This window comes from Antennarius striatus, chromosome 4 (assembly GCF_040054535.1).
Source record: "Antennarius striatus isolate MH-2024 chromosome 4, ASM4005453v1, whole genome shotgun sequence".
Taxonomy (NCBI): Eukaryota; Metazoa; Chordata; class Actinopteri; order Lophiiformes; family Antennariidae; genus Antennarius; species Antennarius striatus.
In genome coordinates, this window is record NC_090779.1 from 9,340,324 (window position 1) to 9,409,483 (window position 69,160).

The 69,160-nt window shown below is 39.7% G+C and overlaps 8 protein-coding genes across 12 annotated transcripts in view; 4 read left to right on the forward strand and 4 right to left on the reverse strand.

Annotated features, from left to right (window-relative positions):
• Positions 1–1,557: 1,557 nt before the first annotated feature.
• dapk2b (death-associated protein kinase 2b) lies at positions 1,558–18,982 on the reverse strand. 3 transcript variants are annotated; one of them, XM_068313832.1, is made up of 12 exons: positions 18,755–18,982; positions 18,094–18,220; positions 11,476–11,697; positions 10,358–10,496; positions 9,504–9,633; positions 9,346–9,394; positions 9,228–9,254; positions 8,986–9,138; positions 8,525–8,570; positions 5,885–5,974; positions 5,721–5,801; positions 1,558–5,643 (listed from the first exon to the last, which is right to left on the reverse strand). In XM_068313832.1, the coding sequence occupies exons 2-12, from the start codon at positions 18,168–18,170 to the stop codon at positions 5,566–5,568; spliced, it is 1,092 nt and encodes a 363-aa protein (XP_068169933.1). In that variant the 5' UTR covers positions 18,171–18,220; positions 18,755–18,982; the 3' UTR covers positions 1,558–5,565. The 3 variants fall into 3 exon arrangements, with proteins under 3 accessions (XP_068169933.1, XP_068169931.1, XP_068169932.1); XM_068313830.1 differs by lacking the exons at positions 1,558–5,643; positions 5,721–5,801; positions 5,885–5,974 and adding an exon at positions 5,990–7,919; XM_068313831.1 differs by lacking the exons at positions 1,558–5,643; positions 5,721–5,801; positions 5,885–5,974 and adding an exon at positions 5,990–7,919 and having other exon boundaries at positions 18,094–18,223.
• A 128-nt stretch (positions 18,983–19,110) lies between these two features.
• Positions 19,111–33,280, reverse strand: tbc1d2b (TBC1 domain family, member 2B). The gene is made up of 13 exons (XM_068313829.1): positions 32,243–33,280; positions 30,359–30,509; positions 28,184–28,358; positions 27,665–27,816; positions 27,252–27,490; positions 26,076–26,495; positions 25,428–25,538; positions 25,111–25,307; positions 24,153–24,647; positions 23,960–24,077; positions 22,917–23,102; positions 22,030–22,151; positions 19,111–21,454 (listed from the first exon to the last, which is right to left on the reverse strand). The coding sequence occupies exons 1-13, from the start codon at positions 32,795–32,797 to the stop codon at positions 21,259–21,261; spliced, it is 3,117 nt and encodes a 1,038-aa protein (XP_068169930.1). The 5' UTR covers positions 32,798–33,280; the 3' UTR covers positions 19,111–21,258.
• A 1,876-nt stretch (positions 33,281–35,156) lies between these two features.
• Positions 35,157–40,250, forward strand: LOC137594142 (SH2 domain-containing protein 7-like). Of its 2 annotated transcripts, none has more exons than XM_068313420.1 (8): positions 35,157–35,358; positions 35,527–35,597; positions 36,033–36,184; positions 37,334–37,423; positions 37,723–37,888; positions 37,964–38,116; positions 38,638–39,327; positions 39,439–40,250. In XM_068313420.1, the coding sequence occupies exons 1-8, from the start codon at positions 35,304–35,306 to the stop codon at positions 39,481–39,483; spliced, it is 1,422 nt and encodes a 473-aa protein (XP_068169521.1). In that variant the 5' UTR covers positions 35,157–35,303; the 3' UTR covers positions 39,484–40,250. The 2 variants fall into 2 exon arrangements, with proteins under 2 accessions (XP_068169521.1, XP_068169522.1); XM_068313421.1 differs by having other exon boundaries at positions 35,159–35,358; positions 35,455–35,597.
• A 1,398-nt stretch (positions 40,251–41,648) lies between these two features.
• On the reverse strand, positions 41,649–48,684 carry cib2 (calcium and integrin binding family member 2). The gene is made up of 6 exons (XM_068313150.1): positions 48,347–48,684; positions 45,807–45,841; positions 43,737–43,848; positions 43,048–43,195; positions 42,742–42,937; positions 41,649–42,415 (listed from the first exon to the last, which is right to left on the reverse strand). The coding sequence occupies exons 1-6, from the start codon at positions 48,395–48,397 to the stop codon at positions 42,394–42,396; spliced, it is 564 nt and encodes a 187-aa protein (XP_068169251.1). The 5' UTR covers positions 48,398–48,684; the 3' UTR covers positions 41,649–42,393.
• A 3,619-nt stretch (positions 48,685–52,303) lies between these two features.
• Positions 52,304–56,808, forward strand: lrrc61 (leucine rich repeat containing 61). The gene is made up of 9 exons (XM_068313206.1): positions 52,304–52,492; positions 54,371–54,466; positions 54,662–54,808; positions 54,902–54,962; positions 55,145–55,230; positions 55,313–55,378; positions 55,483–55,551; positions 55,649–55,774; positions 56,147–56,808. The coding sequence occupies exons 1-9, from the start codon at positions 52,465–52,467 to the stop codon at positions 56,251–56,253; spliced, it is 786 nt and encodes a 261-aa protein (XP_068169307.1). The 5' UTR covers positions 52,304–52,464; the 3' UTR covers positions 56,254–56,808.
• A 427-nt stretch (positions 56,809–57,235) lies between these two features.
• idh3a (isocitrate dehydrogenase (NAD(+)) 3 catalytic subunit alpha) lies at positions 57,236–61,809 on the forward strand. Its single transcript, XM_068312935.1, has 11 exons — positions 57,236–57,321; positions 58,050–58,109; positions 58,248–58,331; positions 58,513–58,627; positions 59,117–59,304; positions 59,514–59,647; positions 59,735–59,837; positions 59,964–60,028; positions 60,459–60,543; positions 60,736–60,888; positions 60,977–61,809. Exons 1-11 carry the CDS (start codon positions 57,295–57,297, stop codon positions 61,058–61,060), a joined length of 1,098 nt encoding a protein of 365 aa, XP_068169036.1. The 5' UTR covers positions 57,236–57,294; the 3' UTR covers positions 61,061–61,809.
• Positions 61,810–64,000: 2,191 nt separating this feature from the next.
• On the forward strand, positions 64,001–68,095 carry dnaja (DnaJ heat shock protein family (Hsp40) member A). 2 transcript variants are annotated; one of them, XM_068313540.1, is made up of 8 exons: positions 64,001–64,141; positions 64,493–64,637; positions 66,172–66,346; positions 66,446–66,550; positions 66,629–66,856; positions 66,950–67,180; positions 67,281–67,381; positions 67,479–68,095. In XM_068313540.1, the coding sequence occupies exons 2-8, from the start codon at positions 64,506–64,508 to the stop codon at positions 67,692–67,694; spliced, it is 1,188 nt and encodes a 395-aa protein (XP_068169641.1). In that variant the 5' UTR covers positions 64,001–64,141; positions 64,493–64,505; the 3' UTR covers positions 67,695–68,095. The 2 variants fall into 2 exon arrangements, with proteins under 2 accessions (XP_068169641.1, XP_068169642.1); XM_068313541.1 differs by having other exon boundaries at positions 64,497–64,637.
• Positions 68,096–68,236: 141 nt separating this feature from the next.
• The window catches only part of rps27l (ribosomal protein S27 like), a 2,165-nt gene continuing 1,241 nt past the window's right edge, over positions 68,237–69,160 (reverse strand). The window contains exons 3-4 of the mRNA XM_068313544.1: positions 68,511–68,621; positions 68,237–68,404 (exon numbers count right to left, since the gene is read on the reverse strand). Coding sequence (XP_068169645.1) covers positions 68,376–68,404; positions 68,511–68,621 — 140 coding nt within the window. The 3' untranslated portion in view covers positions 68,237–68,375. The remainder of the gene's footprint in view (positions 68,405–68,510; positions 68,622–69,160) is intronic.

The window sequence follows — 69,160 nt, forward strand, 5'->3', positions numbered from 1 at the left end:
GTTGCAGTACATTCCTACATTTTCACCTGATCATTGCAAAGCGAGGAACGGAGTCATTACATTATCATGAACCACAGAACACACTCACGGATTGATACCCTGCGGATAGAAATGGTCTCATCTGTCAAAGGACTGAACACCTTTAATTAACAGACCTGTGAGCCCAAAATATCTCCCACTCACTTATTTCACAAATGATGAAATAGCCACTGCAATCCATAAGCCTCTCATGGGGGAGGCTCAGTTTCATAATTTTCATTGGGGAAGTCTAGTCAGCCATGACTCTACTTTGGATTCTCATACCATTATTTATTATTTAGACTTTAATTCCACAGTATATTGACGTGGACAAATCAATGCTGTATGTGGGGGTTGATATTGTAGTGGGTCTATACAGGACTAAATGACCACCGGCAGTGGTCCCTGCAATTCAGTGCAGACCGATTGATTTTGCAGTCTCCAATAGGTTATCCTCAGCCCTTTTGATAGGAGGAACCACGTTCAAAGAGCATTCTGCCATTCCACCTCAGCTTTAACAGCAGCATTGATTTGGGATATTTCTTTAGATGGCAGGTGATATTTTTGACAATAAAACTGTTGACTTTCGTGTGAAAGCTTTGAAGATGGTGAAAACGCCCAGTATGTATAAAACAATATGCTGCTAAGGGGTAAAAATAATCAGAAAGTCAGTGGCTAAGGATGATCTGACAGTGTGATTTTTCTTTCACCTTCAATGATGACTCCAACAATTTACAACCAATAATCATAATGATCTATATGTGAGCAAGCTGGAACAGCCCGTTGGTAATTGAAACACACGCCTGAGGCAGTAACTTTCACATAAATCATAAATTCTTGGTGAAGCTTTGTCACATTCACAGCTGCAAAACACAAGTTTGATGAAAGAGTCAACCTCACAAACGATTTTACCTTAAGGGACTTACTAATCATCTGCCACAGCGTGTCCTCTCGTGGCAGTAATCACACAGGTACAGGGCTAACCGGTTGCTTAGAATGAAGACTAGGGGATTGAGACCACCCTTCATTATGTCTAATTTCCATAGATGGGGGGATGATTTTGCTCTCATACTTATGAATAATGGGCACAGCCTCCTGGAGCTCATTTCCAGGAAGCCATCATCATGCTTAAGTATGGCCTAATGATCACATGGATAAGGTGAAGGGCTGGCATTCATGATTAATGTCCTCACGTCTGTCTCCACAGAAAGACGGCTTCCACTCTCAGGAAGTCTCACAACTTTGATCATTGACCACAGAACATCACACACTCAGAGAAAATAAGAAGCATAATGAGTCACTGGGGTCGGAGGATTTTTATCACTGTGAACTTCACCTGCTGTATTATCACACATGTAGCTCAACACAATGATGACAACAGATGAGGAAAGTCATACAATATTCAAGTTATACATGGTTGATTATTGTAAGCAAATTACATATACAGGTCATAAATACAGTATACTTGAGTGTTGCAATGTTATTTACTTTCTTTCAAGATATTGTCCTTTACTTTGGATTTTTTTATTTTATTTTCAATGTCCTTCACTTTTCTTGTATTCATTTCTATCTTCTTTTATTAAGATTAAACTTTTGTTTTGTCCTATTTTTTTGATTTTATTCCATGAATGATGTTGTCTTTTTAAACATCATTTTATCTTTAGTTATCTATGACTTTGTTATTTTGATTCACTTTTATTTTGTCATTATATTCCATCTCTACTGTATTTGTTGCCCAGTACCGTGACATTCTTCTTCTTTGCTTTTATATCACTTGTTGTGTATTTTGTTTTTCTATCCACAATTTTAATACACTCTTCTTTGTCTTCTGTCTTGTTTCTCTGCACGGTTTTGATGGTTACAGACTTCATGCCGCTTTCCTGCCTTTGTGTTGTCTGTCAAACCACTTTAGAAATGACTGTTTATAAAGGTGCTACATGAATAAAGATGACTATTATAAATTATTCTACAAAACAAAAATTTTTTCAACTTAGAGAGCTTATCTTAACCTTAAGATTCATAATTAAATTTCTTGACCTTTAATTATTCACATGAAACAAGACATGTCCCCTGGTTGAATTGTTGTTACGCATGTTGGAGCCAAACCATTCATCTAGCAGTATACTTGGCAGAGATGAACTCATTAAATTTTGGAGCAGATCCCAACAAGGGAGTGAATATGTGAATTTTTTCATCTGTTGTTTTTTTTTTAAACTATCGTAAGATACCAGACACATTTGGAAGAAACTTGGCAGAAGAATTAGCCTGTATCACAGAAGAATTCATACATTTTGGACTGAATCTCTGTAACGGGTAGGATTCAGATTTAATAATATTTCGTAGATCACAAATAAACTACTTGACAGATTTTCATAAAAGTTGGTGGAAGACTGGGGTATGTGCCAAAAATATATAAAACACATTTTTAAGTGGAGAATTGCTGGGCCTTGGCAGCAGCTAGTGCTCAACTTAGTTTTCCTTTCATAACTTTTGGTTGCAGGATTTTTACTATTTCATTCACATTTTTGTCAGCCTTAATTTACATAAGATTATGAAAAACCTGGGTTCATTTTTGTTGCTCAACAAGCCGAATCATGAGTTGTTGTTTTGTTTTTTTTAAATTTCACATACTGTTTTCAAAGTTTCCATCGTTATTTACTTTAACAAATCATTTCTGTTATCATGCTGCTTCCTGCTTCATTTACTACAGAATCTTTTTTCTGCCCACTAGGTGGCGCCAACACAAACGGATACTGGAAAGCTTCCACAACAACAAGGTCACATGTACCTAGCCTATGCAATGATCTCAGCAGGGTGGGAATATCCACTTTAGAATGGCTTTCACCAAAAGTTGCTGCTCTGCAAAAAAAAAATTATTAAATGTGAAAAATTCAATGCAAGAATTATAAGTCTGTCTTCTACTTGTCAGTTCTCCCTCTTGTGCCTCACATCTCCTATGCAGCAACATTCTTATTGAAGAGAGTCACTGGATTAAGTCTGCTTCATGCACAGCACATTATGTCTCACAGCTCAGTCTTCTGACAAACCACTGTGTCAATAACTGGTTCAATACATTGGAATCTCTCGGTGAAATCTGTGGCTTTGGGTTACGCACACGCACTACAGGATTTCTGTCAGCACTCCATATTTGTCTATGTGATCAGCCCGTCCGTCAGGTCATATTAATATAAGTATGTAGGAATCCCATGATCCCATACCCCTTGTCGCTGGTCGACCACAAAATTGATCCCCACATACCAGCTGTCAATCTGTTACATGAGATGCTTAAGACCTAACTGTAAAGGCTGCCTAGAAGGCATGTCATTTCACCAAATCACAAAGCTACAAAGGACTGAAAGATCGTGTTTCAATGAGGCATAGCTGAAATTCTTATAGTCACCAGCCTGGAGATAAATGACACGAGCATGCTGTAAATGTTTTCTCATCTTCTGCCAGTAACTCACGTGTTGTGTCTGATCAGACTGGAGTATGGCTGCGTTTGTTGCTCTAATAAGGACTTGAGATGTACAGCATGTTGTCTGTGACTCTGGCTATATATGAATCCTTTCTGTTCCAGTAATACAGGCAGAGGCTAACCACACATATAAACTGAACAGGCTTTTAGTTGGTCTCTGCAAGAATAGTTTTCAATGAAACAAGTGCTAGCCAAATGTAATAATATATGGTTGTGTATGTGCATATAAATATGTATGTACATAGGTATTTATCTATGTATGTAGATCTAGATGGATGATCACTACTTATTTTCAGCCCTGCATTTTATAGTTTCTGTATTATTATTTTTTTAGTAGAACCACGAACTCGCTGACACTCAGTGGGTGTACACCTCTGGTGAAGTCATCAATCAGGTGTTGCATCACTGAACACATACAGTAGAATATAGCACCAACAATAAACTGCATTTCTTTACCACACATATCCACGACCCTGGACGTCATTCTTAATATTGAGGATGATGGATCTGTTTATCTTTCACTGATATATGAATTCCATTTAATCTAATAAATATCTGAATGTCTCCTCTCATCACTACTGATAGCTCATTGTTAACCTGCTGTTACGCAACACATAAGGACAGCTTTCCAAACACAGATTTAAATGTACCAGAATTGGACAGTAATACAAAGCCCATGTGCATAGTGATGCATCACTACATGTTGTTTTCACCTGAATAGTTATATTTTGAGTGCTCTATTCTATACTCATGAATTAAAAGAACCTATATTGTAATTTTGAAGAAAGAAAAAGAAATCAAAATATGTCAATTTTTAAAGATTTCTTTCAGAAAACAAGCTGGCAAAGATGGGATTTGTTAGTGGAGGTTATATAGCATTGGTCTCATTTATTTAATGTGAAAGACCGGGCCAAAGATTTTTCAATTTACAGGAATTGATCAAGAAAACAATGTTCATTAATTAATTGAACAAAAAATTCATTCACACAAATTTCTATCACTTTTGTGTTTCTATATAAAGTACTGCTTTGTATGAATATAATTCAATTATAATTCAACTGTGGATTAGTAGTTGTGAGGAAGTATAAGATTTTGTATTAAATGCAGATAACAGATGTGTGATCCGGTGTAAAAACAAAAAAAGAGTTTATGGAAGTGTCACACTAGAGGATGGCTGCTAAATATTGTTTTCTTATTCATTTTTCTTGAGGTTTGTAATGTCTTCGTTTTTTCAACTTTTGTCTTAAAATTAAGATTTTTAGTTTTCTGTTCAGTTAAATTTTTATAATACATGATAGCTGTCAAGTGTAAGAGTTAATAAAGTTCAGATATAAAACAAATGTGACATTACATGAAGACAAGAGATATGTAGTCATGTGGACGTCTCATCACTGCTGCATCGACTGAAGTCATGGTGACCTAAACTAAAGCCACCTCCTATTTTGGCGAGTTTTGGAAGAATAAAATACTGTTTCAGTTAAATCTTCAGTTTTCATTTTCATATCAGTTAATTTTTTCCCCACACCTATCTTTATATTTTAGTGTAAATTAGCTCTGTAAACTTAGTTCTCACAGACAACAGAATGTAAACACGTGATGTCATCCTGGTAATATACGGTCATGAGGCAGAACTAAACGTTTATCTGTAAACCCTAACCCAAAGCTCTGGACAACATTCTTGTGGTAAATCTCCTCATGCAACCAAAACAACAAAAACAAAAAGCTTCTAATTCTATACCGAAATGTCCAACAACACCTGAGGGACTTTAAGACTGTAGTCATCAGACAAAGCTGCCTACATTTTTTTGTACATTAGCCTCTTGCTCCTGCCATCAACCAGAGAATCTAAAAACTGTAGCATTACCTGAGCAGACAATCTGACAGGTTTGTGGTTCACCAAGACAAACAGTGTCACACTGATAAATGAAATGCTGTATTTACAGCCGTCCCTCAGTACTGCAGCGGATCCTTTCTGACCACTGAGAAGTGCCATGTGTGCATCAGAAGGTGCAGAGTCACTGCTTCACAACCGGAACGTTGTGGACTGACATATTCAAAGCCATTCATCATTTTCAGGAGGTGCTGCTCCTCTTCCTGGTCCTCGGCCTCCTCTTCAGAATTTCTTCCTCTTGGTCACTTTCACAATCCCGCTGAAATGATTCAAAGAACAGATTTAGTCATTCCTGCAAGGTTTAGCACAGGTAGTTCTCCAACAGCGAGCTCTTACCCCGTCCTGCTCAGGCTGCTTGTGGCCTTTCTTCATGATCCGAGTTAAGTGGTTGCACAGGGCAACGATTCTGAATGACAGCTGTTGGACAGATAGTGGGTTAAAGCATCAGAAAGGAAATAGACCATGGAAATATAACCATGGTTATAAATACTGGGGTTTACCTTCCACCTGCGTCTAGCATACTGTCTCCTGAAGTTCTCCAGGTTGACCACAGACAGTCTCTTCACCATGGCCTGTCTGGTATTCCGAGGCTGCAGACACACAATGGGGTGTGATAGGAGAGGAAGCTTTCATGTGAAATATTCAAGCATGTTCAAAAACATGGGATTGATCTCATTTTAATTCTGAGGTGAAACAAAAGTTACGACGATACACGAGAGCAACAAAACACAATAAGAGATGAAAATTTATTTCAGTGCCGGCACAACAGTGATAATTGTCATTGTGCACATCAAAAGTGACAGCAAAGATGTGTAAAGACGTGTGCATGTCAAGAAGATTAAAACCACTGATGAGTAGGTGACACATTCACAGGACCTTCTCCAAGAAATAAATAAAAATGTTTCTTTAAATATATTCTTCCTTCAGTAAAAGTGCGGATGTGACTACTTATGTAACACATGTAATAAACAACTATCATTTTAACAAAAACTCTAAAAAAAAAAAAAAAAAGAATGGAATGAGAAAATAAATCAAAATGTGAACTTCTAGTGTATTCAACTGAAAAACTATTGACTTGTTCTGGAAGTAAACACACTGTGACACATAAAGAAAACATTTATAATCAGCAATCGTTATAAATACTGAATCAAAATCCAAAGCTACCTTCATTTGTTCCAATAAATAAGTCCAATTAAACAAGACACGCTCAGGATGTCCCCACTTTTGAACATCACTGAATCGAGACAGTTAAAACCTGTGTAGCTGTTAACCACATTTGTTGTTAACAGTGCATATGACAAAAACATGATTGTAATGTGATGTGCAATAAAATATTTAAAAAAAACACTTCAGTACATCAATGTGTACATAAAGTATCATCAAAGATTTTACGTCCTGGAAATCCTCATAAGACTAACTGCCCCCATTCAGTGAGCCCAAGTCTAAATTTTAAATATAAATGTAAAAAATGAATTGAAAAAAGAAAAAAAGAAAAAAAAAGTAAAATATACCTCGTCAGCATTTGGTTGCTGTGTGTAGAAAGTTTGATTAAAAAGATTATTTGATGGCACAAACACAAGAAGAGATGGACTGAATGTCGCTTTACCCTCAAACTACTTTCCTTATTGTGTTGTATGTACACTATTAAAGTAAGCATGTATAGTATGGACTAGTAAAGTTCAAGATATTTGCTCAGTTGCTTGTTAGATTACTTTAACTGTAATGTACTGATCCACAGAGTTCACACATTAAAAAGAAAATAGAAATTAAGAAAATTTAAAAATGCAACTATACTTTTTAAATCCTGTGCTGCTGGGGGGGGGGGGGGGGGGAATCAACATGTCAAACAGCCAGTGAAGCGTCTGAACGCCATTCATCGTCCTTCTCCGTTAGCTTATGCTAGCCTGACTCTGTGAGTGGCTGCTTGGCGTCGGGACACAGTTCCCTCCTGCAGGACTGATGCAGCAGCTCCATCAGCGCCTGCTTCACGTCCGTATTCAGGCTGCTGCAGAGGATGCTGCCATTGGCTCCTTCTGAGCGCAGAGAGCTCGTCACCTCCTGCAGCCACTGCAGCTCGGAGTTCAGCTCCTGCCTCAGAGCGTCCAGCTGACGCTGCCTCTGGCTATACTTCCCGCTGATGCTCTCCAGACTGGAATCTATAGCCTTCATGTCCTCCTGCAGCTGCCTCCTGGTGGCCTCCACTTTACGGAACTCATAATGGACCTGGGACAACTGCTTCCTCGCTGTCTCGCTCTCCTCCTTGTACCAGGCCTCCTTGTCGTTGTAAATGGTGAGCAGCGCTTCTATATCGCCCTGCAAAGTGTGGTGGGCTCCTGCCACCTCCGACAGCTCGGCCTCCATCAGATTGACGTCCTCCATAACATGGGCAAAACGCTCAAAGTTGGCGTATGTGTTGTTCTGGGGCATGCTGGAGTGGGACTGGATGGTGTACTCCTTCAGACGCTTGGTCTTCAGCTGCTCCACTCCGTTCTCTGCTGCGGGGGCAGCGCTATCCTCTAGCATGGAGCCAAAGGACTTCAGACAGAAGGGTGGAGGGGGGACACCGAGTGAGAGGTCTGTCTCATTGTAAACACATACGACAGTCAATATTCCAGCAGACGTTGCTCTGTAGGGTTAGTGTGTGACCCTACAGCAAAAGCCATGGCAGGTAAGAGTGCCAAAAAAAACCTCCAAAGTTCTTGGATTAATGCTGGTATCCCGACGGGACGAGGACTCCACAGCAAAACACCATTCACATGCAGCAGTCGGACTGGATGTCTTCAACATTACAGGCTGTTAAATATCCATTCCATCAAAAACAACAATTAGTGAGATCTGACTTCAGATTGAATCCCTGAATTTCTGGAAGTTTGAACAGTGAGAATGATTTTCCCTGAGACAGGGTGTGGCACACTGAAGGAAAACCCCACAGGAACTGTGATAAAGTATGTTTCCGATGAGGCTGAACACACATTAACTGTTAGTGGGTGTTTTACTAGTGGGTTCATCCCCCCCCCTCCAAGAAGTAGAATGACCTTTATTCACATGTTACACTTGGAATGAACTGTACTGTATTTAGAAGGTGGGGTTCTGTCATTACTGAGAATACAAAAACATGCAATAAAGCGCATAAATCATACCTTAATCCAATGGTGGTTGAGGGCTTCTTGAATGGTCATCCGTTTTCTGAAATAAGAGGAAAACCGAGCAGCTGTGTAAATACACTGGAACTCTGGAAGTGTGGAGAGGAGTCATGCTCTAATGTCTAACATGTCGGGAGAACTTTCACAGGAATACCAGCTATCCTGGAGGTGCTTTTAAATGGAAACACGTGGAAAGTAACTTGACTCACGTGGCACAAAGAAAGAGCAGCACTGTATTTCATAGGGATTAGCCTCTGGTATAAATAATGTTTACTTTCATTAATTTCATTGAGATATGGGTAAGTCCTCACTCTGTTTCTTTGGCTCCCACTCGCATGAGCGATTTGGGATCTAACTCGCTTGAGCCTTATCGCAGTGATACGTCTGACTTTGGGCTTTGCGTTCAAGCTGCCTGGCTTGACCTTTGGCGCTTCCGCTGCTCAGCAACCCCTTTTTACCTTCTGTCCTTCTCCAGGAGCTGCCTGATGAAGCTCTTCGCCAGCTCGCTCGTGTTGCTGAAGAGCTCCTCGTCAAAGTCGTAGTTCATGGCCGAGATGTTTCCGAGCGTTTCCTGTTTCGAGTCGCCGAGGAAAGGCGAGGCGCCACTCAAACTGAAACCAGGACATATGTTTTCATGTGTCATTAATAATCAATTTAGGTACATGGAGATTGCCCTTAATCACGACTCCTTCCAACTTACAGTATATATGTGATGACTCCGATGCTCCTGTGAAGAATGGCACAAGGTTAATCCAGGGTTATACATTGCACTTTGTTGTATGGAAGCAGCAGAGTCAGAGGTAATTAAAGGCTCTTACCACATGTCTGCCTCCAATCCCAGCGGCTCATAGTTGACTATCTCTGGAGCTGAAAATAGACAACACACACTCGCGCATCACAAACAGCACCAGGACACACACTAAGCCTCCTCTTAAAATGTCCCGTGTAGCAAGCATATCTCATGAAAAACACTTACCGACAAATTCAGGAGTTCCAAAAATGTTTTTGAAATCTGCCCCAGCTTCTATTTTGTGCGCCAGTCCGAAGTCTATGAGTTTGATGCGGGGTAGAGCAACGTTCCTGTCCAGCAGCATTATATTCTCAGGCTTGAAGAGTAAGAAGAAAAACAACGGGAGGCTTTTGTCAGAAGATGTCGACTAACAAGCAAGTCAAACAAGTCACCTGGTGAAAGATGGCCTTTATGTAATCAATGAAGAAAAACAAGTTTTTATTTTATTCAAAAAAAAGTAACATTCTGCTTTTTTGACACACACGAGGTGAGAGGGTTACCATCACACTATTATCTCCTGAATCATCATCTCATTAATCGCAGCATTCACAGGAAAGTTCAGACTTCAATCCGCTGATATGGATTCTTGTAAATCCAGTTAAAAATTCAAAGCTCACACCTAAGTGATATGCAGAGACGCTCACATTATCTTTGACAATAAATTGCCGAGTACATTTGAGTGTGTGTTCTGTCATTTGAACATGTAGAGAAGACCGTTCTCAGTTGAGCCTTGATCTTAAAACTTTTGTCTTGATTGTTCGATGAAAAACATAAAGAGGAAGAGTAGCTGCAGGGCTCTGAGCATCATGGAGCGGCGTGGGATGAGCTGCTCTCTGAAAGTGAAGAGATAACCTAGTGGTGTCTGAATCAGTCTGGCCTTCAGCCACAGAAAACAGGAAGGATGTGTGAGTCCACCAGCACACACATCAGAGACCTTCTTCATCTCTGGCATTGAGTCTGCCTCAGCTAAAGTACATGTTCACATGCTATCATCTTCATCAAAAGACAAAATATATTTGAGTACACGGGGTATTGTGTACCTTCAGATCAAAATGTGTGATCCTCTTTGCATGGAGGTACTGGACTCCATCCAAGATCTGTTTGATAAACTGCGTGGCCTCCTCTTCACTGAGGGACTCCTTCTGCGCCAAGAAATCGAACAACTCTCCACCAGACACCCTGTGAGACACACACAAACACACACACACACGCACGCACGCACGCACGCACACACGCACACACACACACACACACACACACACACACAGACTCATCCTGTGTGCTTAGATAAAACTGGAGCAAGGGCTCTTGAACATTATCTAAAGTGAGCTCTCAGGGTTTCAGGATGCCTCAGATGTGTTTGTGTTAACTATTTCAGTCTGCCCTACTTTGAGTTCTGGTCTTTTCAAATTACAAATCTTGAAAAGCAACTAAAAAGTTGCATAAAGCATCCTTTGACCGATTGGCAGCACATAAACATCATGTTCTCAGTGCTAATTGTGCTCTCCATGTTCCCTGGCACTCAGTGGACCCAGACAAGAGGCCTTTGATGCTCCTTTCTACTGTCCCTGCTACAAATGGAGAGGGTGTGTGTGTCCCGTCCCTCCTGTCTGTCACGATTTGTTTCCACAGCATAACTTCATCATAAATACAGTATTACATATATTTTGATCACATATATTATAATAATTATATGACTTCTAAGAGGGTTTCCCAGGACATGACACATAAAACCAACTTTACACACTTCTTCATCAGTTACTGAAGAAGTGCATTTTGGAATTTCGAGTATTTGTTTTAATTTTGATGTGTTTTGATTTTGTCACTTGAACATTTTTCTTAAAATGTGTAATGAACAAGAATGATAAATCATTGGTTCTATATCACCAGTCTTCGAACATGAAAGCAATTTCCTATAAAACGTCAAACGTTAATACTTTAATAGATCTATAGCTTTTTTTCCCTGAAATGGAACAAAGGTGGGAAAACACAGTCATCCACTGTGTTTTTAGAAGCCTCAGCAGAAACGCAAAAACCCCATCTGGAGAATCCTGGACGTCTTTAAGGTGAAAGATGGATGTAATTTAGCTAAACTAAACAAACTCCATTGTTTAAGATGCACGGATGTGATGTGTTGTAAAATCATTGGGTGACTCACAGTTCCAGGATGAGCACCACATCTGTGCGGTTTTCGTACACATCGTGCAGCGATATGATGTTGGGATGCTGGATCTGCTGCAGGATGTCCACTTCCCTCTCTATCTCCTCTCGTCTCACCCCACGTCTGCTGGCCCGACTCTGGCGTTTCTTGATGAACTTGGCTGCGTATTCGATGCCTGTGCTCTTCTCTTTACAGCGCTTGACAATCGCAAACTGCCCACTACAAACAAAGGAGACGGGAAATCATTACTGAAATCAGTTAAAAATTTGCCATTTTATCATTATGATAGATTTTATCTTTATCTGTCTTCTGACCTCTCTCATTTGTATCATTTTTTAAAATTCTTAACAATTAACAACAGGATATAACAACCGGAGAGAGGAAGTTTCACGTCAAAACGAGTAGAAATATTGAGGTGCAGTCCGCCACTTCCTGTTTCCCATCCAGACAGAGAACAATCAAACGAGACAGCAGATCCTCGCTGCCGGTCCAAACTGCTGTCCTCCTACTCTGCAGACTTTCTGCCAAATTTCTAGCCGCGCTCCCGAGATGGTTACACTGAGAATATCTCAGCATTTCACAATAGAGGACTGATTTAGAGCTCATCTCTCACTGGACTATTGTTTCACACTCCACTGAGTTTTGGCGGATTGCTGGAGTGTAATGAGTTTAAATCCTGATCCACATTAACCCATTATGTGTATTTCTTTTAAAAGATTCCACTAGTAAACTTTCTCGTTAATTGTCCTGAATGGGAGCAATGTTACCCAGGTTAACACGTCAAAAGGTCATGACTTTTTTTTATCAGACCAGCTTTTGTAATCTCGGACCCGTCGTCTGGCGTGCATCCTGCTGCTGAGGGCCGACCTGCCCTCCCACACATTCAGCCTCTCAAATGTCTTGTGGTGGGGGCTTTCTGAGTGATAAGGATGAGTGTTGTCTGTGACAGAAGAGGAACATTCAACCAAGTATGCTAAAGGTATGGTGACCGGGATGGGGGGGTGATGGGGGGGATGCACAAACTTGTCTTCTTATTTCCTCAGCAGGTGTTACAAGGTAGATTCTAGTATCGCTGTGAGGAGTTGTTCAGTGTGTCCACTGAAATCATGATGTCTGGGACGTTAAAAATAGCCCCGTCCACAGGCTAATTCCACACCTGCCATCTCTTCGGTGCTGTTTTGGAGAGGTAAGAGGCCCGCTGAGGATAAAAAGGCTGTCCAGAATTACATGGATACACACCGTGCCACCGCTGCAACACCAACACGCAGCAGTTTACTCTTTGCTCTCAAAAGTGTTTGCACAGAGAGACACCGAGCTCATTGCAAAACAAATACATGGATCAAAAGTCATCATGCTTGCAATTTACAGAAACCCAACTATAAAACCACATCAGTAGGAGACAGCTGAGTTGGTTGTCTTTGTCAGATACACCCCATCCAGTGTACAGACAGGTGGGTGCATCAAACAAGGTTGTCTCAGTCGAAGCAGCGAAACGACTACATGACATTAGAGGGAAGAGGGATCCAAAGTTTAATATCTGACCTGATCAGAACATAAAAAAGTCTTTCTAATAGTTTGTATTGCGGTATTAACGCGTGTTTCTAATAAAATATATGATGAACAAAGATCCAGGGTGTGATTATTAGGCTTTTGCAACTTCATGTCAGGGTAACAGAGACAGCAGGGAGAAGGCATGTCGTAACAATGTCATCAAAGAGTCGGACACACACCGCAAAAAAACAAAAAGCCACAAAGGGAGGGGTGCTGCAGAGGAGCTGCGGTGTGGAATCTCAAATGCTGCCTATCTGTTCCATCTACGGGACAATTTCCATGCCTGAGACATCCCTGAAAGGCTGACCCCGTTAGAGATGACGGTGGTAATGTGTCAACTGAAGAGGAGGGTAAGCAGATTCCTCTTGTAAAAACAGACGTGAAGTGTCCCATGGGAGGAGCCGTCACACGGGCGGGGGGCAGCAGCGGTGTCCTTGATTTGCCTGTTAAGCCAAACCTCTCGTCATGAGTGTCGGAGCCCCAAAAGTGAGAAAGTGTACAACATGAATGTCAGGGCAAGGTCTCACTTCAGTGTTGTCACAAAGTGTGGAGACAGCAGGGATGCTGGAGGTGGTATTCCACCACGGGCCGGGCGTGCCGGCTGTCTTAGCTCTAAGCCGGCCAGCGGGGCTGTGAGTACCATCTCCCTGCTGAGTTTCCACTTCCAACAGCTGAAGGTCATTATCTACAGCCAAGGTTGGAAGGAATGTGGCGCCGTCCCAATATTTAAACACATTTCTCAAGCAAACAACCTCTGGGGTGATGTGACAAAGACGGCCAGATTTGAAACTGGGTAAATCCCATCGTATCTGTAAATTCAGTAAAGAAAGACGGGACTAATCAATGAAGTATGTTCTATATAGACTACAGTGCAAGAAAGCCCAAAGACAATTTGGTTTATCAATTGTTTCTATATAGCACAAAGAGGTCAGCTTTCTCTACATTGATGTTTGCGCTCCAGCATCGCTCCTTGTCAAACAGGAACTCTGGGAGCGTCCAGAGGTCAACACGGAGTTCCCTTCATCATCCTGCATAAAATTAACACATTTTCACCCAGTGAACAGCAGGAATGTCCGTCCCGCAGGAGATGACTGCATTCCTCCCTGCCCCTCATTGACGCATGCCTGTCGGGGTTCTAGATTTTTCATGTACAGTAAATCCCCTTGGAGAAATTCTAGCACTTAACTGCAGTCATCAGCAGCACCTGTCTGCCTCACGACTGTCAGCTCCTTTCACTTCAACACATCTAGTGTTCAGGGTCCAGCTTTAAGTGGGCATCGTTGCCCGATTCGTTTGCTCCTGCAGGAATTTGCTGAGTATTTCTGGATGATTAAAATATAGCAGTGCATAGAGACAGATTTTGGGACACTTTTCACATCCAGTATTTGATGTGACCATTTCAGTTTTCCTGCATCGGGAGGTAGACGTTTGGGTTATTTCTTAACAACATTAACAATTTTGTGCAACTGCACTTAGGGCATAATCATAGGTTATAACTATTAATGTCATTGAATTATTGTAGAACCGAGTGACTTTTGATTACATGAAAATTAATTCAATGACGTACCTCTGTCCTGACATGTGACCTGTATTTTGTGGGGTGGCAAAAAAAGTCTCACAATAGAAACGCTGTGTTAGAATAAGAAGAATTCCCATTTTTATGATGCAACGTAACTGCCCAGAACCTTATAGTTAGCTAACTACTATAGCTAAGGTTGTTTAGGTGCCTGGATCTCAGTCAGTCACAAGCCGTCACATTCCAACTCACCATCTGAAAGACTCTTCTAATTCATTTACCATTGCTCAGAAAATGTAATTCATGCTTGAGAAATTTTAATGGGGGCTATCTGTGGCTTGAATTCAGCATACATTCTATAACAGGGGTGTCAAACTCATTTTCCCCAAGGGCCACATCAGCATAATGGCTGTCCTCAAAGGGCCAGCTGTAACTAATAAATGAAACTAAATGTAACTCAATGTAAAGTAAAATAAAAGTAATACTGTAATCCTGTAATACTGAATATATTACTTATTTGAGTTACAAACATTATAGTTGAACAGAAAAAATATGTTTGCTTGTTGCTCTGTTATTACATAAATCCTTCAAATTTGTCAGGTTATTAAACCCACAGAACTCCGTCAATCAAGGATCCAATTATCAGAGTGAATAAAGAAAAATAACATCAAACACAAGATATTAACTTTATTTTTCGTCCAATTAAAAATAGCCTTAATTACTGCATTGTGGGAAATGTAGTTTTTGGTCAAAGGACGCTTTTGGCCTACTTATTTTTAGACACTGACCTTTTATGCTCTTGCGGGCCACATTAAATGATGTGACGGGCTACATTTGGCCCCCGGGCCTTGAGTTTGACACATCTGTTCTATAATAATGATTACATTCTGAGAACAAAGTCAGAATTCTGATTGTTTTTTTAAAACTTCTGATTCCATCCAGGTAGCACAGCGGGTAGCGCTGTTGCCTTATAGCAAGAAGGTACTGGGTTTGATTACTTTTCAGTTTGTATGTTCCCCTCATGTCTGCGGGGGTTCTGTCTGAGTTCTTCAGCTTACTCCCACCTCCAAAAAAGAAAGAAGAAGAAAGTCCACTTTATTAATCCCATGCGGTGAAATTGTCTCACACATGCAGCTTAGGTGAATTGGTCATGCAAAGTTGCCCGTAAGTGTGAACGTGTGTGTGTTTCTTTGTCTTTCATGTGATGCCACAATGAGCTGGTGTCTCCTCCAGGGTGTACCCCGCCTTCCGGCCGTAGCCAGCTGAGATAAGCACAAGCAAGCCCGTGACCAGCGATGTGTGTAAATGGCTGTAGACAGAGTCACGGAGTCGGGACGGTTTGTACAAACCCACAAGAAGCCTGAGAAGTTTTCATGTCCACTACGGTAGGAGGGAGTTTATAAACCTTCACAGCATCGGTGTCTAGCATTGTGTACAAATGTCCACAGTAGATGGTCCAGGGTGGAATGATCAAAATTAGACAACAACCAATGTGTTGATGACAGGTAGCATGCACTAAGTCCTTCCTTCCTCTGCTTGCGTCACGACTCATCGCCGTCTCACCAATGTGGTGGCAGCTGTGGGCTCACATTGTGACACTCACTGCTGCGTGTCACCATTAGTGTCATCAGTCAGATTGTAAGACAGGGACAGTTGTTTGTAACTAAGACAATCTCACAACAAAAACAAAGGCTTGATTAAACAGGAAAGGAGAAACTCTGAGTACGACAGTGGGGGGTCTCGATACTTCAAGTCTGCCAATAAGGGGGGACAACATGATGAATTGACTTTCCTGCAGTGAATGGCTCAACAATTCAATAGAATGCATCTTGGGTCTTTTTAGGGCCCCCTCATCAAAATTCCCCACCCTCACGCGAGGACAACTGAGTAACAGTTCCATTGTTGCGTATGTTGTAAAGGTCTGAACCCAAAGCTCTCATTTATTGTGGGTGGCGTGGGAGGGGTCCTCCAAGCTCGATGCAGAGCTGTCACAACAAGGCAGAACAAATAGAAGAACAAAATGCAGCTGCAGAACTGATGATAAAATAGTTTTTTTGTTTTGTTTTCATTTGCAGACATTTGTGGCTTAAAGGTTTGTCATGACGTTGGAGAATAAAATCTCCAACGAAGACAAAGCAGACTGTTTAAAATGACAACCCATCACTCTCAAAGAAGACAGAGGACAAAAAGCTCAGACAAGGCAACACAATTTCTCCATTATCAACAGTTCCATGATGAGCTAGCCATAATAATAAGACTCAAGACACATGGAATCCTCCCTCTACAGTTTGAAATGACATTAATGTCATTATTATAAGAGGTGAATGTTCCTGGGTCACTCCAAAACTTGTTCAGTTCCTCTGTCATGAGCTCAAATCCGACATCTAGTTGCTTGAATATACATCAAGGACAACAAACAGAGCGAAGCGTGTCTCCATGGAGATAAGACACTCTCAATAAGCATTTGTGATAAAGGAATGATAAAGAACTAAAAATGATCAAAGACACGGTATAATTCCTGTACTGAGTCGACTGACACTTTTTTGTCTTATTATTTAATACAGAATTAAATTATAATTTTACACATTTATCAAAGTTGTGTCTTTAAGGTACAAGTACACATTAACAATGGTTCTTTATGCCTTAAAAAAAGGAGCCTGATTTGAATATGTAACAGTTATTATTTAGGTGAACTGCCTGACGTCCTCGTCCGCCGGGGAGGGTAATATTTTCATCAGCATCGGTTTGAAACTATCTCAAACTATTTGAAAGCTTTAGTTTCCACTTAACCGAAGCCACTTTTATGAAGAACGTCTCACTGGACTTGGGATTAGAGCTCAGTTTCATTAAAAGCTTTGGGCCTTGTGGGGTGAGTGCTGTCTATAGCGGCAGCCCTAAAGACATTACATTCTTTTTTCATTCAAATATTTCACAAAGGATCTGGAAAGAGGACCCTCCCTACAGGTGTGTAAATGCAGCTGGAACACACATTTTAATAACACATCCTGTCAGGGTGTGTCTCAGAGGCTGCTGGTTGATGACCACTAAAGGCTGGGTCAGGGTGTGTGTGTGTTGTGGTAAGCAGTGACAGTCTGAGGGTAGACACTTTCACACCCTCTGTATCACTCAGCAAGGGATGCACATGCTCAAGCTGCCCTTACATGCAAAATGGATTTATAGCTTCCTCGAATCCAAACTTCCTTTAATGCATTTCCCCCTGAGACGCCGGTATCCTCACCATCTGATCTGTGTGGACATCATCAGTCCATACACAACCCAAACAGAGCTCGTTCCTTTTAGAGTGCATCCACTTTTGAAACTTAATCTCTATAAACTTCAGCCTACATTGACACGACGACACTCCCCAGTTCATGCTTCAACAGGCCAGCTGTTTGCATACCTACGTACACACACGGGGGTAACGGCGTTCAGCGGAGGGCTGAATCACACTCTGACTCACACAAGTTGAGAAAGATCACTTTTCTGAGGGTTACAGTTTAACATCTGCTACTCCACACATTTCATTAAACAGCTTTTAATGTACTCACCTCCCGAGCACTTCACCAATTTCGTAGAATTCATCCACATTTTGTTGCTTGAAATCTGCCATGCCGGGTGTCTTCATTGGTTTTAGTGTATCTCCTCAATATGTGCCACGCACTGCTTTTCTCCACCCTGCTGATTCAAAGAGGTGTTGATATCTGATTGGAGTCATGACAATTTTAACTGCATGTTCCAGCATGCAGTATAGCATTCTTCCATTTCAGAGTTGTGCCTATTTTCACTGTTTTGGAAAGGATAAATACTATAGGTTGACCAGCAGAAGAAAGAAACTCACTTTCACTCGTCTAAGTACTAATTACTGGCTTTAATAAAGGTGCCAGTATGGGCAGTCAACAGTTTAGTTTGAGTGATTATAGCAGGATTACTAAAGAACATGTTGGGTAAGGAGAGCAGGGATATCAGAAAAATCTGCCTCTGTTGAAACATTTTGTCTGGTTAAGTCTGAAAATGGCAGCAACATGTGTCCCAAAACTGTCAGAATTAAGAGCTCAATGCTTGGACTGTAAAAACAGGGAGATAGATTAATTGCACACTATGAGTGGGTTGATGAGTGCATTCAGAAAAAGTGAGAAACTGCCCTACAAGACCACAGACTTTCTATCAGGCTTCATGCAACCTGTTGTGACTGCAGAGCGGATGTCCTACCTTCTGTCCGGCCGATGATTAAGTTCTACTGCTGGTGCTCCGGTGTCCTCATGGCTTCACTTCAGGCACAACTCTCCTCCTTCAGTGTCTGTTGTTTTCTGTCACATATGGCAGCACCATCAGGCTTTTGTGTCTGCAGAAGTCCCTCCCCCCCGACGGCTCTATTATGAAACTGCAGCATGACAGAGGCAGGCTATCAATAGAGATGACTGACATGTCTGCTATTTATTCTGAACAAACATTCTAGGAAATGATCATACTGTGAGCTGCTCGTTCGGCTTCTTATGACCACTGGCAAATAAAAGCCAACAACGTCAGTCAGCCATCGTTTATTGAACTTGTCTTTATAACAGATATTCAGCGGTGTGTACTTTTAATGCTATAACATTAAAGCACTTTTCCATCCTTAAATGACAGCAACTGTGGTTAATTAAGATACAATAGAGATTTGCATACAAAAAAGTGCACTATGATACTCTGAAGTCATCTTGTTGCAGAATTTGTGCAAGCAGAAGAGGGAGAATAAAACTGTGACAGCATTAAATGTAGCTTATTCAACGTGAAACCCAAACAGCAAACTAGATTCAAAATAGAAGTTGTGAAACGGAATAAGAAGCAGCTGCAATGAGCGGAAGAGGAATTATTTGAAAAAAAATCAAGGTTGAACTTTAACTCCACGGAGAGACCTGCTATCACAGATGGAAAATACATTTCTACTTCCACTTCTTTATTCCTCAATCACAATCAAAAACTCCTAGTTTCAGGTGGTCAGCATGGCTGAGTAATACTTTTGCATACATGGAGGAGGCAGGTCTGTAAACATCATTAAATGAAAACTAATAATCAAACAGTAAAATCAGCAGGACATACTGAGGAACAAACCACGTTTTTTTTTTCTGGTGGGGATTCTCATTTAAGTGCTTAATTAAACCCTACACGAGATTTTTTTTTGTTCTTATGAATTTTGGCATTTAACAGAAGGACTCAAACAACAAGTGAAATAGAGGACAGGAAATCATCGTGTGGAAGACGTCGAGATGCTGTCACACGTCCAGCATTCTCCTGAAATGTTTTCCTCTAATCACTTATAAGGTACTGCATTAAAATACCAAGTTAACAGATTGAATTCACACTGATGCGACTTCATATCTGATGCAAACAAAATAAACCTCACTGTGTGAGGGGTCAGCTGTGAACCAGCGTCAGGACCAGGTAAATCCAGGTCATTGCTGCCACCTGGTGGACAACGTCTGAAAATATGTCTGCATTGACCTGGGCTGGCTGGGCTCAGTCAAATAATAACATCAGCAGGGACTGGAATCTCCTGCAAAAATGTTTAACATCTAACAACTAACTAGTGCCTCAGAAATAACAAAAATTGGTTAAGAACCGCTTAAAAGGGCTATTATGGAGGATAATTAGAATCCACAAATTTTAAAATACTGTAGTTACGATAAAAATCAGACAATGAGATCATGTTTAAAGATGAATTTACATTAATTATATCCTCTTGAGAAAATTCACTGGCCTTTACCCTTTTTAAGTACAAATATTTATAGGTGCAAGAGATTGAAATCTAGGGAAAAAGTTTGACAAAAGTGGTCCTAAATATGAAATAACCTGACAATATAACGAATACCACTAATAACAGAATATCTGCTATAATTTAACAGTGATGGTTGACACACCGTTAATGTCTGGGTTCAACTAGTTGGTGTCTTATCATTTTAGTAGGATCATATCCGAGTCCTGAAAAAAAAAAGCTTTTTTTTCTGAAACAGTCTTAAATATTTAACAAGCTGTTTGAGGAAGTGCTGAAACGGGGTGCTTCTAGTTTTTGGTCTGACATGCGATACGTTTTTGTAAACTGGAATGATGTGCACTGTCACAGTCCAGAGGCCCTGGGACAAGTTTCAGCAGAATTAGGGTTTCAGCATTATTGATTTAAGTTCATCAAGAGACAAAAAGCTTGTTGCTAAAAGGCAACGTGAAAAAATACATGTAAAAATATTTCAGTAAACAATTTTAAGACACTTGTGAAATGATTCTAGGTCAGAGAAAGCAAAGGAATAAAAATATGAATTCTAAAGAAATCGACAATATAAAAAAATATAATTAATCCTTCAACGGGCATAAAATTGCTGGCCATTAAAAGATAACAGCCTATAAAATACTGATTTGGACTGCGAGATTGTAGCTTGGCTGCAAAGATGGATCAGCCATGTGTGAAGCGTATGATCGCGTACACTCTGCACATGACAACAATACTAGAGCGGAAAACAAAAATGGTGTAAAAAATGGCAGGAATACTGATAAAAGCACATTTGGAATGGAATGTCTTGGTTTTCACTCGGAAAGGATGGAAAGCTGCTTGATCCAGCTCAGACAAACTCCCACAATTCTTGAGGAAATAAACTCCCTTTACAACACATCTGCGGTGATGATGAGGATGTCTTTGTCTTTACACGTCAGCCTAAAGGCTGGGAAACGCGACACGAGTGAAGTCAGGTGTCCTCCTCATCGTCACTGACAAAGCTCCGCCTGTCCTGACTCGTCTCCCTCTCCCTGAGGAACGTCTGTCGGATGGCTTCCAGCTCCGTTAACTCCAGACGCACTTTCTCCAAGTGGAATGAGCGGCGATTGTGGATTTGCCGCATGGGGAAAGGGTTCATATCCACGAAAGCGATGTTCATGAGCTTCCTGGAGGAAAGAAAAATGTGATGTAGAGATTTCATCTATGACCTCTTGCCTCTATTTTGTACATGTGCTTTAAGTTATTATTTGTATTCCTGTACACAACAACTACTATGATCACTCTATGAGCGGATGTAGACCCACATTTATAACTTCAGAATGATCACTATTGATCAGATTCAGCAATATCTACAAATAAAAAGATGATATGAGAGGTTAAGCCCTCCACCACAGGAGGTTATGTTTCCATCTGCAGCATTTATTTTACCTTTGAGGGTTGCTTGGTTACTTTACTAGCAGGATTACAAAAACTAGCCAGACTAGGATCCAGGAAAACATTCATTGGTACTGATTCAGAATTCGTCAAATCCCTTCAGAAGTAATTCATTATTAAATGATTTTGTTGATATCTGATATCAGCAATTCAAATAATGTGTGTTGATCTTTATTTAGCCAAGCTAGGGAAGAATATTCTTTTCTCTTTAGTGCTGCAGACACATTGTCCTTAGTAATATCTGCAAAGAAAGTCATGTAACGTGTTAACATGGGAACAACACCAAAACACACTGCAGTGACTGCACCTTGAATCCAGGATAGTGCGTGTGAAGTATCGAAGGTATTTGAAGATGGTTGTGGAATCCTGCAGCTTGAAAAACTCCTCCTCTTTGTACTTGAAGAGCGCAAGTGCACAACGAAATATGATCTGTGTAGAAAAATATTTCAGTGAGACCAAAAAACATTTGTATTAACAACAGTGGACCACATGAATAACTGTGTGTGAAAGTGGTCGCTAATAGTGATGGACCCACAGGGCATCATCGGCTAACTCTTGCAGTTTGACACAAATCAGACTTCTTTCAATTGAAACTTAATGAAAACTTGACCATTTTGGATCACTGTCAATGTCCCGATGCTGTTTGGTTTTTTTTAAATCACAACAGGCTGTTTTTCCATAATTAGGCTTCAAAAACTTCCCTGCAACAAACTGACACAAAGACAGCATTACCAACCAATGCATGAATACAAAAGCTAAAAAGCTAGCCGGTTACACTCATGACATATTATACATAATTAGATAATAAACTGTTCATATCAAAGTATGTCAAATATCTGGAGCAAATATTTGGAATTTATCATATTTTTTCTGGATGAAAGCATCTGCCAACTGCTGCTGGGAATTTGATATAAGAGAAATAAATTATTACTCGTGAAACGATGGGCTAAACACAAACTAGAGCACACCGGGTGATCATTTGACTGTGGATTCAAAAATGGCTGCTTCATTTACACTTTGCTGATAATGTGTAATAAAAAGACAAGCTTGGAGTTTATATGGGTGACTTCATCACAGCGGTTTAGGTCTGACACACCAATAAACTGGCACATGTGGGAATTTGCTTAGAGATGTCCGATGCGTACTTTGAGGGCTGTGTGAGATTAAAAGTCAACTCGAGATTTCTTTTCTTACCTTTGGACCCTCGTACAGAAAAGCATCCCAGATCTTGAAGAGGATGTCGCTCACCACACTGTCCACAAACACCACCAGGAACCAGTTGAAGGTAATGAGGGAGAAGTCGACCTTGTGCTGCTCGAAGTGGGCATGAAGCCGGGGCAGCTTCTCGCTCATCAGGTCCTTGAATACACGCTGGTCAACCTGTGTAGATACAAGTAAATATAACATGCATTAAGACTCGGGACACAAAAACATACTGATGAAATTTTAGTCTGAAAACACCTAACTAATCCAAAATGACTCTTAAGAAACTCAACTGAAGATAATGGGGAAAAAAAGGCTTCAGTGAGAACATCATGTCTGGGGCATCATGACCGACATCACGCTGTTGGCATGCTGGAGGCGGGGCCCTCAACAATAAAAACATAAGTTGACAGTGGAGAATGCTCATCGTTCTGCTCAAGGGTTACGTAGCAAGAAGAACTACAAAAACAGACTCACTGACTAATCACGTGCAACGAGCCAGAGTCAGGATAACGTGCCGCCTGCTGTGCTTCAGGAACAGGTTACAGCTGGTCAAGTCTACAGATCATGACACACATAATGTGTCGGTACATGACGAGACAACGATCAAGTGAAGAGTTGTTGTTGTTGGGCCTGGAGTCTGGTGACCTTACACCGGTGCTGACATAACCATTTAGTTTCTAGAGCACAATAATGTCACGGTTGTGTCTCAACCCATTAAAAACGTGTGCAGTTGGTCCAGCAGGGACACCCTGAACATCCTTCACACGCTCAGCAACAAACTGGCTGCAGACAAGGCCACTATACCGAGCACATTTGGAAATTAACAGTTTAAATCATCTTAGTTTAAATCTATAAACCCTGCATCCTTTTTTTTTTTACTGGACACATGGATCAAATCTGTCAGACTAAGAAAACAAGACTACAAAAACAGTCAAATTAATATAGTATCACTGACACCATAGAAACCTGTAAAAATCAGATAATGAGGCAGAAAATTGCCTCTGCTAGGAATAACCTTTGAGCCTGTTTACCTGTGAGCCAAGCAGAGTCTTGGTGTAATAGTCTCTCGGCATGAACACCTCCACGATGGCTATGAGGCTCCAGAAGGCATCTTCTTGCTCCAGATACAGCAGGGCAATGGCCGCCAGCCTGTGCGCAATGCATGGAAACCAATGGTCATATAGCCAAAAGGAGTTAGCTAGAAGAACATAAACCAAAGCTCACCGGTTGAGTCCCTGACAGTAGCCGATGTCTGGATTCCTCCAGGAGAAAGCCATCAGAACGTTCCTGAGTTTCTGGATGCCGCTAGCACTTGGCGAGGCGTAGTACTTGTTGTTAGGTAAGGTACGCAGCAAGTCAAGCTCAATCTGTTTGGAGGCCGGGTTGGGCTTGTCCCGGGCCACATTTAGCAGGGTCTCATAATAGTCAGGCGCCAAGTGGTCCCGAAACTTCTTGACGTGAAAGGAGACGCACCAGCGCCACACCTGAGAGCGGTGCTCATGAGGAACCCCACAGCGAATCAGGGCTTTGAGCTCAGGGGAGCGGACCAGGTCTCTGTTCATGGTGCTGGCCAGATAGTTCTCCCACTTCACCCCAATGGACACCTCCTGGTTGGTCATGGACAGGGACTTCAGCTCCAGAGCTCTCACCTTTGCAACCAGCTTCTCCTCCTCTTCCTCCTCCTCAGGGACCGTCTTGAAGCCAAAGGCATCATACTCACTGACAACCAATCAAGCAGAGAAAAAGATACCGTCAAACAGGCATTCCAAACATTGCCAACATCTAGGGATCCTCTTATTGGATAAATCTGGCTGAACTGGTAACAACCGACTTGGATGTGTCTCAATGGACTTGTTTGAGCACGTACAGCAGTCAGCGCAAGAACGCCAGTGAATGAAAACCAAATAAACACAACTTGTTCTTCCAGTTCAGGCAAAAAATTATAAAGTACAGCTATTTAAAACAAACAGGTCACATGACTAAAACCAATACAGCACATCAGGTCTTTCCCTTAATTAACAACACCACAGCTTCCTGATATTAGTCACTCTGACATCATATGATATTACAGTTGACAGTGTTGATTTGGGAAACGCGCATCAATGCAGAACGGTTATGAATGAGTTAGTTGAAATGAAAGCACTGCAGCAGAACGTGAGATACTATTGAATTGAGAGCCCACCTGACGGTGTTGGGTTTAAAGATGGGGTGAGCTTGTTGGTCAGAACTCTCCACCTCCAGCGCGTCCTCCAGCAATCTAGAGATGACCTCGTGGGCCGGGTTCTGCTCTGAAGATGAACACACCGGGGTCTTCACTTCTTGAAGAAGCACCAGGTACTTACACTCCACCTGACACAGCTTGGCCTCCAGGGCCGTACACTACAGCAAGAAGAAAAGAAAATTTAACGTCACAGATTGGACTTCCCCTAAGAGCTACCCTGACTTCCTGTTTCTAGAACTTGACAAATGTACAGTCATCCAACAAACACATCACACTACCTTTGCTTCTAAAGCCTTTTCTCTGTCCTCAGAATTCCGGCGTAACACCGTCAGCTCCAGGATCTCCTTGTTCAGGAACTTGTTCTGGGTTTTGTAGCCTTGGAGGCTGTCCTGGAAGTAGAGAAACGTGTTTCAGTTTAAATCAAATACAAATCCACTAAGTTGGGCTGTGCTGCAAAATATCAATAAAGGAAATTGTGATCATTTATAAATCACTTCTTGAAAATCAAACCAATCCAAATCTGTACAAAGACAATATGTCTAAAGTTATAACCGATCAGTGTCATTGATTTACATAAAATAAGAATGCTACAGACTTCCACTTCAACAACTTTCACTATTGTCTCTTTCTAAATGTTTCATGATAGTTAATGTAAGGCGATGTACACTGCAGTAAAAAAAATTGACCCAACTGAATGGAAACATGCTGCAGGCATCAAATCAGGAGATGAACAACAACACTGAAGTTCAGTTTGAAGGTTAAATCTTTTTTTTTTAGGCTGAACTAAAGAACATTTACATTCATGAGTGCATTCTTCATAAGTGACATTTTTTATTTACATACAAGTGATATTTTGTATTTACATCCAAAATGTGACAATGTCTCTATTTGAACCATCTCTCTATTTTAAGCGCCTCCTTCTGTACCTTGAGGATGTCCACCTCCTGCTGGTCTCTGCTGGGAGTTGGTGAACCTCCATCACTTGCATTGCTGCTCTGCTCCGAGCTCTGCTGTGACAGCTTGATGATGACTTCATCTTTTGCCTGGATGGTCTCCATCAGCATCCCCAGCTGGTCGTTTATCTCCCCCACCTTTATTTTCAGGCCCTTGAGCTCTTGCTGGAGACTATCCTTCTCTAAAGCCAGACGCTCCATGTGGCCACACAGCGACTGGATCTGTCCATCCCTCTCCTGAAGCAGGGACTCCAGCTTTGTGACCTCTTCCTGGGTTACAGTTCGGCTCTGGTCTGGAGCTACAGAAGAATCTGGAGCTGGGACTGGATGGTGAACCATCTGCCAATCACACTGGGATGTTCTTAGAGTCTGCTGCAGAAGTCTCACCAGCTCCTGGAGGAGGACACACCATTCATTTTGGTCAACACAACTTGGTAAAATAGAATCATTGGTTCACAGCTCATGAAATAAATTTTTTGTAACGTGTTATTTTCCTGAAATTGAACTGCAAAACAACAACTGAGGAAATAAATATGTTGTGAGAACTAACAATCCTGTGATTGTCTACCTCAGCTGTAACACCTAATGTCACAGAGGAAACAAAGTTTGGATTTGGAATTTATCCTTCACTACAGGCATAAAGTGCGCCATATCTCAGAAAATAGTTACTCTTCATTAACAATGCAAGAGTCAGCGTTGTGACAGGATATTTCCAACAGCAGTTATGCAGAAGCAGCTAGCTGACTCTTGACTCAAGTACCAGTACTTCATGTTAAAGACAGAAGCGTGTTCATTATGTGTTCATCCAGAGCCGACAGCAGCGAGAAGGAGCAACACAGCAGTGACTGTTAGGAGAGCTGCTGCTTCCTTGTTTCTTGCTTAAGCATGAATCATCATTTGTGTCTTCCTGTCAGCGTGGCAGCAGCAAGACTCCCCCAAAAATGAATAGTCAGACATTCAAACTCTTACAGTCTCTTTCTCTTTAAGCCTACAATACTGAAAGGGTGAGCAAATAAAAAATAAATGCTGTCTTGGGAGTTTTAAAGTTTCCCCTAAATCTTGGAGTCAACTCTCTCTCATGTGGTCTGTTTGTGTAAGTCACCTTCTATGAACACAGTTTTATTTGGTGATGTAAAGTGATCGTATTACCTTCTGACTGGCCAGTTCTTCTCTGAGCTTGGTCTGCTCCTGCTGCAGGTGGCTCAGCTCTTCTTGTTGGCTCTGGAGACGGAGCTGGATCTCTGCAGGTTTGTTTCCGTTGGACTCCACAGCAGCGATCTCTGCGCTGCGCCTGAACCTCCCAGAACCCATCATGTCTCGAAGCAAAGGCTTCTTAGGCCGCGGCGAGTTGCGCACAAAGTCAAAAGTAAACGACGACCCAAAGGAATCTGAGAAAACAGAAAGGAACTGAATTAATCTTGGAAGTACTGATATTAGAAATGAACACGCAACAAATACCAAGAAAGCAGGCAGAGACATTTAGAAATAATGGATATCTTATGACCAGAGCAGTTAAGGACCAAACCCTGTCCAGAGAGTGAGGGACTGGGGAATGAACATACGTCTGTGTGTTTCTGGATGATTCTTCTGTTCAGGGAAGTCCTTGAGAGGAGAATCCACCAGCTCCCAGTCCTCGGAGGTGCTGTTGCCAGTATAAAACACACTGCGCCTGCTTTCGCCTCCTCTCCCTGGACGTAGATAAGACATGGAGTTCCTGACATAATTACAAGCAGAGAGGGAGAATAAAAACTGTGAAAATGGAGCTTCAGATACGAAGTGAATGCTTTATCAGTGAATTCAACGCAGTTGCACATTTTTAGCATTTTATCAGGTTGCATCATCTGAATAGATGTGTTGTGTGGCTCAGGGGGGAACAGTTGATGGTTGTATAACTAGATATACTTGAGAACTCTGCTCTACTGCAGCCAGGGTGAAATGACGGGGGTATTTTATTTCCTCACAAAAGCTCTACTAACACATACAAAAGACAAACTAGTTGTTCTTGTTTGGCAGAGACAAAACAACAGCCAGTTAATAAAAAGAAAACTACCGGGTTGCAGACATGCTTCGTTCAGGATTACCTGAGTTCTGTACCAAAGTTTCTGAGGGAGAAGTTGAGAGGGTTTGTGGACGCAGCAGTGGGCCCCCTGGCTGATTGCATCCCCACCATCGCACCCCCATAAGTTTCTGTCTCCATGGCAAAGTCGCTGCGCAAATTCTCCATGCTGTTGCTTAGCTTCTCTGAAATGAATGCATCTGCAAAGAAAACATAAATTCCATTAGAATAACATGAAAATTCCACTATTCCAGCCTGTAATTTAAGTAGCAATTCATGCACAAGTCAAGGCAAGATTTGCCAGGTTGAGTGGGACCTGTCTATCAACAAAGTGTTGCCAGGTCACACAGAGTCATGTCAATCTTTCACTAAGAATATAAAAAGAGCAGCGTAAAACATTTAACGCCTTCCTCACAGCCAGAGGGGGGAAACCCCAGAGATGACTCAGGATAACAAAAAACACAAAAACTGAACCAAGTACACGATTCTTTACTTCCAGAAACAGCTGTTTTTGTGGATTTGAGAGCCTGACTATCGTTGGTCATTAACATAAAATATTTTGGCAAAGAAATGTGTATTTTTTTTAAGAAAGACAAACACAGATAATGTATTTAAAAGAAAAGCAGAGTTAGGAAATGTGATCAGGAAAAGGAAGCTGTACAGTTAATTTCAGCCAGCAGTCACCGTATGATATGGAAAACAACAAGGCCTTGAAGAACAAATTACTTTCGTGTTACAACATTTGAGTTAAAAATCTGAATAATCCAGGTCACAAACATTTGTGCTGTGTTCATCTGACTCCTGGAGGCTCTTGGCTTCAATTTCAAGTCTACCGTACCTTTTTGTTTTTATGATAACCAGGACCAGCGCACACACACATTTTTTTCTGCATTAAAGTAAACATATCTCAAGATTGTATTTCTTTTAAGTACTTGTCATTTAAGGCATGCTTTGATACGGCCCTGCCCATATCACAGTTCTGTAGGAACCTGCAAATAAAAAACCTACTAGTGTATGCAGGATCCTATGTCGTCCTTTTAGTATCAGCATTGCATTGTGGGTTTTCAGCCAGCAGGACACATAACACAGAGGACAACAACACCTATTTGGTGCTTGGTCCTACAGGAAGAGAAGTCTCTCTAATATGACATCATTACATCCCGCTTCAGAGCGGTGATGTGATATAATTGTCAGTGTTCGTGTGTTTGTCCGTCTGTTCGTTCATATGTTCACAAAATATCTTCGCAACCGTTGCAGATAGAAAGATTAAACAAAAAGCACATTAATCAGGCAGCATAGGGGATAAAAATGAGATGATGAACTTGAGAAAACTAGGTCAAGGTCAAAATTAAACTTTTGTACACTCAGGAACTGGTTAAGATAGAAAGACGAGGGAGAAGGCCAGTGCTTTGATATATGACAGTAGGTCAGAGCACTAGCTCTGATCTTTGACCTATGCGAGTAGGTCAGGGTAAAATTTTGAATTCAGGGGTGTCGTGGGATGTTGCAGTCTCTGACTGCCTTTTTTACTTTGACTTCATTGACTCTGGTTTGCATTCTTACTTTTCTTTCAGTATTGCTAGTAGTCACATGAGACCAACTAGTAGCCCCCTTCATTTTAAAGTATCAAACCTGACAAAAAAATGAGGAGGTATTACCAACTGGTGGCCTGTGAGGGATAACCAAACCACTTTAGGCTTCCATTTGCACCACAGAATGTTCAGTGAACAAGGATTTGACTGGAATCTGTGTGAGCTGAAGGAAGATTATAAAACATGGAGTCACCTGCTGTACTGGTGACATCAGTCACTGACCCGCAGGTCAAATCTCGGGGTATCTCTTTTTATTTGTTTTTTGATGAACTTCTGGGATTGCTTTTGACATGTATTATTACAATTAGCATTATTAGTAGTAGTTTTATTATTATTATTTAAAATTATAATAATATATCAATGTTAAGGGCTTCAGACCTCAGCAGGGAAGACGGGCTGACCTACTGGACCTCTGCTTGAGTCATATGGTTAAAGCTCTGAGTTCAGTCATAACACAATAGATGCAGAAAAGAAAAATATGGTAAGATCAGGACTTTCCACACAGTCTGTGTGTGTGTGTGTGTGTGTGTGTGTGTGTGTGTGTGTGTGTGTGTGTGTGTGTGTGTGTGTGTGTGTGTGTGTGTGTGTGTGTGTGTATACCTTCCTACCATTGTCTTTGCCTACTAGGCCTGTGGGGGGGTGGGCCAGGGTGGGGGACGACCAGCTGTCTCTGTGACCGGAGCCGACTGTGTTACTGAACTCCCAACGTTTCTGCTGTAACTCCTGCAGCCAGTAATGCATCACCTGCTTGCTGGGGGCCTGGAAGCAAGCAAGCAAACACACACACACACACACACACACACACACATACACACACCAAACTTTAAACCGATGTACTTGCAGCTGGGGGCGTCATGTGAACGCCTGGTTTCAGTCTCACTTCCAATTGTCCCTCTGCAGTGACACCGACTTCCGGCTGAGTGCAACTGGAGGCACCTGTCTCAGCACCGACTCTGTCACGATCACATGACAGAAAGACCATCACACGTGACCAGTGTTCCCTCTAAGCTAGGTGCCTGTGCAATTGCGCACTGCTCGCACAGTCTCAGCGCACAAGAAATTCCATGCTACACATAAAATAAAAATTGATATAAGCGTATTGAGATTTCCTGTGTGTTGATACTGTTGTGTGTTGCTGCCCTGTTCTGTTCTATTGTTCTGCGCGTGTGTCAGTTGTGCATGAGTTCGTGAGACTTGGGGGGGGGGGGTGTAAAATGCGAGTGCTTAAGGTGTGAAACGGGGTGATTTTTTTTCTTTTTGTGAAAGTTCAAAGCAAGAAGTAGACAAAGCCATTAACCCGGACGAAGTGTACAACCACATGAAAAAGTAACGTAAAATTTAAGTCAGATTTGTGCATATTCTAATGATATTTAGATATTTTGCAGAGTTACAGGCATTTACACTATATCACAAGTAACAGTACACGTCATTGTGCAAAATGTGAATGTTTTAATGTGAGTAAAATGTTATGTCTGAAAGGTGTGTGTGTGTCATTTCTTTCAGAACAGGACCCTAAGCCAGGTCAAAACTGGACCTCACTAGGCCAAAGCAGGACCCTCACATATGACACTCTACACATCTCATGAAGAACATGTCTCATGTGTTTTTCATTTCAAGTTGGCCAAATCACTTATATTAAAAGTAAACTAATGAAAATTGTTACTGTAGTTTGATTCTTTTAATAAGCCATGTAACTTGCTATGATCCAAGATTTTAAACAAGTGTGATACTGGTGTGTGGCCACATCTGATGTTGCTCACAGTGGTCCTCAGTGCGCTCAGGAAGCTTGTGTGTTTGCCCAGACACATGAAAAACAAGAACCAAGGCAGACAGAAACTGCAACATCCCACAAAGGGTAGGACAGGGTACCCTGAAAGTAGTACCTGAGAAGTACATAGCTTAGACCATTCAGGGTAGGTCAAAACTATGCACTAGCTTTGACCATAGATCAAAGCTAGTGCATACTAGCTTTGATCTATGGTCACTGGCCCTCTCCCTCGTCTTTCTATCTTATCCGGTTCCTGAGTGTACAAAAGTTGAAATTTGACCTTTTCTTAGTTTTCTCAAGGTCAAGGTCATCATCTCATTTTCATCCCCTTTGCTGCCCCAGGAATGTGCTTTTTGTTTCATCTTTCTATCTGCAACGGTTGCGAAGATATTTGTTGGACATACGAACGAACACACGAACACTGACAATTACAATACATCACCGCTGTGAAGCGGGATGTAACTGGAGGGAACATTGCACGTGACCCTACAAAAACGATGTCACGTGGTCCGCTGACCTCATGTGTACAAGCAGTCGAACCGTCTCTGCCTGTGGACCACAGTACACACTGATCAACGCTCTGAATCTGACCATGAACGATAGGAAGAATCTTCACATGACGTCACGTCGAACTCCACACAAGTTCGTGGAAGTGTCAGTGGGTGCGTCTGCCTGTGGGGAGGAAGTGAGGACTGACAGCAGGGCTTGAGCCACACACGTCTACCTTGAGGAGGAACTCCTTCCCGGCGGTGCGGACCTCGAACTGACCCTCCTCCGCCTCCACGTCGTAGCTGAAACACGCATCGCCGATCTCGATGTGTCCGAGCGGCAGCGAGTCCTGCGGGCTCTTGAAGTAATACAAGAAACACTTCCTCGGGTCGTACACGAACCACCTCGGCTTGTACCCCCTCAGAGGCCCCTTGCCGGACAGTTTGTTCAAGTACCCGCACAGTTTGGGGCCCTGCTCCTTCGCCTCCTCCGCCTCAGACACGTCCACGGACCGAGAGGCCACGACCCGCGGGGCGGTGGAGGAGTTTGAGTCGCTGCCATCCTCCTCTCCGTGCATCTTTCCGCTGAGTTTCTTCTTCGTGCAGCACAGCGGACGCCTATTCGCATGACTGGCTGCCTCATGCGCAAAGGACCATGGGAGATGTAGTTTAGTTGGCATTTGACGTGGTACAGAACCTGCGTGGGACAGCAGCACCGCTGGGTGGTGGTGTGTGATCACACACTCCAACAGAATACTAGTCAGACAGGTCCTCACACAGATCAGTTTCATCTAAGACAATATTTTCACGGCCCGGCCTTCATTTGCTCGATAATCGTTAATGATGCCAGGACAGCTGTAGTCTAATAATAAATCACCGCAGTGGTTTTATGTCAAATACAGACATCAACATTCATTTTAGAACGAAAATCCTTTTCATAAGAAATAATTATAATAAAAAAAACTCGATTCAAGTGACTGCACTAATGAAGTTTATTCTGAAATACAGCGACTTACTATCAGTGCATCCAACGTAGAAATACTGATTATTCCTTTATAAAGCGTGAACAAGTCAATCAAATATAATAGGAATGAAAGACTCTGTGTGATGATCCCCCATCTTAACTTCACCCAGTCAGTCTTTAACACGTTCCTAGTTAACCTCCTTAATGCTGAAATGTCATATCAGCTGTTTTAGTAGCTCACGACTGTTCCAATCAATTATTGACACGTCCTGACTCATTGGAAACATGTTGTTAGCATCCAATTCAAATAAAGCATATATCATTTTCAAAAACAATGAAATTTCTCATTTTTATCATTTGATATACTCTATTCCACATGTGACAAACTTAAGGCCTGGAGCCAAGTGTGGCCCGCCACATACAGGTTAGTGTTTGGTGCTTTGACCAGAAACTGCTTGATGTTATTTTTCTTTATTCACTTGGATAGTTTGATCCTTGATTGATGGAATTATGTAGGTTTCATAACCTGAAAAAACTAAAAGGATTAATTTTATAACAGAGAAACAAACAAACATTATTTTCTGTGCAACTGTAATATTTGTAACTTAAATAAATAATAAATACGGAGTTATTTAACATTGAGGAGTAGTTACATTTACAGTATTTTAAGGTCAAGGTCATCTAATGTTCACATTTTACACATGGTTCAAATGTTTTTGGGAAAATGGTTGCAAAAATAAAATAAGGACATTGAGCATTTGATTATAACATTTGACTCTTTCAAAAAATTTTAGGAGCTACAGGAGGTGAGTATGACTGTTCTGACAGCAATGCCATCTCTGGAAATTTTACATGCATTACTGAATTTACAGTGTGACTTATTATGTAAAACAAATGTCTCAAAGTGAGCAATTATCTGATGGAATATTTCATAATACTTCAGAGGAGATTCAGGCCAACTGATGAATAGATTAGTGTCCAAATAGTAAACTTTAAATAACCATGGAAACATTCTTTTCTACGTATGTATGACTTTAAACTCTTCTAAAAAAGGAAAATGTATTTTAATTTCCAGGAACAATTAAAATGATAAGTAATGTGCAAGTTAGATTTAGTAACTTAAAATAAAATTATGGGGATAATGGTTATGGTTAATGGGGATATGGTTTGAAAATTGGTGTAATATTTGAAGTATTCAGTCGGACCTACATTCTTAGTTTAAAGTAAACAAAATAAGCGTTTTCTTGAAATGACATTTTGCAGGTATCAACTGACTCGTGACCTTTCAAAGAACCACATCCCCTTTGTGTTGGTATTTTGCAAGAACACCAGGAAAAAATCATAAAGATGCATTTGTCTGCTATTGGCACGAAAACTCTGCTTCCTTCATACAGTATATATTTAGATCAGTGCAGCTACACATAATGTCACCCATGTAGTCAAAGCATTATTGACATACTGTAGTAACACAATATACGTCTGATGTTATGTGTGTCACAAAGTGACTCACAGATAACGTTTGACACCAAACCTCAGCACTCCCCCAGAGGAGCACACAGTGACTCACAAACTTGAGATGATGTACAAATTCTATGATGATGTGCTATAGAAACACTTTCAACACTTCCAATAGTAAGCCTGTAGTTTCCACTGTATGAAATTAGATAAATACATTTTTAGACAACTATAGCCATACTGATCAGGTGGCTTTAGGGTGAAGTGTTGGTGTCATTTCAGATAAGTTGGAGTCATGTTAGCATTGGGGAATGCTGAAATGTAGTATGACACACAGTGTTTCTGGTTAGAGCTATTGTTTATCCCCCATAGGGAGTTCCTATTGAAAACAAATGAGGTGATTCAAGATGACTTCCTCACACATGGAGTGAATGACGCATTATTTATGGTAAACTCAAAACAATGGGAAATGTCACATTTTATTACAGCTTTGTTTACAGTTGAGTCTTAACAAATATTTCCATCCTCACACATTCTACCCAGTTTAGCTTGCAAACCCAGGTCGTAGCAAAATAAAGATCAACGGTTGATGCAACTTGTCACACAGGTAGTGGGTAAAACATCCTTTCTTGCAAAACCCAGCGCTCGAGTGTGCACACAAACCACACGTTCTGTACTTTCCATTTCTCTTCAGGAAGCCCTCAGACATTTCTGACATGCAAATGATGCACATGAAATGCATTCGAGCCGTTACCTCAGTGCTACTGCTTTCCAGCTCCACGGAAAATAGTACACAACTATAAATGTCATGTGTCTATATCTCTTATGTAGGGTCACACTCCCTCAATTACTGACTGTTCAGTGAGATAGGCTCTCTGATGTTTGCTGAAATGACACCAGGTTCGAAACGCTCACAAGAAGTCTCAAGGACAGGTATGTATGTCAGCTGCATAAATAAAAACACACCTTAATTTAGCAGTGTCTGAGATTCAGATAGAATTATGAATTACTTAGTATGATTTTTTTAAGGGATTGAAAGGAATCAGTGCCTCATATGGAAACAATAGAAACTCAGATCTGAAAGGACCTGTAATTTTTCAGAGCCGAGGTCAAAGGGTCAGAGCCGTACTAAATTCTCCAGCCTCAGGAACTGTCTGACATTCTGCTTCAAGGTAAGCCCTGTTACATGATCGCTTATCAGAACTGGTCTCTTACTGCCTTAATGCCAAACTTATTAACCACATATCTACATGCAAAGTAATACTTTATCTATGGCACTAGTGTTACTTTACAGCTGAAAAGTGCATGTAAAAAAAGGAGAGAAATAACTTGGGAAGTTGTGGATTCTGAATAGACTTTATGATAGTAATAAGTAATTTAATGATAAATCAATACTATTTAATAACATCTAAAAAACACACATCATTTTTTTCTGCATCACCAGTAATAAACTCTAACAATTAGAACACTGAACTGCTTTTAGCCTCTGGGTGACACTTCATGGAGAATAAGCAAATTAGATTGTTTAAACAGAGCAACACTGGGTACACTGTTGGGGAGAGACTGCTGGTTGTCTTCACTGGATGTCTGTGTGACTTTGGGACCAGGTAAAGATGGAACAAAAGGAACCGTCATTTGCCGATGTGACTGAAGGAAGACTCAGGGAACTGACCTCAAAATGGTTCATAGACACCCAAGTGCCGCTCATCGTTCATAATGGCTTATTTCCAACTTGGTTCCTTGGCTTCACCTCAAGAAAGTAAGTACTAGGTGATTGAATTTGTATGTGAAACTTCTCTCCTTAACTATCATCTCAATGAGGAATACATTTTCATAATCATCATTAATGAAAACTATTGGCCTGGGTATGAACAAAGACATCTTCCTTCCTGAAACACAACTGATTTTTATGTAAAACTTCAAGACGTAGTTCCAAATATATTCAGTCATTCATCTAACCCTAACCCTAGGCCACTTCGCGGGTCGCCAGCTGCTGGAGCGCCAACTGGGGACATGAGTCAGGGTACACTCAGGGCACGATGCCAGTGCACCATTTCCAAATATATAGAAGGTGTGATGTATCTCTCTGAAGAATAAATGTGTATAGTTTATTAATTTACCTCTTTGGTTAAATCTCGCTTCTAAGCGGTGATGTATTGTTATTGTCAGTGTTTGTCCGTTCGTCCGCTCTTTCATTTGTCCGTTCATATGTCCACCAAATATCTCCGCAACCATTGCAGATAGAGATGAAACAAAAAACAGATTACTCGGGCGGCAAAGGAGATGAAAATGAGACGATGAACTTGACCTTGAGAAAACTAGGTCAAGGTCAAATTTCAACTTTTGTACACTCAGGAACCCGATAAGGTAGAAAGACGAGGGAGAAGGCCAGTGTAAGACCATCTATGGTCTTACTCACACTGGCCTCCTCCATATGCACTAGTCTATGCGCTAGTCAGGTACTACCTTCAAGGTACCCTGACCTACCCTGAAAGTAGGTCAGGGTAAGTCGCATGATGTTGCAGTCTCTGACTGCCTTGTTTTAATTGTAAGTCACTGACATTTTAGTTTAGAAAACATTTAGTCCGCACAATAGCACATTATTGCTTTCTGCCAACAATATTTCATAAATATTTGCAGAAGATTTCTTGGACTTTTTCTGATGGAACGTATTTACTTGGAAATACACCCACCCTGACCTTCTGCCCTTTCCCCTGCCAGACTGATCTCTACAGCACAGACACAACAATGCCTTTAATCAGACCTTGTTTATATGTAAATAACACAGACTTTTCTTTAATGTCATGTAATTTACGATATTTTTCATATTATCAAACCTGGGTTAAATGAATCTTTTGAGAAATATGAGCACTGATTATTTCATTTATACTTCATGATTCATCTACAGAGGAGCTGAAGAAATCCTCAGACAGAAGAAGCTGGGTTGTTTCCTGATCCGTCTCAGTGATAAGGCCATCGGATACATCCTGTCCTATAAGTGAGTATCTGTTTAGTCTGAACAACCTGTAGCAGAGATCTTGTAGTGAAATCCCACAATAATCACCCAGCATCAGTAATGTGAAGAGCCTCATGACAGGATTTTGGACCAAATATATGAATGATTTCTTAGCAGATTATTTTGTTTTGGACATTAAAAGCTCCCAAAGTCACACAATGGATGTATCAGATGTATCATTTTGACTTAAGAACAACTTTTGAGCCAGACGCTCACTCCTGCTGTATATCTTTCATTGAACTGCGCTATAGAGACTTTAAAAAACAACAACTTTTTTATAGAGGCAGTGATCGCTGTCGACATTTTGTGATAAACCAAAGTGACTCAGGTCATTTTGTCATCTGTGGAGACACCGAAGAGCACGGCACAGTCTATGATCTCATAGAATATTACAAGTCAAGCCCAATTCAGCCGTTTGGAGAGTTTCTGACATCTTCGTGCTTTGAGGTGAGAGTCCTGAATGACTTTCTTTAAAGAACACTGATAAAGAATGGGGAGCCTATCGATGTGTTGCTTTTGCAGGTACTGAATGAAGAGTTGTATGACAACATCCAAGTCAGCCTGAAAGAAAGTCCCGCAGTCGACACTGCTGCAGCTTTCAATAGCATGCACACACAATCCAATAGGTCACAGCAGCCACCTATGCGGCCACCGAAGAACAGCAGAGCACCAAATGTGAGTACTGTTCATTAAGTAGAATAAAACTCTTAAACACTAAATTTTGTCGGGTTCTGTCCATCTACATGCCCCATCTCACTACCAATTTTCATGAAAATCCAAAAAATTTTACGTGATCTAAATAACCTTTGGTCTGTACTGCCTGTTGTACTGCCTGAATTATACTTCCTGTGTTGTACTGCCTATGTTGTACTGCCTGTTGTACTGCCTGTGTTGTACTGCCTGTTGTACTGCCTGTGTTGTACTGCCTGTTGTACTGCCTATGTTGTGCTGCCTGTTGTACTGCCTGTGTTGTACTGCCTATGTTGTGCTGCCTGTTGTGCTGCCTGTGTTATGTTGCCTGTTGACCATGGGTCTGAGAGAACTGCAATTTCATCTGTTCTGTATGTCATGCATTGAAGCTGACTTTGACTTTGATAACCTTGGCGGGTGTAAATGCAATCCATTTGGCACACTGAAGCTGTTACTGTCAGTATCTCTAAACTGATGTCACCAATTTGGCTTGTTTTGCACAACAGGAGGCACCACCTTTGCCTCGGAGGAGCAGACACCTGGATATTATCCCCCAGAATGACAAAGACAGAGTTTTGTATGCTCAGCTCAGGAAGCATTCACCCAGAGACCTACCAAGCTTCCACCACTACTGTCAGGACGGTGCTACCGGAGAATACCCGGTAAGAGCTGAGAGATCCCCAACCCGGAACATCAGGAGATACAGTCCTACGTCTGGGCCAGACTCCTTCATAGCTGAGCTCAGCTTAATGGACACCAAGAACTTGTCTGTGCCATTTCTGGATGACAGCTCTGAGGCAGAGCGTCCTTACCGGCTGCGTGCATCCCCTCACACACCACCTAGACTGTCCCCCAAGGCCATCAGACAAACCACTTACTATGGCCTAGAGATGAGCGTCTCAGGCAACAGAGAAACAAGCAGCCACAGCCTGGAATACATGAGCGACAATGTTGTCTATCACCTGGCTGGCAGGCCTGGAAACCCTCTCAGTACACTGTCTGAGAATAATTCAGAGCAAAATAAGGATTCAGTGTACGCTGAGGTTCCTGGTGAATCCCTTGCTGGAAACTCCCCTCACGCCAATGCATATGAGCTGATTCCTGGAGATGAGGATGCAGTCGACCCTAAAACCAACATGTACGAGCCTCTGGAGGACATCAGACCCAAACACAACCACTCAACCTGGGGATTTAAGGTAGGTCATAAAGCCTTCATTTACACATGTCGTTCTCCACAAGTTGGGCTTTTTTAAATTTATTGTTTTTATTTATTTACTTTATGGTTATCATTTTTCCACCTCCTTCAGAATGATAAATGGCGATGGCTCTTCCCTGATGCCAAGAGGAAATAGTAAAGGATGTCAGCTACCGAAGGAAATATTCACTACACTGCATTATTCCTGCCGCATAAGAAACTCTGTGAAACTTCTTTTTAACATTCGAAAAGGAGCTAACTATTCAAATTAAATCTTTTATTTTTGATTTTTAAGGTATTTATCAAAAAATAATGTTTATTTTATTTACCATATGCACAATACAATGATGCAAAATGATGAGTGTATGCTGAAATTTTAATAAGCAAATAAATTTGCTCCCATCAATCCTGAATTCACTCAGGAAATGTTACTTGTGTGTATGCGCCTGCATATAATAGCAATGTAATGAAGTGATGTAATTTATCAACTTTAATCATCTGCCCCTCTTTTATTCTCTACCCTTATATCTCTACGTCCAGCTTGGTAACAGCTTAATTTAGAAGTTTCTGTTGTCTTTAAAACCAGTAAAACAATGTATTATAGGATGTTTACTTGTCATTGGGTCATAGATGTTTGATTTAATTTCAAATGTAAATGCATTTGCTGTAGTCACACCCCATTTAAAAAAAAATTCAGATATATTCTCTACATTTAATGAGGTAATTAATACTCTACAACTGCATCTTCTCCCAGATGTATATTCACAGCCTTCATCCACATACAGAGGTTTATTTAATTTTTATACAGTAATAAAATAATACATTATAAACATCACTATGCTTAATAAATTAATCTCCTATTCAAATAGAGTGCGAAGACTTACTGTTTTATGTGAGATTGTGCTATCTTACCAGACGGGAGTAAGACAGATATATCAGTCAAACTTGACTAAGATACAAGCCTCTGTCTGTAATTACAAATATCTTCATTGTTTTATAGCGATATGAAAATATCACTGCTTCTAAATACTAAATAACACAGGATAAAAACAATTATCATCAACTATGGAATCAATTTATCAATTTTAATATCAATCTAACATGTAGATTAGAAGATATTAGCATGCAGGAGAACCAACTCACACAGCATTCTCTTCATGTGCCATTGAGCGATTTGTGAGACCTCCAGTGTTTTCTTGGTGTAAAAACTCCAGACACTTCCAATCAGCCTGAATGAAAAGAGAATGGATCCCATGGTGTCAAATTACTGCGAGTTTCACACACAGTGTGACTGTTCTCAGCCGTGACGACTGCTTTATCACATTGTTCCAGAAGCTTCTCTGCTGGAATCATAATTAACAGATGTTCTCAGTGAGACCAGTAAATAATAAAGACTCACAATCAGCTCTGTGTTACCATGCATATTTGATACTGCCCTCATAAAGAGAACTGGAGCTGATGGTGGAGGAATTAACTGGCTTCCCTGAAGACTGCACAGTTTAATTGACTTCCATTTATTCCTCTCAGGTGAAACGAGACAATCAAAATTAACTTCTTAGTTTTCACACTTGGAATTGTCTTTGAGAAAAATTAAAGCACTCACCAAGTATGATTTGGTGGTACCACATCCAATAATAGTTTCAGCGTGAGCGCCAGACCACCTTACTAACAGCTAACAAAGAAACAAAAATGTTTTTTCCATGATACCCTTTAGATTACACTCTTTACTGGGCTGCTTGTTGAATTGCTTTCGCTTGTAGCCAATGACCCAATTTCTGCTTTTGCAGCTCTTTCATATCTGCTGATGTTGAGGCACCAATTAACCAGGTCATGGTTATTTTGCAGTCGTAGCAAAGGGCAGTAAATATGACTCTGTGACCCTTACACAACCTCTCCTGCTTCCAGTGTGACTCAGTCATCCAACGTGTGATGAAAACATGAGCTGAACAAAAACAACATGTAACTCCTTACGATGCAGACCCGTACCTTACAGCTCAGAAACCAGGAGCCTTTAATCATCATCAACACCATGAAGGCCATCTCCTCCAGTTCCCACACTGAGTAACTGTTATGTGTGCAGGATGTAATGATGCTGAGGCTGCTCATTCCTAAAGATCACATCCATTTTAACAAGTTATTGCCGTTCATATAAAGCAGTGATACAGTCACTTCCTCAGCTTTACTGTCGTTGATAGTCGAGGGTGTGTGGGATGATGCAAACTGGATGTATGGAGAGGATATTATTACCAATACACTTGAATGAGAGAAAAATGTATATTTAAAGATCATTTCGAGCATAAAAAAAAGGAATTCAATGAGGTTATAAACATTTATTCAAAGTGAGACAAATACCTGAAGTGACATTAAATACTGTAAGTTTAACCTAAAGGTGACTACATGAAATATTTAAGGTGGCAGAAAGAAGCTACCAAGATGATGACAGAGCCCTTCGTTCAACCGGAGAACAGTAAGATATGATTGTCATCATGTTCCATTTCCACAAGCAAAATAAATTGAAGTAAACTACAGTATACACTGCACATACAAATATTGCATATCTCATATCAAATATCTGCATGCCCTTAAATACTGTGCTTTCATTCACTTCAGCCTAAACCTGGTCCACGTTATAGCCACATAGCTGGGGTTTCATTGTAGGAAGCCTTCACTTTGAGTATCTCACATGCCATAAAAAACAAGCATTTTATGCGGAACTGGTTGTGCTCACTAAGAAGCAACGTGGACAGCTCATTTCAGAGTTATGGCATCAACCATTATTTTAACCTCAAAAGCAGAAAGAGGATATTTTTATCTTGGTAAGTGACCATTCCAGGTCAAGCCCTTTTATAGCTGGTAAAATATAAACACAAATTCTTCCACCTGTGGTAAAGAAATTCAGTCTTTGAAATTCAGCTGTATCCGGTGCTTCATTTTTCATCCAAGCAGGATGGAGAAAATTGATGTTTGAAGTGGGACACAGGCACTGTGCTGTGGCCAGGGACAGGGTCCAGGTAGAGGCCTGACGGTCACCACGCGGCCCACCTCAGAGATCTTCCTCAAAGCCCTTTCAGATTCGTATATGGAAGGTACTGGTGACAAAAGAAGTCAAATTAGGGATGAGTGTTTATTTGTACTAATGCAAATGGAATGTAAAAACCATTATTTAAATGATTTTGGCCTTTAACAGGCAGCAAAGCATACATATACACGAATAATTATAAAACTTATTTTACAGCTGCATTTATTTTATAAATTAATTATATAGTTTAAACAAGTTTGGAAGGCCGGATCACAAAGTCTAACGGGTTGTACGTGGCATGTGTATTGTAGTTTGTCCTTGCCTGAGCTTAAGGGTTAAGGTATACAATCCACTGAGACATGCTTCTGCACAAACATCATGGGTGAACTTTTCTACCTTAAAAAGTCAGGAGCCCTCGTGATCATATTTTCAAAGTCAGCAAAAGACAGCTTATTGTCTCCGTCCAAATCTGCCTCCTCGATGGCTTTCTCACACACCAGCTGCACCTCTTCAGGAGTCAACTCCTCCTTCGTCAGCTTATTCAGGGTCTTTTCCAGGTCTTCTTTGCACAGATAATTATCTACATTGAAATCTGAGGACAAAAGATTTAGAGTTTTAGAGGAAATAATCACAAATGTGTGTTTTTCTTAAATTCTGGGAAATTAAAAAGCTATTTTGAGCATTTTGTAAATTCACCATTACCATAAATTTTGAAGGCATATATGGCCTTCAGTTCTCTTGGAGCCATTTCACTGAGGACCGAGAACATATCCACAAATTCATTGAAGCTGAGGTTCCCCATTCCGTCCTCTGAGAATGATTCTACGATCCTGTTACGGAATGGATTTTCCTACACAAAAATATTCACGTTAACAAATTTCTAAAATATACCTCGAGAAACACAGTTTTTAAAAGTTTTTTAGTTTATACATGTTGATGTCAAATTGTGTAGTGCTCTCTGACTGTGTTGTTTGACAAACATTTCACAAACATTCCATTTCTAGAATCTTTTCATGTTACAGTAGCAGGCACTCAAATACAGGAGAGGATGCATCGGTCAGGATGCAGAGGCTGAGCCTTTCATGGCACATTAGCTCATAAGCTCACTGAATGTGTTGTCATACAATCAGATCAGTGATGATGACAGCTGAAAATCAATTCTGTCCTCTAAAAGAGAGTGTGTATTGATTAGGTGTCTACACACATGAGCAGGGGGCGCCACATTTGTTGAAAGAGATAAATAAAATTCAAATGCACAACACAAATACAATAACACACACTGCTGGTGAAAAACAACAACATATGTGTAAAAAGAGACCAGTCCATTAGAAAATCTATAACAATTTAGGACACAGGGCTACACAAGGTTTGGTAACACAATGTTTCTGTACCTTTAACTCTGGCATGTTAACAATTAAGGCCAAAGGCAGTTTACAGTTGGGTTCCTTGGTGTAGTCCATCGGTACCAGATGTGGTGCTAACTCATGGTATCTGCCATGCAACCTAGAATAAAAAACAGATTCTCACATAAGGACATCACCAGAGACGATGGTCAAAATAAAGAAATTCATAATGTTGAACCTTTGCAGCTACTGACTTTACTTTTTATTTCCTCTACTCTGAGGTGGAGTTGTAGAAAAAAATTGTTTGCATAGCAGGAAACTGAGTAGATATTGAATATGAACAACTATTCCTCTTTTTAAACAGTCTCGCTTCTTTGTGAAAACCTTTAATCTGATGTCATTTCTTATTGACAATTATGCTGACAAACTGCGAGGAGGGTGCGGAGCAATAAACCCAGGATGGTGCCAATGTGCTTTATCTGCAGCCCCCATTCCACTCTAATCCTGTCAGCAAACCACTGTTGTGGTAGAAGAGGCCTTTATCAACGGGGACACTGGCCCGAGAAGACAAGCTCAGCACAATTTAATTAGATAAAACTGTCCAAATAATGGATTTCATCAGTACGCTGCAGGACATGAACAGGTAAACTGCAGGTCTGATTCACAATGACCCCCAAAAGTAATCATTTAGCATCAAAGGTAAGATGTGCCTTAAATACTGACAAGTTCAAATGAATGAACTTATGACCATCAGCAATGACCTGCTTCTCAGAGATTGCATAACTGTCCTGTAACAATGGAAGCAAAGAGTGTTTTATGAAGGTCATAAAGAGCAGAACCCATTTACGCCTTCTGATGGCCTTCGAATCAAATAATTCACTATCACCAAAGAAGTTCATTCATTCACTCATTCATTCATTCATTCATTTTCTAAACCCACTTCATCCGCTGTCACGAGTCCAGTATTCCCGCATGTAATTTTATGATCCTTTTGAGAGTAACAGCTTAATTTCTTTAAGATGATATTTATTTTCTGACATCTGGAACCACCAATGGAAGAAACTGAAATGTGACCAATTCAGTTACAAATGAAAGCACAAGAATCATTTAATTCATGCCTGTGATGTGCAACTGAGGATGGGAGAAATTATGCTATCAGATTAGTCATAGTGGTACCGATCCAATGACTCTGACTGGATTCATATTCATCACTATACTGAAGTTTCACGGATAGAATTAGAAATGCGACACTTCATTGGTGGCACTGACCACACCATCATGGTGAAAAGGTCAGCAGGTCTTTTACAGGAATGGAAAATGAACTTATGTAACAGCAAACAGTGACAATGTGTCATTTATTTGATTTTATTTGAACTGTAGATTCCATCTATCTAAATTATCTGCCTTTCTACTGCCTTTTCTATTAAATGGGATGTATTTGTAATAGAAGCCTTCCAAGGAAAATAGCCACAAAACTAGAAACGGGCACCGTAGTCATTGGAAATAAAAATGACTGCTCCTTCATAATGTCCTCACTTTGCATCATTTATTAAGCCAATATTCTAAAGTACACACACCCCTGCAAATACTGCACACAAACATGCCATTTTATGACATGACTCCCATTTGAATATGAAGGTGTAAATAAGTGGAAAAGTAACAGTGGTGTCCCTGCAAAACTGTTTCCTTATTCCTTCCACATCGTAACTGTGGAAGGAATAAGTAACAAATAATCCACTTTAGATCAAATGAAATATTTTCAGCATTTTTATATTTCTAAAGTTGTTTTATGGATGGAAAGGCTGGATGATATCATAGCAATATAGAACAAGATGTTATCTTCACTTTTTTTACCAGCACACAAATAATAAGAGCAGCCAATTACACTCATTTTATTCTATTTCTAATTTTCTAAAAGACAAACTATCTGCTTACACATGAGACACTTTGAAATTCTTCCAACAGAAGATAGTCTTGAAATTCTTTTATATACCCTAATAAGGAAACATATAATTATATTAGAAATGTAAGAGCGGTGCACAAAGCTATACACACGTACTGTTAAAGGTTGTTTAAAACTGAGTGACAGGACATGTAAGTAAGGTAAAACACTCTTACCGCAGAATCTCTTTGCGGGTGAAAAATGTACAGTCCTGTAAAACAAGAGAAATAGAGATCAGAATACTGAAGACTGTGAATGACTGTAGTGTGGGATAAACTATTAAAACTACAGCAATTTATGTTTTTCAAAGGCCTCAGTAACACATTTGTGTCACACAAAATATATTCTATTTATTCAGACAACCAATGACCAGTTGTTGAGGTGTTTGGTGTCTCTGAGTCATCACTCGTTATTTGCAATAGAATCAGAGAGACACAGGAACACGATCTGCTGTTGTCTGACACGCGTCGGCACACATTTCCAACAGCCCTCCATGGAGGAATGTCAATTTATGTTTTACCTTGTCTCTGCTTGTTTCTGGGCTGTATACTGGGTGTGAGAAGCACGGAGTCGCCAACTACGTCTGCAGACATCATTAACAACAAAAACTTCTAGAAGCTTTTCTTTCCTTTGTTACATCCACCGATGTTAAACTAGGTCTACGTACAGCCATGTAAGTCAAGGATAATTGCGCTCTGTTACATAATTGTTCTGTATTTTTCAGGAAATACTTTAAGAGAACATGTAATTAAATGGTTTGGAAACTAAAAAGACTGAACGTAAAAAAAAAAAGAAGAAGAAAAGAAACACAATATAGATCAAACAACAGCAAATGCTAACAATGAACAATTGTACCATATTCTAAAAATGGCTTGGACACAGTACCAGGAGTAACCAGAGAGGCTCTTGAGAACTCAACTGTCTCCAAAGAGTAGAGTTTCACAGCTTATCACTCTGACCTGGCATCAATTATTAAGCCCACACCTACTCACATGATAAACCTTTGCAAAGGAAGATGTGTCTCTCGCACTTCTTGAAAAGGAAACCTGGATTATTGTCACGCAACAAAATCGGTCCAATCCTCTCAATCAAACAATGTTTACTTATTGATTCTCAACAGGAGACAAAAGTGTTTCCAGTTTACACTGATATCAAGAGCACACGCTTACCTCATTTTTCATGTTATTATCTTGCTTTTTGGATTTTATCTTTCAACAATTTTGTTTGGCCATATAATTTTGTTGGATCTCTCATCATGTTCCCTGGTGTCTGGTTTTCTATTTTGTCTGTCAAAGCCCTTTGTGCACAATGGTTTTAAAATGGTCTGTATAAATAAAGGTAAGGAGTTATTATTAATATTATTAATATTATTAATATTATTAATATTATTAATATTATTAATATTATTAATATTATTAATATTATTAATATTATTAATATTATTAATATTATTAATATTATTATAACTATTAATATTATTATAACTATTAATATTATTATAACTATTAATATTATTATTAGTAGTAATAGAATTATTATTAGCAGTAGTAGTAGTAGTAGTAGTATACTTTACAAGCAGTAGTAGTAGCAGTAGAAGTAGCAGTAGTTGTAGTAGTATTGCTTGTAGTAGGACTATTAGTAGTACTACTAGTAATAGTACTACTACTACTACTAGTAGTAGCCTGTCAAAACCCTTTGTGCACAATTGTTTTAAAGTTGTCTGTATAAATAAAGGTAGGAAATATTTTTTTTATTATGATTATAATTATTATTGTTATTATTATCATCATTATTTTTATTATTGTTATAATTAGTAGTAGTAGTAGTATCAGTAGTAGTCGTCTTATAAGTACTAGTATACTATACTAGTAGTAGTAGTAGTAGTAGTAGTAGTAGTAGTAGTAGTAGTAGTAGTAGAATCTATCAAAACACATTGAACTATTTAGAAATAGCTGACCAAACTCCAACAACAAACAAACAAACAAACAAACTACAAACAAACAACCTGAGCAATTAAACAGTCATTCTCGATCTAGAGTCAAAATCAATATGTTTTCTGATGATAAGTCATCAGATTAAATGAAAACAATACATGCGCTTCATGGCTAAGCGTGGCTATACCATTAAACACAAATGTGTATCATCTCCATCATTAATAACGGTGTCATCTCCATCATTAATAACGGTATCATCTCCATCATTAATAACAGTATCATCTCCATCATTAATAACGGTATCATCTCCATCATTAATAACAGTATCATCTCCATCATTAATAATGGTATCATCTCCATCATTAATAACAGTATCATCTCCATCATTAATAACGGTATCATCTCCATCATTAATAACAGTATCATCTCCATCATTAATAACAGTATCATCTCCATCATTAATAACGGTATCATCTCCATCATTAATAACGGTATCATCTCCATCATTAATAACAGTATCATCTCCATCATTAATAACAGTATCATCTCCATCATTAATAACGGTATCATCTCCATCATTAATAACAGTATCATCTCCATCATTAATAACAGTATCATCTCCATCATTAATAACGGTGTCATCTCCATCATTAATAACGGAGCTAGACACCAGTTCCTTAGTGCTGGTCACCAAATCCATGACAGATGCTCGGACTGTGGAGCTGGATATCGATTAAGCTGCATCCCGGAGGCGCACTGCAGGCACAGGCAGGCAAGTTTACCTGGTAGGCATCAAGTTGCTCGTCGGTAAATATTGTTTGCTTGTTACCCATGGTAATCAAACGTTTTGATGCTGGAACACATTCATCACGCTGAACGTCCGAAGCCTTTTCTCAATGAGAGGCATTAAGAGGGTCGGCGGAGACTATCGCTCCGCACTCGGAGGTCTGACGACACTGGAAACTCTCAAAAGGGTTTGTTTTCCATCCAGGAGATGTCCGCCATGACTGCAAAACGCAAAGGACGCATATAGGTTTAAAAAATGTGAAAAATGAAACGTCAAAGAACAAATTCCAGCCGCGTCGGTGATGATGGGTGTTGTCTGTGGTCTCATCCATCTGGCTCCCTTTACGCACACACCCTCTGTTGGCTGGAGTCAAGTCAAACCAATAGGACCTCAGCTAAAGAAATAAATAAATAAGTCGACAACGTGAACTACAGCCTGCAGGCGGTGAAAACGCTTTCTCCACCGCTGGCAGCTCGATGGTTCCATGAGGTTAAACTGATATACAGTATTTCACCCCTGCCTGCCCGCCACACTGGAAGGTAACGTATGTGCCTGTTAGACAAGACAGAGCAGAGCCACTCTTTACATCTGGTGATTTCACTACATATTAAAAGTGTATTTGATCCATACAATACTGAGTATATACTCTTCAGGTTGTTGTGTATCCATGGAAATTAAAACAAGTTATATTATTATGGATTTAGAGCAATGGCCCATTAAAGAAGTTAGTCCCACGGTACAGTTTTCCTCAAGGGAGCGGGAAAATGAACATGGGTTCAGTAGAGTTGAATAGTGTCACTATTGAAGACTGGTGGAATCACTACATGCAGACCAATGATTTTGAGACAACTAACTTTATTTATGCCATAATTTAAGACAGGAAAACTCAAAATGAAAAGCCCCGTATATTACATAAATGTAATCAAAAACAATATTGAAATGCAGTGAAACAATATTATTCCTACAGAAATGTATTTCCATCTGAGGGGACTGGAAGCACAATTTGAAAGGTTTCTTTTTCACTACGCTCTCTACTTGTGTTTTCTCAGTCTTTCAAAACAAATAAATGCGGGTCTACATTTTTGTGTGGTATTTTCTTCTGAGTAGATTACATTTTTTGGATTATCCTGTATTTATTGACTTCATTTAGAAATGATTATCTACAGTTTAGTCCAAGCTGTTAGCTAGAGTTAGAGTACATAATCCCACAGAGGAATAGCATACTATAGGAATACAAGTATAAATAAAAGACTGAGCAATAATACAGTACAGGCATATGAAAGTAATGATGGCATTTTATTATATTCAAACTTTATTGATCCCCAGAGAGGAAATTCTCTTTACACTCTCAGTACATGCATTTGTGTTAGTTTTTAGCACATCACACACAGTGTTGTGAACAAGGCCCCTGAAACACAGCACACTAGGGGCCTGTAATCATGCAGTTAGTCCAGGGGAGGAAGAGTGACGGGTCGTGCTCAGAGGTCGCGCCCCAAATGAGCAGCTTGTTGTGGGGACGGCGCCTTGATCAAGGGCGCTTCGGCAGTGGCTGGGAGGTGAGCTGACACCTCCCACTGTCAGCTCACACTCCAAGGGATGTCATGGCGGGAGCGGGAATCGATCCACCGATGGCCGGGCGATCCGTCTTTGAGACATCTGCTCTACCGCTGAGCCACTGCCGCCCCAACTTTATTGATATTTGTGTAAACCCATAATAACTGTCACTTTTGTTTTAAAAATGATTTTACATTTGTTATTTAAAGGTGAGGCTGTGCTCAATGAAAACGGTTGAGACTTATAGCAAATGCATTTCTTACTAAACAATCCTTTTCTTTTAAAGACACCGGCAGGACTTTGTCCGCATCTGGACGTTTCCACGCTGGACGTTACCAGCATGGAGCAGGTGGTCCTTCAGTTGTCCCAGATGTGCCTTCTGATTAAAAAAAAAAAAGATTAACCATAATCTTCATTTGATATTTAACATAAAGACTGTATTTGGCAGTCACTTTTGTCTGAATTACTATAAATGGAAGGACTACAGAGCTTCACACCCTGGTAGAAGGAGGCCAGGAGAAAACCCTGGAGGCTGGTTCCTCCTAATAAAGTATAAACTATTCTGGCATGGATATCAGTATACAGTACATGATATTAAGCCAGAAGCAGCTGTAGGAACAAATAAGGTAGGACAAATTTGAAAAATCAGCTTTTTTTTTTCAGGATGTGGTTTTATTGTTGAGGAGCAGATAGAGCACAGTGTATACACTGGTACCATGTGAGAATGATAGAAACGTGCATGGCAATAGGCCTAATTAAAGACATTTTCTATTGCAACCCCAATACATTATTGAGATCTGTGTTCGTCCTCTCAAATACGAGACAGGTGACGCCACCGTCACATCCTTCAGATACTTGACTTTGTAATTGTTGCTGCCCATGTCTTCACACATGAACACCTGGGGAGAAAAGATAAACACAGTTCAGAGTAAATACTGTTATAAAGCATGCCAAATCAATGAAATGTACTTTGTGCCATAACAATAACACAGATAACACTAATTTATCTCTGTCTGAATGTGTAACTTGGGAAAACGCTGGAGGATCTTCACTGCCACTATTTCTTTTTTGTCATATTTTGGTAAAGTACCATCTCACAAAAAGAGACCAACAGTCTCCACAAAATGATAACCATGAAATTGTATTGTCCCCTTTCAAATAAACTAAACTAAACTAAACTAAAGCTGCAGTACAACACAGTTCTACTTGTCTCACCTCCAAATGTTCTCCATGACAAGCCAGTGTGTCTCCAGCCACAAATCTGATTGACTTCTTTCTTGAGAAGGGGACCAGGAATTATTGATATTCCAGTAATTATGTTTGTGCTTTGTCTTACAATATGTTAGAGAACTAAACTGTATAATCATTTGTCTAATGTATGAGGATCATATTTTTCTGCTGTGTATGTGGTCCAATATTCTGTTGTAACCTCAGTCAAAATTTATGATCAGAACATGATGTTGTCTCGTCTATCATAGTGCCACACTGCCATCTATAGGTTCAGAACTCTAATTATCTGCCTGTCCAAGTTCTTCCGTCTGACTACTTCAGTCAGTACTAACTTCACAAGTAGACATTAGTTATTCATATTCACAAAAGCTTTAATACTTCTAAAATTATATATCTTTTATGTGCTAACACTTTTAAGATATGGTTAAACTCCTGATTATTTAAGTTAGTAAAAATAATGTCCTTATGTCACAGTTATGTTCCTTGTGGGTCATGATGAAAGATTTTAGAAGGTATTATGTGTTCCTCAAATAGATGTCAAATTAGTTTATTCCTTCTAAAGAAAGTCCTTACTTTTAAGACATGGGAAGTAGGATGAAGGGCATCTTTTCAACATCCCTCAATAAAAATATGAATTGGGGTGAATTCCCTCGTCTACGTTTCATGATTTTATTTTATTTTTTTGGTATTAATAGGATCTCCTGTCCTTTCCCCTTGTTCCTTTTTCATTATCACATGCCTCACAGTTTTCTCTGTTTTCTCTTTTGTTTTTATTTTTTTCTTCATTTATAATTTACACTCACGCACGTTTTGTACCTCATCTTTAAAACACTATCTTTATGGGGATTTTTATTCAACAAGGCATGAGAACAAGACCTGTACGGTGTACAGTGTATAATTACAACAAAGTGAAATTAAATTTCACAAGAGATACTAAACCCTATGAGAGTATTTATTAATACATGTTGTTTATGACTGTAATCTGCCTATTTTGAATGTTTAATGCAGACTGGCTATTTTAATTGATGGAGTTATAACCTGCTGTCACTCAGTCGTGCTGATTCATTTTGGCTGTTTACGGTACTTTACCGTAAATGCGCTACAAGACGCGCACAGTAATCTGTGCAGCGGCTGTCATTACGGCGCTGACGTCACACCGTACCGGACCGAGGCGTCGGTCCCATCCGTCAGGGTACCGGACGAGTCCCTTCATCCCCCCAGGACAGATGCACATTTCACCAAAAATAACCACTGCTTTGCCTTTTCACATCGTCGGGTAAAATAATCGCTTGTGAGACTGGTGTCTTGTTTTCTAGCGAAGTTCCCACAATGGACTATAAGCGAGATAAAGACCAAGGTAAGTTGAGTTTTAGTGTAGCTTGTTGCTTACGTTGCTATGCTAGCAGCTTATGTTAGCTAGCAGAGGTTGAAGCCAAGCTGTAGGTAGTAAAGGTTCACCACATTAACTAGTGTCATCGTTCAGAAACAACATTATCAGTCCCTACGTGGGTAAGTAATCCACTCACTTTCACCCACCCACTGCCTCGTGACGGTTATAGTTTGTGGACGTGTAGCATTAACATTAGCAGGTTCAGTCCCTTAATGTGAAGCGTCTGCAGGGCTTTGCAGACAGACCCTTCCTCTGTAGGGACCTGCTGCAACCTTTATTGTGGTTTGGGGGTTTGCATCAGTGGATGATGCATAGAAGGTTTAAATCTCTATTTACATGTAGCTCTTAAGGGAAAACACTGTAAAGTAGGACTATGAATGCTGGCAGCGTGTTTAACAATGTTGATGTGCAAACATCTGCTGTGAAGAGGAACACTGTCCAGGGGTGGAATGTTCCTGTTCAAAGTGGGGAGAAATGTTAATGTCTGGTACTGTATTCTATTGTTATATGATTTAGTTATTACAGTTCATTCAAATTCAACATGTAAAATATCCTTTTGCTGTTTTAAATCACATACTGGATTTTAATGATTTATTTTAATGATTTTTACATCCAGTAAATATGAAAGTATATCAGAATTAATTGATGAAAAATTTACCTCATGCCATTGTTTCTGCTTTATTGACACTGTATTAGTAATGCTGTTCTTGGTAAATCAGTATTTCAAGTAAACTGGCTAATTTGATAATACAGTGGTACCTCTACTTACGAAATTAATTGGTTCCGGAAGAAATTATGTAAGTAGAAAATTTTGTAAGTAGAGACGCGTTTTCCATGCAAATGCCCTAATCCGTTCCAAGCCCACAAAAATTCTGAGATAAATGTTTTATAAAGCATAAAAATGCATCAAAACATGTAACAAATACATGTTACGATTAGATTATTACACAATAAATGAAAGTTGTGCATAACATAAAAAAGAAAGAATAGAGTAAAGAATAATAATGACCGTCATTTACCTTTTAACAGCTGTCCCCATTATTTTTTGCCCTCTTTGGTTCATGCGCTCCTATCTCACGATGCTGAACAAAAGAGTGAATTACAGTCCTCCTTATGAACTTCTCCCACAACCCATGTGATGCCTTAAACTCCTTAAACTTCCTTTGGTTTTAATAGCGTGTTGATTGTAGATTTTTGGCCATATTCTTTGGCGAGATCAACCAAACGCATCCCTTTCTCATGCTCTTCTATTATCTCTTTCTTTGTTTGTATGGACAAAAAAACTCTTTTCTTCGTCTTTTCTTTTCCTCTTTTCTCCGTCACTTTCTTGGGGTCCATAGTGAATACGTACTGATAAAGTTACTATATTTGCGCAAAACTGTCAGAACACCTCACGAGTCGAGTGCCTAATGCCGAGACACTGTTCTAGCTCCACACAGAGGTGGAGTGGCATCCCTCTTAGCCAATGGGATGCCAGGAAGATACGTAATAGGTAATATCCAATGGCAGAGCAGCTATGAGAATGTTGCGTTTAAGAACCTGTGGGAGATTCGAGTATCAGCCGATACTGTGTTCTTATTCGGATACTGTGTTTTTACATTACGTAAGTCGAAATTTCTTTCGTAAGTAGAGGTAATATTTTCCTGCTGCGAAATTTCGTAAGTAGAGACATTCGTAAGTAGAGGTATCACTGTATTCTTGTAGTTAGAATTACATACTAATTCTGTCTGCCTGTTTGTGGCCCCTTGCTCTGGAACTGGTAGAGACAAAGCTTAATGAGTTGTCACTTGAAAGTTGTGTAAGAAACATGACTCTGCTTTGTTGTTCTCTGTCTTGTTCTTTCAGATGCAGATTGTGAGAAGGTAACAGCTGCGTTGCTCAAGTCCCGTACAGGAGAATTTGATTTGGAGTCGATTCTTTTTCTCAAATTGAGAGGACTTGGTATGATTTTATTAATATGCTATCCTCTGAGCTTTCAAAATAATGGCTTATATTTTGCTGTAGTTTCCCCCTGCTCACGCCCTAAGCCAGCTGTGATAGGCTGCTCCAGCTTCCTGTGACCCACTACGGCGGATAAAGCGGTTCAGAAGATGAATGAATGAATGAATTTGCTGTTGTCAATTGTATGTCTTACAGGAATACATGATCTTGGATGCATAGGGGAGTGTATGAATTTGGAGAGACTGGACCTTTCTGGTAATAACATAACAAATTTAGCACCTCTAGCATCTCTACAACATCTCTCTGTACTCAATTTGTCTTCAAACAAGATTTCCAATTTAGGTGAGTTGTCTTGTTTGTTTTCATGTTTTACTTATCCAGACAGCTTCTATCCTGATTAGATTTTTATGTGATATTTAAATTATATCGTTTCAGAGCCTCTGAGGAGTTGTGAGAGCTTACAGAACTTAAATGTGGCTGGTAATATCATATCCAGGTATACTACAGTGTGCCCAAGTGCAAACCAGAGATAAATAGTCACCGTAATAATTATGATGTTTACGAATAAATTACATGTATTTGATGTTAAACATAAAACTACTGTATTTTGTTACTACAATTACTGTGTAAATATTTGTATATATTTATTTTCTTTGTAAATTCTTTTTATTTTAACAGTTCTGACAGCCTACATTGCCTTCAATCGTTGAGAAAGCTAGAGAATATACGATTTAAAGACAATACGTACAATTACAGCAACCCAGGTAATCTGTGATGACTTTATACGAATGCCCAGTGGATGCTAAATTCTAATAAGAGAAATCACAATGACTTTCTCCTTGTCAGTGTGCAGGAACACACCATATAGAACCATAGTTCTTGAGATGTTCCCCACTATCAAGGTGCTGGATGGTAAGATTAATTTTCTTTTCCATCAGGCCCTCCATCATTAATACTTTGACCTCACTGATGTCCCTGAAATTGTAGATTGGTTTTAAAATTTGTTTAAATTGTAGGTGAACGAGTGGTTGGCCGTGGGAGTGACTTGTACCAGTTGTGTAAAGACATTGATGACACCATCAAAGGTACAGTTATTAACTATTGTGGTGTATTGATAAGTTGTGTTTCGCCTTGTTTAACAGAAAAATATTACTGAACAGCTATTTTTCTTTCTCTAAACAGCTGGTTTATATAAAAATGGACAGCTTGTTGAACATCCTGATTGCAAGCCATGGGTCGAGGATAGTTACTGGGAGATAAAGAGATCAAACAATGCCATTATTGAGGAAGCCTACAAACAGTTTAATGGTAAGTTTCTCGCACATCTTTGTCTTTATACACCATTGAAGATGAAACCATTATTTTTACAGGGTGTATGTCTATATGACATAATGGTTTTATCAAGACTGTAACACTGCTCAGGGTGTAGATCTCAAATGCTGAGAAAATGTCAGATGGAGGCATTCCATGTTGAAAGCAGGGAACATGTAGGAATTTTCCTCTGTATTATTTTAGATTTTACAAGCCTGAACAGACAAGGATGCAAAAGCATGAGGCATACAACTGTAGTTTCAGACATACATGTGGTTAGAAGAAGTGGTCAACAAGTTTGCATTTGCAGTGTGGTGTCCTATAAAATATTTACCCTACAATTTCTTTATTTTATTTCAATGTTCACAGATGTTCTTCATGAATGCAGACTCCTCAACAACAGGGCCACTCATGTAATTTCACAAACTGAAAGATCTATGAGCCTGAAGAAGCAGCCAAAGCAGTATGCCATCTGAGCTGGGATGTTTTGGACTGATATGTGTGCAATATTGAACGACATTTTTTTTTAATGATGAAACCGTGGTTAATGTACTGTAGACATTTCAAATTAATAAGCTTTATCCAAATGCTTTATAAGTACCATTGACAGACACACATGCTCTTTATTGCAACCTGAGGTATAAGTTGAATTTTATTGGATTCTATGCATCATGTACCTGACAATTCTATACATGCAAGTGGATTGAAACCTGTTATCCATACTGACGCGCCTCAGTTTGGTTCAAAGATGTCTTAACTTGCACAGTGTGCAATCTGTACCATGTAGCCTGCATTTATGCTAAGAGATATGCTGCTTAAATATGTCAATGTGTTAAGAGCTTTTTTTTTCCATTTTACATAGCTGGATAGTGTGTCCTATGCTGTATGCTTAATAAGTTGAATGTTTCCAAAAGTGGAAGAATGATTGCTTCAGCTGTTTCTACTTGTTTTATACCATAAAGTTGTTACATGCAAAATTAACTAATTGAAATCATATTCTTATAAACTTGGATGTCATACCTTTAACTTTACTCTTGTCTACAGTGTCTCCTTTGGGGAAGGTGATACTTTGTAAGTGATAAGATACATTATAAGGTATTTGTACATGCAGAGCCAAATAACCTGTCATGGACCACAATGTCGATATCCAACAAATCAAAGTGTCCACTCAGTTGCTTAAAATGGCATCTTCAGGGATGGAGCAGCGTGACTGGGATAGTGATGTTGCTTTACTGTGGAAGGGCAGCACTTTACTGAAGCTGTTATTCAGAACAAGAACACATAGATGTCTATCTTTATTAATATCAGTATTGATGTGATATATGATATTATGAAGTAAATCACTGAAAGAAAAAGTAACAGCATTGCCGCAGCAAAATGATTGCAAATATCTTGAATCGTGATTTATTCCAACACACACGCTTTTATTTTGGAAAGAATGACAGCTCAGAGCGGAAGTCCGCTTTGTGTTGCAGTAGCTTGACAGAAGCTGTTCCCTCGACCTTGGAAGGTTTATCATGGCTGGGAAGGTGTGGAGATCAGCGGTATGTAGGAGGAAAATACGTGGATTGCTCCGAAACGCTTGGAGCTGCATTTCATTTTAATAACCGACGCTATGCTTTTTGTTGCGGCACGAACGAAGTCTGCAGTCCTCCCACAGACTGCAGCTAACCTGCTAACATAGCGGATAGCCGTAAACACAGCCTGTAGTTACTATAGCAACATAACTCGTCTGATGTCTAGCTAGGTAGCTGACTGGCAGCGTTTGAGAAATTAGTAGACGAGCTACATGTTTTCTTTATCAGACAATGTTGTAAAAGTTACTAAATAGCTTTTAGACAAATGCAGGAACAAGAATCCACAGATAACATTCACAGGGAGTGTCAGCAGGGAGCAGGAACACAGGCGTGGCTGCGGAAGTTAGCTAGATTCAGCACGAGTAGACGAAGGAGCCCCAGATATGATCGATCAGTAAATGATCAGGAATAAATGATCGTTCCTACCGAGCAGTGAAAACGTAAAATTGGCTTTGAAGTTTTTCTAAGAATTATTTTAGGCGATTGTCACATCCTGTTTTAGAATCGTTTTGCTTACAATTTTTAGATCTGTCTGTTCTGGCTGTGTTACCCATTTAATAGAGCTATGAATAGAACAGAACATAATAGAACATTACGAGGTCACTCTTCTTTAATTTGCCAGTGCTCATGAATGACATTTTTGCTGTTGAAGAGCATGCACCTAAAAGAGTCTGATGGGATCTTTTTTGTGTCAGGTATCATGGGTGACTGGAGCCTTGAGGAAAGATATTCCCCACCCTGCCTTCACCCGTGGGGTTTGTATCTTTCCTGTAGAAGTTCTGTGACATGATCATTTTTGAAGCAACATATTTCTTATATATTGAATTCTCACTCTGTGAAATATGTTATTGTTATTACGCCACTGAATATACTTTGTTTGTTTTCTCTAACAGATTCACACTGTTACTTTAATCCCCGGGGATGGAATTGGTCCAGAGATCTCCAACGCTGTTATGAAGATATTTGAAGCAGCCAAGGTGAGTACTGGAGAAGCAAAAAAGTACTGAGAGCATTAGCATACAAAATGATTTATTGGGATTCAAGACAAAAAACTTCGTAGAAGTCTGCACTGATATAAAATAAGCAAAATGTAACTGAATAATGAACCGTTTGTGTGCTTGAAGAACTACTGATGTGGTTTCACTGGCCTTTTCTTAGGCACCTATTCAATGGGAAGAAAGAAATGTTACAGCCATCCAAGGTCCTGGTGGCAAATGGATGATCCCTCCTGATGCCAAAGAATCAATGGACAGGAACAAAATTGGTTTAAAAGGTTAAATCCACACATACATACATACATACATACATACATACATACATACATACATACATACATACATACATACATACATACATCTTTAATACGCTTCACAGGGTTGCTGAAGCCTATCCCAGCAGACTTGGGACGTGAGACAGACTACACTCCTGGCACCTGGCGTGACGCCAGTGGACCTCAACCACACACAGTTAATTCAAATAAAAATGGAATTGATTAAAAAACATATGTGTTAAGGTGATGGTGATTTTCTAGGGACTATTTGTTTATCCCAGTATTTTCCCTATCCACAGTGAAAATTCTCAAATTACACTTCAAACTACAGCATAAATACAAACATTTATGTGGAATGGAGGTTGTCACTAATTAAATATTACTGATCATTATAAAATATAACACATTGGTTTAAATGGTATCATTTCTATAAGATGTTTTCCTTCTGTGGAGGGTGAACTTGTCACTAATTTTGAATTATTTAATCCACAGGTCCACTGAAGACACCAATAGCTGCTGGCCACCCATCTATGAACCTACTGCTGAGGAAAACCTTTGACCTCTATGCCAATGTGCGTCCCTGTGTGTCCATTGAAGGCTATAAGACCCCGTACACTGATGTGAATCTGGTCACCATCAGGGAGAACACAGAGGGAGAATACAGTGGGATTGAGCATGTGGTGAGGACCTTTGATAATTTCTTCATTATTACTTTTTCTGTCTTTTCAATTCTGATTTTTTCTTACTCTATTCTTCCGATTTGATTCTCAATTGTCATTTTTGCTTCTTCATTGTTGACACCATTTTATATTCAGGACCACAACTCAAATATAATTTAGGTAGGTTATAATGATTTAGCTGAATCAAACTTGGACTTGCATATTTTCAGATTGTTGATGGAGTTGTGCAGAGTATTAAGCTCATTACAGAGCAAGCCAGCCAACGCATCGCAGAGTATGCTTTTGAATATGCCAGAAATAATCAGAGGATCAGTGTTACTGCGGTTCATAAGGCTAATATTATGTAAGTTGTATTTAATTCATTTCAAATTTCTCAATGCAAACAGTAATTTATATTCATTGTAGTTAAATGTTGTCTTTTTTTTTTTAGGCGCCTGTCAGATGGGCTCTTCCTACGAAAATGCAGAGAGGCTGCTGAAAAGCACAAGGACATCAAATTCACTGAGATGTACTTAGATACTGTGTGTCTGAATGTAAGTCCCAGTTGGAGAAGAAAATGTTGCGTAAAATCTCTAACCAGGATGAACAACATCTGGAGGTTGTTGGTTTTTTCAGCACTCACAGATTGTTACTGGTGACATTTATATTTACTTTTTCAGATGGTTCAAGATCCCACACAGTTTGATGTTTTAGTGATGCCAAATTTGTATGGAGACATTTTGAGGTAAAGTAAATGATATGTTCTCTATTATGTTCATGTTCTCTATTATGTTCATGTTCTCTATTATGTTCACTGCACCAAAGGGGGCTGCATATTTATTTTACCACAAATTTAAATGTTCAGACAACAAATTCTCCATATTTATACATTCATTTACTACACATAAAATCTTCCATCATGTCAATTTTAGATTCAACCAGGCAATATGTTACAGTAAAGTAATTATCTTAGCAATAGAAAATCCGAATCCAAAAAAATTAGTGGGAAATATCCGACTAAAATGTTTGCTGAAGACATGTCAAAACATGTAAAAACAAAAATAGCTCGTATATAAATGCCATCATACAGAGCCAATAAATTAAATCTAAGTAGCATGTGAGATTCTCTAACTATGAATAAATGTAAGAAAAATTGTTTATTTCCTGCCTATCAGTGATCTTTGTGCTGGACTGATTGGAGGTCTTGGAGTGACCCCCAGTGGAAACATCGGTGCAAATGGTGTCGCTATATTTGAGTCGGTATGTTCTTTTCATATTCTATCATATCTTCTCTCTTGATTTTAAAAATACTCCCATGATCCAAGTACCAGCTGCCAAATACAATTTAATGGATTCTTGGTGTGAGCTGAGACACTGAAGGCAGATTTAATTTTATTAGATTTATTTAGAAATGTCAGCCATGATGATGGATTGTGAATAATGTCTCGTCAGGTTCATGGAACTGCCCCAGATATAGCCGGGAAAGACATGGCCAACCCAACCGCCTTACTGCTCAGTGCAGTCATGATGCTGCGGCACATGGGTCTACATGGTCATGCCAAAAACATTGAAACTGCCTGCTTTGACACCATTCGAGACAAAAAGGTAATCTTACATGAATTAAATGATTTGCACTTTTATTTATTTGCTCTTATTCCGTTTCATAATTTTTATTTTTTTTATTGTCATCAAGGTTCTAACAAAAGACCTGGGAGGAAACTCAAAGTGCTCAGAATTCACTGATGCAATATGTCAAAGAGTGGTAAATATGAATTAAAAGATGCTAGTGGTGCTGACGGTTTACATATGGACCTATGTGCTTCATCCCGCATTATTTTATCTGCACAATTTAAACTAAAATATGAATTTAAAAAAACTCAGGAGTTGTACATCCTGAATGTTTTCTGTCTTAAAATTCTTGACCAACAGTTATTATATCTGCGATTTGCATTTTATTCCTAAGCTCTTTAATCAAAGGTAGACACTGTATTGTCTACCTGTATTTACTGGATCACTTTTGCTGCTTGTCTCATGTGTTTGAGAGTGTTGGACATTTAAGACACAATCTGTTTCCCTATGATCTAATGAGAAGCAATCAAATCATTTGTCAAAAAAGTCAAACTGTTTAAAAACCATAGGTTTGTAGATGTTTCTCTTATGCATGTGTTACAATATACAGATTGGTGCTTTATGTCTTAAATATATTCCACTTCCATAAGATGAAACTTGGAATGCTTTGCACTGTTTTTTCTTGTGCCATATTTTTTTTTCTTATTTGCAAATACCACAAATGAATGAAGAAATGACAATGAAATCAGAAGTGCTAAACATTTTATTTGTGTTATTAATATGACGCTTGTGTGTGTCAGCTGCTATGTGGTGATCAAAGCTATGTTTCTGCCAGCACTGCTATAAATCATGTATGAAATGCTACTAAATATTTTTCCAAAATAGAAGTTCATTCTTATGAGTTTTATTCATTTGTCTTAAATGTTGTAAAATAAATTAAACATGGATTTTCCTGTTGTTTGTGCATTCTATACCTGAGACAGAATTAATTCCATGAAAGTCTTAAGTGATTTTTAATATTTCCAAATAGTGGTGATGTAACTTCTCAGTGGATTTGCAATAGATTTGAATGGAACAGGGTACCAGAGCACCATTTCTCTCCCAGCCTGCTGGAGAAAAATAAATGCCAAAGTGATTTGGCTGAATAAAAAGAGCAGTTTTGTTAATGTACAACAATCTAGCGATCAATGTCCTCATGAATTTAACCGGCACCTCTCCAGAAACAGGTAAGTCCTGTTTGAAAAATAAAAGAAGCTAATTCTTGCATGTGCTGGGCGTTAAAAGGAAAGGCTGCAGAAGTTCATCTGTAATCACCTTAGTTCACTAATTTCTATAATTAAAAAACTGGAGTAAAATTAAATTGGTGGAACTTCTCCTCACGTAAAACATAATTGCGGGAATTGAATGCAGTAATTTGTGTTACCAGTTATTTTAATTTTCTTCACTGAAATTATACTTCCTCATGTGCTGCAAATCTGAAGAGTTTGAGTGGAAGAACATTAAGTAAACATAGAAAAACACAAAGGACACATTGTTGTCAAGTCAGAAAAAAAGTCTCTTTGAGTTGATGTAAGGCAACTGTACTTCCTTTTTGTAAGCGGCATAGCTGCAAAGATTCAAGCTAATGATGGGTTCTGGAGTAAGTTTGGGTTTTTGGAGCTTGGAACTGGGTGGGTTGACAATGGGCAGATCCTGTGCTGCCCTGCCCCTCATTTCCCTGGCCCTCCCATCATAGATTAACTGCTCTTTTTCTTCAAGAACATTTTTTTGTTGTTGCAAAATTGTACATTATTTTCCCTTTAAAGACATATTGTTAGATCTTTCTATCAGCATTTGTGTAATCTGGGAATTTTTCCTCTTTAAGGCATTTGGTTGTGAAAAGTACAACCAAAAGATGGTTGTTCACCAATCAGATCTGTGCAGCAATGTGGCTGAGCAGCAGGTAGCTGGCTGAGGATTCACATATTTCCCATTTTGACCAACCATTTATTTCCAGCCATGCTGGAATGATGTACAGTCCATATATTTATTCCAGATGAATACAAACATCTGGAACATTAATTTCTTCTGCATCTTTACATAATTGCAATAAGTGCAGGTTAACAAAAGCCACACTAAGGCTTACAGTATACTACCATGACTGAACATAGCTGACGATTTGACACATCTCTTTTTCAGAGATATTGATACTCATTCAGCAGAAGCCAAACTAGTTATTCATTGTCCACTTGGAATCTAACTCCGTAGTGCCGAAATGCACAAACTCAAAAATAAAGTTTTTGCTGTGTTTTTATCCATCACAGTTGTATAAATTTAATTTGTATTGTCTGTCCAACCTATCAAGTTTTGGCACAGTCCCTTTATTTTACTTGAAAGAGCATGGTCAATGAAACCTTAAATCAGTTTTTGTTGTTTGATCGTCTGGATTATGGGAAATCTCTGTGAAGTAGACTTCGTGATGTAAATAAATACAAAAGGAATTGTGTCAAGTCGGGTATCCCATGCTGTCAAGTTGTTGAAAAGAGTCAAAAATGGCTCAAAAATTAGCCTCCTTATTTTAAGACACTCTACAATATGGTAGAAAGATTTTATTTTATATACTATATGCTGTTTGAGTCCAAATCAAATAGATATATCGATGAATATTAGTGCACAATACGAGACATTTAAATATTTTTCTTTTTTGCAAGTGTTACTTCTGCTTGACTACACTGGGAACATTGTTATTTCACTCTAGTTTATTTCTAGTTTTCCATATGTTTTCATAATAAATAGATTGAGCTACCCAGTCTTTTGTTCCACACACAGTATCTGCAGTATTAACCTATTTTCTACAGTGTTTGACTCACTACATCTAGCCGCAGTGAATCGAACCTGCAAGACATTCATTACCGATATTGAACCTGCAAGACATTCATTACCGATATTGAGGTCTTAAAAGCCGATGTAGTAACTTCTATGGACCTTCTACTCGTTGGAATTTCGTTTCCTACTACGGTAAACGCATGGCCCACCATACACTGTCTCTGATTGGCGAGTAAGGGTTGTCTATGATGTTTGAAAGCCAATCAGAGACAGAGGTGGGTGGGCCTTGGAGTCACCATAGTAGGAATATGGTGTGCCTGCTTCCGCACACCGCTTTTGTCCAGCCAACGATACTTCCGGCTTCTCTTCTCAGAATTCTCCAGAAAGTTCTGAACGAACGGCGGAGAGGTTATAAGACCGAGCCATCTTTCTTTACCGGACTCAGTCTGTCAAGCTTTAATCAAGATAGTGTCAACTCGTAGTGGTGAGTGGGTCGACTGTAATAATTATGTTTGGAACAGTTTTAGCTGTATAATACGTAGATATTAGCGGCTTCATTCAATCATTATGTAATGCTAGCTAGTAGTTGGTTGACGTGAGATTCACGTGTCGACCGGCTAAATGTTCAGTGCCCCTATCTGTTAGACGGGTTCAAGTTATTTCCTGGAACGTGAATCTCAAATTCAGTACTTTCTTTTATTAATTTGACCTGTATCATGATAAACTTTCGTGGACATTGACTTTCATCGGGTTGTCCATCAAGCAACTATTGGATTGTACAATAGGAGTAGAAATAAGCTGTGTCGTTTGCTGAGGTGTATGTTTTTTGTTTTAGCTAGCTTGTCGCCATGGTTTACGAAACAGCCTACTACGATCTGTTGGGTGTCAGCCCCAGCTCCTCACAGGACGAACTAAAGAAGGCCTACCGAAAATTGGCTTTGAAATATCACCCTGATAAGAATCCAAATGAAGGGGAGAAGGTGAGTTCGCTACACGTGGTAATGGAAACCTTTATGGTGTCCATGTAGCCGTTTATGGAACGCTAGAAATGACCTTTCTAATTTTAAACTACTCGACTTGTTGAATTGACAGCGACAACTTTCAGGAACGATCTAATCACTGGAGCTGAGACCGGATCATTCCAGAAAGTTGTCGCTGTCACTTCAACAAGCCAGAAGGCTGTTAGATAATAATACATTATAATTAAAAAAAATATTATATACTGGTTTGATCCCCGAAGGGAAATTAAGAACGCACACTCTAGCTACTGATTCAAACACATGCATACATATGTATTTGTGAGTACAGGCCCCTGTATCACACACACACACACACACACACACACACACACACACACACACACACACACACACACACACAGGGGGGCCTGTAGGCATGCAGGGGAGGTAGAGTGGCAGGCAGCTCCTTCTTGGTGCACCTCAAATGATCAATTTGTAAAGGGGACGGCGCCTTGCTCAAGGGTGCCTCGGCAGTGCTCCGGAGGTGAGCTGACACCTCTCACTGTCAGCTCACCTCTGGGTATTTTTTTGGGGGGGGCGGGAGCGGGAATCGAACCGCCGATCTTAAATCATAGGACAACCCGGTCTACCGCCCGCTTTACCACTGAGCCACTGCCACCCCAATAAAAATGTTTTGTTTTAATACACTGAGCTTTGGGTTATGGATATGGTATATTGGGCTTCATACACTTCAGCTTCTTTTTCACTTCATAGTTTTAGAAACTCATCAATTGGTAATTTTTCATAGCTTTCCTGTGAAACTGGTTCATCTGGGTTGGTGGGGGGCGTTTATTTTTGAAGCACAATTGTTCTTGGGCTTAGCCAAGTGCTCACCTGCTGGCTGGAAAACAATTATACTTTTTAAAATATTTAAATAGGGAAAGCATAAGATGAAAACATTTTTCTGAGCTCATAAAGTACTGACATCTGTAGGGCACTCATATGGAATGGTGACCAGTAAACACAGATACAGAAAATGTTTTAACGTTGAAATGATTAGGATTTAATCAGGGGTTAGACCTTCCTGCCCCAGTTTGTCGCAAATAAGAATGAGAAAGGCAGTTACAAAAAGTAAATTTCTGATAGTTTCAAATTGGTTCTTATGTGCGCTCTATGGTTTTGTCAAACACTTTATGGGTAATAAGTGATGATTTTTGAGGGATGCTGAAAGTTCAGCTATACCCCACTATATTTTGGCATAATTCTAATACCCTTGTAAATATACCCACAAAGAGGTTGCATTTGTGGGTTGCAATATCATGGGAGAATGAACTGGTGGGCTTTACAAAACTATGCATGCTCAATATGTCACTGTAGTTCATATAAAATTAATCTTTGCCATATTTAAATATAAGAAAAAATCATTTATTTAGGTCAGAGCAATTTTTACGGATTCTTAAGTGTTAAGTAATTGTGATCTTTGAGGTAATGGTTGTTTTTTGCCATATTTGTGAAGCTTTAAATAGTGCTTCTTTTTTCTGTTTTGCTTCTAAAGTTCAAGCACATATCTCAAGCGTACGAGGTGCTGTCAGATCCAAAGAAGAGAGACTTGTATGACCAAGGAGGAGAACAAGCCATCAAAGAGGGAGGCATGGGAGGAGGATCCTCCCCAATGGACATTTTCAACATGTTTTTTGGAGGTGGAGGAAGGATGCACAGAGAGAGGCGAGGTGAGATTTTATCCCATTTCAAGTCATCTAGCAGCAGAATAAATGTGTATTTTAAAACACCTATAACTTGTAATGTGAATGTAACTGCTTTTCCAATAGGGAAGAATGTTGTTCACCAGCTTAGTGTTACACTAGAAGAGATATACAAAGGTGCCACCAGGAAGCTTGGACTTCAGAAGAATTGCATTTGTGAAAAATGTGATGGTATGTAGTATATTTGTTTTTATTAATCCCAAACAATAATTTTTAATAAGGTTATTAACCTATAACTATTTATTACAGGTTATGGTGGCAAGAAAGGTGCCTTGGAGAAGTGCTCAAATTGCAAAGGCAAAGGAGTTCAAATCAAGGTTCAGCAAATTGGGCCAGGAATGATTCAACAGATTCAAAGTATGTGTCCAGACTGCCAGGGACAGGGTGAGAAATTCAACTCAAAGGATCGCTGCAAGAACTGCCATGGACACAAAGTAGAACGCAAGAAGAAAATCCTTGAAGTTAACATTGACAGAGGTATATATTTTTTTCCAATTTGAGACATACTCATTGGAAAAAAAGGTTTATAAATATGTGACGCAAATTATATAAAGGTTAATGTGCTGGCAGGTATGAAAGATGGTCAGAGAATCACATTCCATGGAGAAGGTGACCAGGAACCGGGACTAGAACCTGGAGATGTAATCATTGTGTTAGATCAGAAGGACCACCCTGTTTTCCAGAGACAAGAAGATAATTTGCAGATGAAGATGAACATCAAACTCGTTGAGGCCCTGTGTGGTTTCAATAGGACCATTCAAACATTAGACGATAGAGTGCTCATCATCAACTCACAGCCAGGTAATGAAGTGGGATCGACTTGTTCCTGTTGCTTTCTTTATTTATTGTTTTGGATATTGAGCCATATTGAGGTTGCATGAATGTTTTTCTGACTCGACAGGTGAAGTGATTAAGGACGGCGCCGTCAAATGTGTTCACAGCGAGGGCATGCCAGTTTACAGAGCTCCTTACGAGAGGGGACATCTCATCATTCATTTCCAGGTACGACTGCACACACATCACCAGTTACACAAACTGTGGACTTAGTGATCATCTGTCTTTTTGGCAAATGTCGGTTAATTGTAAATTTGTCCCATAGGTGGAGTTTCCAGAGAAAGACTGGCTCCCGGAGCATCTCATGTTCCAGCTGGAAAGACTACTTCCTCCCAGGGAGGAAGTAATGATTACTGATGACATGGAGGAGGTAGACCTTTGTGAGGTGGATGTGAAGACACAACAGAGAAATGCCAGTAGGGAAGCTTATGAGGAAGATGATGAGGGTCCCAGAGGTGGAGTACAGTGTCAAACACAGTGATTGGTTTAGGGAAGAGAAAGTTGCCACACTTGTCAACTCATGCAAAAGACCCATAAATTGTCATGAATTAAAAACCAACATTTTATTGATATGGGAACACTGTTGCCACCTGCATGTGGAGACTATGATAACCCTCAATTTGGTCATATGACTCATACCAGGTAGTTTATTAAGTTTTTTTTAAAAATCTGACTTTGGGAAAGTCTCACAGGGTGACAATTAAATGAGGATTGTTGTTGGACTCATGGGACACAATTATACAGATAAGTTCTAACTGTTGTGGTCCTCAGTTTATAAACTCTATTTTAATGTAACTGTCCGAGCTGTTCTATTTAAAGCGTCTCTTGTATGTGTGTCCTCTTAAGATATCTGTGTCACAAATTGTTTCACTCACTTCTTGTATGCTTTCTGAGAAGGTAATTTCAGTCATGGAAAACTTTTTTGTTATTTCTCAATAAACTCTGATTTAACTTCCAAAACAGTTTTATTGGCTTGAGACTTGGTTTTCAGCATCATGCAAATCAGAAATGGTTACAGATGTATTGAAAGTTGAACATTTGCTGAGCAACAGCGCATTTTAATAGTGAATGCACAACTACATTGTAATCAATGAGGGAAAATGTAGGCTTTATAAAAAAGCATAGTTTTAATTACAGACATGATGAAATGTGCAGTCCCTTTTTAATGTTGCTTTCTCCTGAAGGAACAACCTGTAAAACAAGAATTACAATTGGTCAGAAGGCCTTCAAGAGAAGACTGCTTCACTCAATCTACTTCAACAATGTTGATAGAATTAAAGATTATTGTGGTTCTTACCCTCTGTCAGTCTGGCCTTTCCTCCTTTTGGCTGGCACAACACAGTTGAGCATCCCACACAGAGAACAACTGTCTGGGCATGGCTGAACACAGTGGTGATCTTGTAGCAGCCTGAAAAGATGCAGCAGCATAATGTAACGACCATATTCCTAACAGCTTTCATGAAAGCCAGGTGTATATGCAGTAGCTGCAAACACAATTACTGTATGAAACCACCCAGTTCAATAATTTCATTGGTAAAATTGATGACAAAACCCCCCAAAAACAGCTTAACTAGCACAATGCAACAGATGTTTCTCCTAAAGGTAAAATACAACTTTTACTGACATCTGCTACCTCCAAATCAACCCATGAATGACAACCATCTGAAGCACTTTGTAGAACGGCGTCTTGCTGTTACAACCTGCTGTAAATATGACCCACAGCCAGAAACCGGTTTCTGCCATCATTCCTGAAGTGAAAACACCCCCAGTTCTGGAAAATTAGTGCAACCACCTTCTTCAAATTCCATGAGAGGTTTTCTCTGTCACTTGAGAAATATTCCAAGTCTAAATCTGACTGTTGTTTGTGGTGTTTTTGTGATCAAGGTCCTTGTTAAAAGTGTACTGGAGCAGAGTTTAATGTTCTTCTGGCTCAGCAGTGGAATGGAA

Coding starts and splice junctions, on each gene's coding strand:
- dapk2b (XM_068313830.1), bottom strand. CDS start 18,170: ATGAAGACACCCGGCATGGCAGATTTCAAGCAACAAAATGTGGATGAA. Junction 11,698..18,093: donor ATTGGTGAAGTGCTCGGGAG/GTGAGTACATTA, acceptor CTTTGTTTGTAG/TGGGCAGTTTGCGATTGTCA. Junction 8,571..8,985: donor CTCCTGGAGAAGGACAGAAG/GTAAAAAGGGGT, acceptor CTCTTATTTCAG/AAAACGGATGACCATTCAAG.
- tbc1d2b (XM_068313829.1), bottom strand. CDS start 32,797: ATGAAACTGATCTGTGTGAGGACCTGTCTGACTAGTATTCTGTTGGAG. Junction 24,648..25,110: donor TTTAAACCCAACACCGTCAG/GTGGGCTCTCAA, acceptor ATTGGTTGTCAG/TGAGTATGATGCCTTTGGCT. Junction 22,152..22,916: donor TTCTGTACGAGGGTCCAAAG/GTAAGAAAAGAA, acceptor TTTTCTACACAG/ATCATATTTCGTTGTGCACT.
- LOC137594142 (XM_068313420.1), top strand. CDS start 35,304: ATGTTTGCTGAAATGACACCAGGTTCGAAACGCTCACAAGAAGTCTCA. Junction 35,598..36,032: donor GTCTGACATTCTGCTTCAAG/GTAAGCCCTGTT, acceptor CTTTGGGACCAG/GTAAAGATGGAACAAAAGGA. Junction 37,424..37,722: donor GGATACATCCTGTCCTATAA/GTGAGTATCTGT, acceptor ACTTTTTTATAG/AGGCAGTGATCGCTGTCGAC.
- cib2 (XM_068313150.1), bottom strand. CDS start 48,397: ATGGGTAACAAGCAAACAATATTTACCGACGAGCAACTTGATGCCTAC. Junction 43,849..45,806: donor ACCCGCAAAGAGATTCTGCG/GTAAGAGTGTTT, acceptor TTTTTATTCTAG/GTTGCATGGCAGATACCATG. Junction 42,416..42,741: donor AGGGCTCCTGACTTTTTAAG/GTAGAAAAGTTC, acceptor TTTTGTCACCAG/TACCTTCCATATACGAATCT.
- lrrc61 (XM_068313206.1), top strand. CDS start 52,465: ATGGACTATAAGCGAGATAAAGACCAAG. Junction 55,379..55,482: donor CACTATCAAGGTGCTGGATG/GTAAGATTAATT, acceptor TTTAAATTGTAG/GTGAACGAGTGGTTGGCCGT. Junction 55,775..56,146: donor AGCCTACAAACAGTTTAATG/GTAAGTTTCTCG, acceptor CAATGTTCACAG/ATGTTCTTCATGAATGCAGA.
- idh3a (XM_068312935.1), top strand. CDS start 57,295: ATGGCTGGGAAGGTGTGGAGATCAGCG. Junction 57,322..58,049: donor GGAAGGTGTGGAGATCAGCG/GTATGTAGGAGG, acceptor TTTTTGTGTCAG/GTATCATGGGTGACTGGAGC. Junction 58,628..59,116: donor GAACAAAATTGGTTTAAAAG/GTTAAATCCACA, acceptor TTTAATCCACAG/GTCCACTGAAGACACCAATA.
- dnaja (XM_068313540.1), top strand. CDS start 64,506: ATGGTTTACGAAACAGCCTACTACGATCTGTTGGGTGTCAGCCCCAGC. Junction 66,347..66,445: donor GATGCACAGAGAGAGGCGAG/GTGAGATTTTAT, acceptor CTTTTCCAATAG/GGAAGAATGTTGTTCACCAG. Junction 67,382..67,478: donor ATCTCATCATTCATTTCCAG/GTACGACTGCAC, acceptor TTTGTCCCATAG/GTGGAGTTTCCAGAGAAAGA.